The sequence below is a fragment of the Arvicola amphibius genome, chromosome 1 (assembly GCF_903992535.2).
Source record: "Arvicola amphibius chromosome 1, mArvAmp1.2, whole genome shotgun sequence".
Lineage (NCBI taxonomy): Eukaryota > Metazoa > Chordata > Mammalia > Rodentia > Cricetidae > Arvicola > Arvicola amphibius.
In genome coordinates this window covers 143,776,805-143,846,885 of record NC_052047.1, presented here as the reverse complement: position 1 = coordinate 143,846,885, position 70,081 = coordinate 143,776,805, and the positions used below count along the sequence as shown (strand labels likewise).

At 49.6% G+C, this 70,081-nt stretch overlaps 2 protein-coding genes across 2 annotated transcripts; one reads left to right on the top strand and one right to left on the bottom strand.

The window, feature by feature from the left end:
* Positions 1-5,140: 5,140 nt before the first annotated feature.
* Positions 5,141-23,861, top strand: LOC119826886 (toll interacting protein). The gene is made up of 6 exons (XM_038348402.1): positions 5,141-5,295; positions 13,275-13,424; positions 14,002-14,184; positions 15,295-15,447; positions 16,602-16,692; positions 20,826-23,861. The coding sequence occupies exons 1-6, from the start codon at positions 5,263-5,265 to the stop codon at positions 21,038-21,040; spliced, it is 825 nt and encodes a 274-aa protein (XP_038204330.1). The 5' UTR covers positions 5,141-5,262; the 3' UTR covers positions 21,041-23,861.
* Positions 23,862-37,289: 13,428 nt separating this feature from the next.
* On the bottom strand, positions 37,290-69,778 carry Muc5b (mucin 5B, oligomeric mucus/gel-forming). The gene is made up of 49 exons (XM_038311026.1): positions 69,709-69,778; positions 67,470-67,541; positions 67,029-67,097; positions 66,419-66,680; positions 66,142-66,253; positions 65,634-65,724; positions 65,293-65,399; positions 64,002-64,203; positions 63,420-63,545; positions 62,940-63,057; positions 62,714-62,852; positions 62,386-62,496; positions 62,023-62,092; positions 61,546-61,683; positions 60,997-61,161; positions 60,731-60,825; positions 59,827-59,953; positions 59,313-59,568; positions 58,958-59,013; positions 58,574-58,674; positions 58,207-58,358; positions 57,779-57,917; positions 57,566-57,679; positions 56,607-56,786; positions 55,984-56,223; positions 54,018-54,174; positions 53,580-53,708; positions 53,272-53,416; positions 53,102-53,145; positions 52,827-53,024; positions 45,140-52,420; positions 44,725-44,906; positions 44,249-44,417; positions 43,344-43,600; positions 42,904-43,090; positions 42,573-42,798; positions 42,295-42,473; positions 42,141-42,210; positions 41,900-42,000; positions 41,422-41,453; positions 40,997-41,174; positions 40,572-40,676; positions 40,404-40,441; positions 39,844-39,960; positions 39,166-39,252; positions 38,950-39,072; positions 38,756-38,801; positions 38,077-38,191; positions 37,290-37,479 (listed from the first exon to the last, which is right to left on the bottom strand). Exons 1-49 carry the CDS (start codon positions 69,776-69,778, stop codon positions 37,290-37,292), a joined length of 13,668 nt encoding a protein of 4,555 aa, XP_038166954.1.
* Positions 69,779-70,081: the final 303 nt, after the last annotated feature.

The following is a 70,081-nucleotide window of genomic DNA, read 5'->3' as shown; positions in this document are numbered from 1 at the left end:
CCCTGGGGGGCCATGCCTGGCCTAGCTCTGGGAGTTATCACCCAGCCCTACTCAATCCTTTGTGTTACAGATACCTTTTATTGCCTTATGTGAATCTTGTCTTAGAGTTTTCCATTAATACAAAGCCTATGCAAAACTTGGTTAGGGGAAAACCTAGGAAAAAACTGCGTTACCTCCTGAATCAGGTATTTGCACTTGGCATTGTATTTTTGGTATCTTCATTCAGGTTGTTTTGAGGTATGGAAATCTACTGGCTAAAGTGTAAACACAGGGAGAAATGTTCTGTAAACACAGGGGAAAATGTTATGGGCTAAGGGAGAGTGCTTCAGTCCACCGAGGCTGGGAACCCCTGCAACCGCTAAGGCTAAGTTCATTCTCAAAGTATCTCTGAGTCTTCATTTCATGGACCCACGTGACCCAACACACCGGCACCATGCTACCTGCGACAGAGCGAGTCATGGGAAACAAGCCAGTAAGCAGTTCCACTCCAGGGCCTTTGCATCAGCTCCTACTTCCAGGACCCTGTCCTGAATTCCTTCAGTGATGAACAGCAATGCTGAAGTGTAAGCCAAATAAACCCTTCCCTCCCCAACTTGCTCTTTGGTCAAGGTGTTTCATCGCAGCAATAGAAACCCTGACTATGATACCCATAGACATTTTTGTAAACCAGGCCTGTAGACTGACTGAACATACTAGACCAACAAAGGATGCAATCCCCTCACCATGTTAGAAATAAGACAACAAATTCAAGATACATGCGAAAACAAAGCTGTTGTTAATATATAGTTCTGCAGAAAGGGCTGCCAGCAAAAACCTCTACCAGCAAGCAAATTCGTCACAAAACAGTGGCTTTTAAAATCCTCCAACTGCTAAAAATTCCTGACCTTGTCTTCTGTAGGTCAAAACTTGCACCCCTCCAAAACTCCTCCTTTCGTTGGCCTCAGATACAAAGTATCAGCCAGTGAGAAATCTGGGGCTTGAGACAGACCCCTTCCCTTTCAGATCCTGGGCTCAGTAAAGTAAAATCTAAATTTCGACATCTTGAGATGCCAGACACCTGGCTAGTGCCTCCTACAATTCCAATCAACTCTAAGTGCACCTCATACTGATACATGAACTATACAATCTATTTCTTATGCTTGGATCATATAAAAAGAGAGTCAGTTAGTACCTATCAGCATCAGCCTCCGTGTCTGTGTTCATGGGTGAACTCCTGAATGTCCCAGGGCTTCAGCTCAGCATGGTCCTTATACACCTTTCCACCCAAGGCTCAGTTCCTCCTGGGTCTGTTTGCGACTCCTAAGTCAGCTCCCCAGATGTTGTAGGAGGATCTTCTTTCTATGTGTCGCTTTCATTGGTCAAATAAAGAAACTGCCTAGGCCTTTTGATAGGGCAGAACTTAGATAGGCGGGGAAGACAGGACTGGATGCTGGGAGGAAGAAGGCAGTGTGGCAGACGCCATGGCTCTCCTCTCCGAGATGAATGCTGGTTAGACTCATGCCAGTAAGCCACAGTCAAGCGGTGATATACATTAATGGAGATGGGTTAAACAAATTTGTAAGAGTTAGCCAATAAGAGGTTAGAACTAATGGGCCAGGCAGTGTTTAAATGAATACAATTTGTGTGTTGTTATTTCAGGATATAAGCTAGTTGTGTGGCTGGGAGCCTGGCGGGACAAAAATCAGGCCCGCTCCTATTACTACACCCAGGTGGAAGTAGAGGTGCCTGGAGCTGTTTTTTTATCCCTCTGTACTGTGTTCTTAGTGCCTCATGGTTCTGTTTTTTTTTCTTTCCCCACTCCCCTCTTTTGACAGGGTCTCACTCTATAGCACTGGCTGGCTTAGAACCCACTACATAAACCAGATGGCATCAACTCACAGAGATCAGCTTGCTTCTGCCTCCTGAGTGCTAGGGATTGGCATGCCCAACTACCCCATATATTTTTATCCCTGCTCATATTCTGGTAAACGAGTGTTTAATTAAAAAAAAATCCTGAACTATGCTTAAGTGTGGCACTTGGCACCTACTTGCACCTGAATATTTGAGTCTTTAAAATCCTTTTTTTATTTTTTAAAGAAAAATACTTTATGGTCTAGGTCTTCTTGTATAATAAGCCATGAGTTCACAGTGCATGGGCTTCCGCAACTCAAGCTCCTCTGTGAGCTCTCACAAAACATTCTTCTCTGGATGGAGCAGCCAGTGCTTCTGCCAAAGCCAGGTACCTCTCTTGGGCTTCCTTTGTCCCTCCTGATGAACTCTTGTTCCTAAGAATTTATGGAGTTGTGTGCTAGTTACTTTTCTCATTATTGTGACCATGTACCTGACAAAACGAAAAGACAGGCAGGGCTTCTTTCAGCTCATAGTTTGAGGGTACAGTCTGTGTCAGGGGAAGGTGGGGCAGCAGGAGAGGGAGGCAGTTGGTAGCAGAGAGTGGATAGAAAGTAAGACCAGGCTAGAAACCTCAAAGCCTGGCTTCAATGACACACTTCCTCCACCTCCCAAAGGTTCAGCAACCTTTCAAAACAGGGCTACCAACTGGGGACCAAGCATATAAACACATGAGCCCATGGCAAATATTTTACAACAATGGGTATGGAGACAATCATATTGCTTCCAGCTAGTTTCTTCCTTCCTTTATTAATTCTTTACTTTTTTCTTATAAATTTGTCAGGCTTTTTCATAAACGGAGACTAGCAACCCTGTCAGATGCATAGGAGATGTTTTGTCATCAACTTTTTAAATCGTTGAGGTAAAACTTGTATACATCAAAACACACAGATCACAAGGACACATTGGCTGGCTTTTGATAATCTTATGTTTATATAACTACCACCTGTCATCAGATGATTTGATCTTATAGTATAGAAGCAAAAAAAAAAAAAAAACCAATGTCACAAACGCAAAGCGATGAACAAGACTGGCAAAGCTTTACTGAGACTTCAGCTCATGAGCAGAGAGGGACTTAATGCCTGCTGAAGAGGTGACCATGCTGCTCACTCAACCAAGGAAGCAGTGGCTTTTATTTATTTTTCTGGAGAAGACTAAAGTTTGGTAATTTTTCATTGTCTGTGGGCATGTTTTCCTTCTCCTGAAAAAATTATTCTGGCCCTGAAGTTTACTCAGTTGTCTTAATCCTAGAAGTAATCATTTACGTTTAGAGCTAGCATCAGTGTCCTGCTTAAACACCCTGGTCTCGTGATTTGGTCTGAGCCTTAAAAGGTCGTGGAACCTAAGATAATTGAGTCACTGTGGTTGGGAAGAAGCATATGCCAGCTCCAATGGCCAAGGTAGAGCTCTGGACACAGCAGTCTTGGACATAGCTGCTTTCCCTCTTGCTTTGTAGCACAGGCTGGCCTCCTCAAATTCCCAACTCTCCTCCTGCCTCAGCTTCCTGCTTGTCAGGACGATAGATATGTGCCACTAACTCAGCAACAACACATTTCTCAGAGTTTCCACGTGTCTACATGAAGAACTGAATAGAATCTTGTAGTAGGTGAGCTCACAGGCCTGGGTTTGAGTACTTGATTCCCAGTTGGTGTTTTTGGGGATTAGGAGGTGTGGCCTCATTGGAGGAGGTGTGTCACTGGCGGTAACTTGTGAATTTTCAAAAGACTGATGCCATTCCTAATGTGCTGTCTGTCTCCTGCTTTCCTCTCCGCTGTTGCTCCAGCCACCCGCTATCTGCTACCTCCACCATCATGGACTCTAGCCATAGGTCCAAAATAAACTCTACCTTAGGTTGCCTTGGTCTTATCATATCAATAGAAAAGTACTACAAATCTGAGTCAAGATGAAGGTAGCAAAGGGGATAAATACAAGATGATGAAGACAGAGATGCTAAGCCCTTTTTCCTTTTTCTGTTACCCATAGCATCTCTCCACTGAGTGGAGAGTTAGTACTCACAACAGAGGTAGTTTTCAAACTTCTGCAAAGTAACCTAGGCAAATTCTACCACAGCCCACACACATCAGAGCTGCTGCTATCTATGGAAAATCTAGAAGAAACAGGTAAGGTTATGTCCTGCCGGATGACCACCACCTTTAAGAGAGCTTTAAGTCAACGGAGAGCAAAGGCTGTGATTTTGCTCTGATAGACTGTGTCATTGAACTGACTTTGGGGACGTACTGGGAAATGTTATGGGAAGGGATCATGGGTTTCTTAAACTCTGTCTGCCACATTGGGTGCTGAGTCTTGAGTCCTCCTCCATCTTAGGTTCATCAGCAGAGAGATGACATTTCATGCAACAGGAGCTGGAGACCAGTGCAAACTGGACGGACAGTTGTCCGTGTGGGACAGGGTCCAGATGCAGTCTACTGTGATATCAAGGAAGAGACTGGCAATTGTGGCGGAATGTATGATCTTAGAGATGAAAGAAACACAAGAGAAGACGGTGAGTAATGAAGAGTAATGGCAGCACCAAGTCTACAGGAGCACAAATGCAGAGGGTTACCATCATAAGGTAAACTCCGAACAGGAACTACACCGAGTCTCTCTGGCCAGACGTCCTTCTGAGGAGAGTGCTCTGAAGAGGCAAGAGTGGATGCCCTGGGTTTCCTAGGGCTCCATCTTCCATCTCTTTCATTCATCTAGCAAAATCCAAGGCGGGTGGAAGTGTTCCAGCCCACTCTTGACTCTCCTTCGGCTTGGTTTCTTTTTTTAAAATTTAAATATAAATGTTCTTCCTCCCACAGCATTTTGAGGTAATTCAAGGGCTCAAGGGTAGCTGGTTTTACTGCCATCTGTTTTCTCAAGCTGCCAAACACCAGTTTTCTTTTTTCTAGCGGATCAGGCACCTGCAGATGGTGGTCTCATAGCTATCTTCAGTTAGGGAACTAGACGCTGTGGTGACTCGACGGATATGAGACGAACGTCCCCGTTCTGGGTGCCTGCTGTGGGCGAACAGGCTGGCACACGCCAGGAAACGCTCAGGCTCAGGCATGCGCAGACAGTCTGGAAGCCATCTTAAGGGGTTACTAGACTCCAGGAGTGAGTCACTGCGCAGGCGTACACGGAAGACTTAACCCGCCCCCTCCGAGCCCGGAGCACGCATGCGCAAATGAGCCGGAAGGGGCGGGGTCAGTCATTGGGAAGCGCCTGCGCTTTGGAAAGGCCGGGGTGGGGCGGGGCGGGGCTACTGTCAGCTGACTGAGGCGCAGATTGCCTCGCGGGACAACGGTCGGCAACGCAGGTTGTGGTGGGGGCGGAAGAGCTCTCCCGGCGGGTCTCCGTGCAGTCGGCGAGGCACAGGGCCGCCGCAGCACCATGGCGACCACCGTCAGCACGCAGCGCGGGCCGGTGAGTCCCCTGGGCGAGGGCTGGACGAGGGCAGCGGAGTCTGGGATCGGGCTCCTCAGCTCCTCGCGGGGACCCTCGCGAGTTGCTCGACGATCCCGGAGCTGCGCGGGTCTCACCTTCGGGTACCCTACGGAGTAGCGACTCTGGTCCCGAGGGTCTCGCGGGTGGAAGAAGTCAGAGAGAGGTTGATGGTTCCTAGGATGCTCACGGGTCTTGAAGCCTCCGGGCCCCTCGATGTAGAGGGGCCCTCAGTTCCTTAGTCCCCAACACAGAGGAACCCTGACCCCATTGTTCAATCCAAGGGAGAGTGGCTCCCACCCACGTTGGTTCCCCAGACTGAGAGGGACCCAGACATCCCTAGTTCCCCAAGTGGAAAAAGGGCCTTGAACCCCTCACTTCCCAGATGAACCAATCCCCTGGTCTCCCAGATGGACATGGGCCCTGACACTCTTGGTTCCCCGCGTGGAGAGTGGTCCTGACCCCGTTAATTTCCCAAACTGATAGGAGCCTTGGTTCCCATGGTCTCGCAGAGGAGTGGAGCCGGACACTCTTGGTCCCCCAAAAGGAGAGGTGACCTGGTCATCTTGGTTTCGGAGGTGGTGATAGATCCCACTTCGTAGTCAGTCCTTAGTTGTGCCCGTTTCCTTCTCTGGCTGCACCTGTAGCGAATAGGGTACTGCCTCTTGAGCCCAGTTAGTGGCCGCCTTTCCAGGCCTCAGTTGTTCATCTGGAAATGAGAAGGGAGCAGAGAACTTGGGAGACCCATCAGTGATGTCTCCTAAGAGTTGCTGTGGGCTCCACGACACTGCCTGTCTCCCCTACCCCTCGTGTGGCTGTCCTCCCAGTAGCTCTGAGACAGGTGTGGGTCGGATGTTGTTGGCTAACAGCGGCTGTGTGTAGTAGAACACAGTTCTGATGGCTCCACCGTCTTTTCTCTGAAGTTAATAATTGAATGTGTCTGCAAGTTTCCCAAGTCCCACACCCTGACAGTTTGGTGTTGACATATGTCTGTGTGTGTGTGTGTGTGTGTGTGTGTGTGTGTGTGTATAACAGATAATTCTTGGGGTAGCTGACTGATTTCTGACTTTGAAGAAAGCCCTAGGCTTGCTTAGATGCTTTTAAGGTAAGGAAGGTAAGGGTTTTTTGTTTGTTTGTTTGTTTTTTTGTTTGTTTGTTTTTTGTTTTTTGTTTTTTTTGAGGACTGACCGCCAGACCTCCTGACCACGCTCTGTTGATAGGGAGCTTTCTAGAGTTGGAGTTACCTTCATGTTCAGCCATCCTTCTCCATCCTCACTGTGTCTCATCAAACTACAGAAGATTGGTGGTGGCTGCTAGAAGAGGAAGGGAGCCAGTACTTGGCCCTTTTCATATCCCCAGCCAAGTGGACACAGCCAGGCAGAGCGGACCCTTCCTTACTGTGTGGTCTGAGGGTGTCCTTACTTCTGTGCTTGGGCTGCATTTGAATTTATCTGATGGTGAGCTCAGTGTCTGTCATTAATTGAGTAAGAAGGTGCTGAGGGAAATCCTGGTGCGGTGTGTACAGAGCTGGACTAATACACTGTGATGAGTAATTGGGAGTGTCAGATGACGTCCGTCCTAGCAGAATCTGTGCAGTCAAGTCCTGACGTTTGCTCTTTCCACTTGCCCAGTGTTCTAGGGACCTCATCGTCATAGAAATAAATATAGGCAGCTGAGTGGTTTTTAGGAGCACTCTTGATGACTTGTAACCTTAAGGGGGTCTGGGCTCTGAAAATTGTCATCAGTGACCAGTATATCAGGCTTTACTTGGGATGTGCAGACTTCATTGTGGTGTTAATAGCCACAATATTTAGAGCAATTGGAGAGAGAGTGAGCTACAAGTGTGCAACATGGGGACAAAACTATGTGTGATGACCCATGTAAGCCAGAGAATAATGGTTACCATCAGGGCTGTTCTCCGAACCATTGAAAGCAGGAAAGTATGGACTTGGTGTGGGAGGGCTGCATGGGTCATGGCCAGGGTCTTTTACAGAATAGGAGGTCTTGAACTTCATCTGGCAAGTGACATTTCTCAGAGTGCATTCCTTTGTCAGTTTTCAGCTTTTCACTGACTCCTTCACCTAGAATGATCTACCCATATGCCTCTGGATTCATTAATATTTGCAAAGGGTTTTTTTTGTTGTTGTTGTTTTAAGCCAGTTGTCAGGGTCTAGTAGAACTGTCAGAGTGTGGCATCCTTAGGGTTGTGGAGCTGTAAAGATAAGCAGAATGCTGGCTTCCAAACATAGATAAAGTACACATTTGTTCAGTACTGAGTTCTAAAGCTTTCTTTGTGTAGACTCAGCAGGGAGTTAGACCATGGCTCAGAGACCCCATCCCAGGAGCCTGGACTTAGGCTTGGGCAGTTGTCTCTGCAACTACCCTTCACCTCTGATGAAGTAGGGAAGGGCTGACAAACAGTGTCCTGGCAGGCTGTAGAAGGCAGGGAACACTCATCTGGGCAAGGGGGGGATTCTCTGTTCTTGGTTGAAAGTTTAGGGGAGCAGGTGTGAGGAGGACAGCCAACACTCCACATAGTCATGAAGGAATGTTTGTCCCTGAGACATTAATATTTTACATTTTAGTTTTTTGTTTTGTCTTTAAATAGCCACCATAGGGCACTACACCCTAACCTGTATCCATCTCACTTTTGAAAATGCTGGTATTTTGAAATTACCCCTTTTGCTACCTAGTCCACACACCTACTCCTAGTGACTTTAAGGACTCTGCTTCTTGTGGGGACGCATGCAGAAGGTCTTGCTGCCTGGAGGCTGCACCAGATAGATGTAGAGGGTGACATTTTGAAGGTCCTCCTTTATAGATGTGTTCTGTGGAGTCTGGCAGTTGCTAGCTTGTCCAGCTTGAGATGCTGGTTAACCAGTGAGCCTTGACCCTCCTAATTCTGTGGGTGGTCCTTAGTGCTCATGCCTGTCTAGAGCCCATCAGTCCTGTTCTTCTCTGATAATTGTGGCTGAGCCAGTGACTTGATTAGAGATGGCAAAAGATATATATTTTTTAATTTTTAGATTTTTTTATGTGTATGAATATTTTGCCAGTGTATATGTAAGTGTATATATGTAAATGTACCTTGTGCATTCTTGGTGCCCATGGAGGTCAGAAGAGGGGATCAGATTCCCAAAGGTGAACCATGTGGGTGCTGGGAATTAAACCTGGGTCCTCTGGAAGAGCAGCCACTGTGCTTAACCTCTGAACATCTCTCCAGCCCCCAAAGGGGGTGATATTTGAATTTGATCATATGTTCTACACTTGGTAACTTGGTCTATTGTTAAAGATAAGATTTTCCCATCAGCCAGAAGTGCCTGGGTTGTCCCTAAACAGTTTTTAAAGTAAGGCAAAATACAGGCTTCTTATTTTCTAGTAATGGAGGAGGGAGTTCACTTCTTTAGGGCATATATCGGCTTTCTTTTTGAATGCTATTGCATACCGATAGTTTTCAACCTCTTGTGTGAGTTAGCAGCCTTTGTATCCATGTATCCTCACAGAGCAGAGCCTGAGCAAGAGGTTGTGCTCACTAGATGGCCACTAGGCCTGTATCTCTGGGTCCCTAGGAATATCTGCTCTGGATTCTGAGATGAGACTATGCCTGGGTACAAGTCTAGCATTCCTTCATCAGTCTGTAGCCACCACATGGTGACCTCCACTGACCTCTTGCCTTTTACTTTGTATGATAGTATGGCTTTTAGTAATTATTTTTCCTTTTAGTAATTATTTGACAGGGTTTTACTTTTATTTTTTTGCTTTACATTTTATTCAACATTTATGTTTAAGAGGGATCTACCTACAGCATCATACAACTGTATCCTTAAAAGTCAAATCTAAGAAGTAACAGTTTCTATTAGAATCTATTAAATAGCTTTATTTTATATAGGATAATATACACATATATATCTTTTTTAACACTTTAGGCTTCCATTTGTCCTACATGTTTCTATTCTTGCTTTGATTCATTGAACATAGATCTTTTAAAATTCAGTTGAGCAGTAATTTCTTCACTAGTTTGGTAAAGGTTTGGTGTATTTCTTTTCTCTAGGGAGTTACCCTAGGGGTTTCAACATACACTATTGTAGATTTGAAGTTGGTTGCATCTTTCTCTCTCTTAGTCTGTGCAAAAACCATAGCTGGTGCTGTTGTGCCATATGTGATGGTTCTCCTTCCCTTTGAGAAGCAGTGTTTTTATTTAGCCAGTACTTGCTCAGATCTGAGATGTGTCATTTTCTTCCCAATCCTCTTTGAGTCTATTGTCAGGATCCCTTTGCTTTACTTTGAAGTAAGAATCTTTTAGCATCCTTCGCTGTAGCTCCTGGGGGCTCTGTGAAGAGTTGCAATGGGCAGGAGCTTGTCAGTCCTCTAGAGGTAAGTCTGCCCCGCTGTCATCCCAGTCACTATTTTACTTCTCTTCAGAGTTTCGGTGTAAATCACTGAATGCCTTTAAGTGCAGTTCTGTTCTGACTGAGATCCAGTTACCATTTATAGAACTGTTGTCAGGGCTTATGAGGATGTGCCAAGTTTATGTATGGAGAGTGCACCAGGCCCAGCGTGTGGGAAATGAACTAGTGAGATACTAGGTCCTTATGAATTATTTCTCATTTCTCAGAAAACATAATTATTTCTGTGATCAAATCCTTTTCAGATACCATTTCTGCTTTAACATCAGAGAGACGATGTAGCTGGGTACAGGTGGATTGTGTGGTAGTTGCCAGGTACCTGTTGAAGGCAGGGATTGGGGCTGGCTCTGGTGACTGTGGGGAGACACAGCACCAGCTAGTCTTGTGTGTAGGAATCTCTGTGATCTCTGACTCTGGAAGGCTCTCCTGGCCTTGGCACCAGGCAACAGATCTACCTCTGCCCAGCTACCAAAGATGCACTAAACTGTGAACTGGTGCTTATTCAAAATCCTCCTTTATTTCCTCTAGCCTTTCTGGTGCCACTGCCTCACACTTATGCACACACACGCATGTGCACACTCACCCATTGAAGTAATTGTGTTCGTTTATCTCCCCCACACCCCCGGACTCTAGAGTAGTGGCATCTTGCCTTTTCGTTGTCCCAGACATGCTGGGCAGGCCAAAAGCCTTTGGACAACCCTAGGATAGAGACAACTTGCTTCTCTGACTGTGGGGAAATTCCATAGGCTGTGTCTCAGATGCAAGGACTGGGTGTTGTGTTTGCCCTCGTTCACTAAATTAGTCTGTCGGTTTCTACTTTTACTTGCCATCAAGTGCTACACAGAGCCGAGGGTGAAGCCAAGTATGCCCTGCATACTGGCCCCTCCTTTTGGACAGGGTCCTGGGGCTTCCTTGCATTCTTTTAGGGACACAGAAATACTCCATTTCTTTTGAGGAGTATGGGTCTGGGGCACACAGGTGCTTCTGACTAGGGAAGTCAAACATTGCTTGGTGGTTCTTTTCTTTTTCCTGGGCCACAAGAAGTGAGCATACCTATGCTTACACTCCTGCAGCTTTTCATGGGACTGGTGCCTGGAAATGAAATTGTTTAACCCACATGTTTAAAATCATTTGTTAGTTTGTACTCAGTTTAAGTAAAACTGTAAAAAAGATCCTTTCCGAGTCTGTTAACAGAACTCATCATTTAATATTCCTAAGTCTTTAAGCCTTCATGTGGTCAAACATTTCCTCCATGAATATTTGGCAAGAATACATTTTAGCACTAGCCCTGTATTTTACAGCTTCACTAAAAGTAGCTGTCTGTTGATGGTATTTTCCCGTGCAGTCATTGGCTTTACAGGAGTTGCACCAATGCCTGGATTCACCTTTTGCTCTTGAAGCATTCCTTACTATGCTGACGGTGGCTTCCTTTAGGTGTAGCATGAGGTGTCCTCAGTTAGACAAATCATCAGGGATCTGCAGCAACAGGCAGGCTTGACTTTTCCCTCCCAGGACAAGCAAGTATTGGTTGAATAACCAGATTGTCATCTGGTTTGGGCTGAAGTCTTTCCCATCTCTTCCTGCTCCCTCTTTGGGTTAAGACAAAACTTTTTCTACTAAATTTGTGAATTGAATAATTTTATATTTAAGGAAAATCTATAGAAAAAAGTTTCCCCTTTTATCATTCCATTTCCTCCAACGCCCTTGCCACAGACCATTGTTTCTGCCATGAAACTGGCTCAGTCCATGCTCCAGATTCAGCTTTTTTCCTTCCCTGCTGTGGGCATCTTCAGCACTTTGCCTTTGACCATCTCTACTTTGGCTGATTTTTTTTTTTTTTTTGAGGAGGTACATTATTCAGGGTGTTATGTCACGTCCTTGTTTGAATGATGGTTCACCTGGCTAAGGCAGGGTGAGTTAGCTTTCTCTACCATAAGGTCGTTTTCTACTCATTAGTAACACTATTAAACTCACATTGTTAAAATTTTCCTTTCCTATTTATAATTTTATGGTTAAATCCTTATTGAAAAATAGCACATTTGGATTTGATCTTTTTAGGGCAAAGGTATTAAACCTTTGAACCTAGTGCATTGTGCGTGCTTGGCAAGTGCTCTTCCACATAGCTGCACCTCTTGCCGCATTTCATCCTAGCCATTCCTCACCCCCAAATAGTCTCTTTCTCTTTAATGAAAGCCTGAAAGAGTGTAATATGAAATCTCAATGTCTGGAGGTTTCAGTCCCAAGAAAGGGACAGTTAAGAAACAATTTTAAATGAATAAGTAAGTAAATAAAACAACCCTGACTTGCTCCACATGGCCTTCCTGACTTCCATGTTTGAAGCTGCTCCCATGATTGCCTGTATTGTGACCTATTACTGTAATACCTACTGGCCTGTCTGCCCTTCTGGGTGGATCCCTAGGAGACACAGGTGTGCCTTGCTATGGTCCTACAGCTGGAATACATGACATACAATTGGTAGCTATAGGTTAACCCCAAGAACCTGGCTGAAGAAAGTCTGGTTTTGCTAATAACCCACTTTTAATGCATAGATAAAGCTGGTTATACATCTTGGAGGTGCACCCTCTAAACTACCTGCAACTAGCACAGGTATGAGTGAGGAATTCCTCTGGGAGGAACCCAGTGTTTCCTATATACCATAGACTCTGGTTCTTGACTCTTGTGCCATCACCCTTTCCTTTCCTGGTCTCCCTGGAAGTCTGTGTGATGTGCCTTGGGAAAGGCTGTCCATCCCAGAGAGGCTCTGGGCTTTGAGAGCTGTGCCCTTCTTGGTAAGAGAAGGTGTCACTGGCCACAGCTACTTTCCAGGAAGCCTCTGCCTGTGAGAGCCTGGCTCTGAACTGAGTGACCCCAGAGGTGCAGAGGGGCCTGCTGCTGAGTAGTTACCACTCACAGACATATCCCTTACCAGACATTGTGGCATTGTTGTTGGGTTTTTTTGTTTGTTTTGTTTTTGTTTTTTGTTTTTTAAGTTAGAGAAGAGCAGTGGGAACACCATCAGACCAACTGCTCAGCGGTGGCCCACAGAGAACTCTGGGCTATATTTTTGGTTGGTTCTAAACTTCTGACTAGTCTATATTTGCTGGAAATACAGAAATGGGGAAATGATAAGGGCCCAGACTCAGGGATCCAGGGACTTTTGCTTGTTTTCCTTATTTATTTTTGACACAGGGTCTTGTGTATAGCCCAACGTAGCCTGGAACTTACTATGTAGCCCAATTGGCTTTGAACTCAGAGTACTCCCCTGGCTCAGTCTCCCAAGTGCTAGGATTGCAGGAGTGAGCCATCATACCAGCCTTTTTCAGGGATCTTTGAAAAGAGCACCCAGAACCCTCAGAGACAGGTGCTTTCCAGGTGCTGTGAGCTAAAAAACCTGCAGAAACTGGAAATCTATTTGATGCATATCAGTGGGAGCCCACAGCTAGGCGGGATAGGCAGTAGTGTGTGCGTGGAGGTCATCAGGGCCTGAGTGACACTGGCTCGAGATTGCTCAGCTACATGCTTTGACTCTACTCTTTTCTTTATCCTCTCCGGAAGGTGTATATTGGTGAGCTCCCCCAGGACTTCCTCCGTATAACGCCCACACAGCAGCAGCAGCAGATCCAGCTGGATGCCCAGGCAGCCCAGCAGCTGCAGTATGGAGGAGCAGTTGGCACCGTGGGCCGCCTCAGCATTACTGTAGTGCAGGTCAGTCTCAGTTTCCTGATGAAGACTGGTGGGACTGAGGAGAAGAGGTGGTAGGCTGTGCTTGGGCATGGGACTGGGGAGTTCAGCCTTTACAACTCATTTCCCATGTGGACAAGTAGAGCTTTTTTGATTCTATGGTGATATTTATTGGTTTCCCAGGGATCTGTCTAGGATACTTACAATCAATCACTATTGGTCCATGCTGGGTACTGTCCTTCATGAGGATGATTTTCCTAACCCCTTTGAGCAGCTGGGGTTTACAATTGCCCTGCAAACTATGGTTTCTGCTCAACTTAAGCTGCATTCTAAGGCCTAGCATGTGCACAATCAGTGCACAGTTAGATTAGAGGTCTTGTCTAAATTGCTCACTGCCAGGGGTGGCCAGGTTCCCAGAGTTGTATGAGTCCAGCAGTGACTGGCACCATGTTCAGGAGCTCGTTACTGATAAGGTTAGGTGAACTTGAAGGATGTTTTTTCATGCAGTGGGAAATAATCTATGGGGTAAGCAGTTTTGGTAAGCACTTGCCTTCCTCTCTGCTGGTGGATGCCTCCTTTTCTAAACTTGATGTTATTGCAGGCAAAATTGGCAAAGAATTACGGCATGACTCGCATGGACCCTTATTGCCGCCTGCGTTTGGGTTATGCTGTTTATGAAACTCCCACAGCACACAATGGTGCCAAGAACCCTCGCTGGAACAAGGTCATCCAGTGCACGGTGCCCCCAGGTGTGGACTCGTTCTACCTTGAGATCTTCGATGAGGTGAGGGATATCACAGTGTCACAGATCTGCCAAGTTTGGGATCCAGTAGATTTGGGGGTGCTGCAGTGTACCTAGCAGTTGTGGTCATAAGACTACTCTACTGGTGCTCAGGCCTGTGTACCTAGCATTTAGTGGCCTGGTGACAGGTGTAACCTGCCTGGACACTTGGCATTTTGTGGCTGGATGACAAGATACAGCTTTTCTCTCTCAGCTCCTTTGACAGTGTCCATTGGGAACCATGACCAGTGATACAAGTATGGACAGAATATGAAAACAGCTGTTCATGGGTAGCTCAAATTTCAAGCAAATTAGGCTCCACTAGTGGTGGGAGCACTGTTTTTGCAGGCATGAGTGATAGGCTCTGCCAGCAATGTCCCATGGCCATGCTGGTAGTTAGATAATGCAGCTTATTGAGGGCAGTCTGGAAACTCAAGTGGCTGAAGGTGTTTTCTCGTAGCTTAGATCTAGAAACATGTGCCTGTCTCCTTAAACCAGAGCAAAGAGTGGTAGGAAGAGAATGAGAACATTGTGGGCCAGAGAGGAGTTGGGCATGGGCAGCCCGGCCAGGAGGATGCAGCCTCCTCCTTGTATTGTCCCTCTGCTTATGTGGTTTTTTTGTTTGTTTGTTTGTTTGTTTTTCCCTTTCTCCTTCTGTGTCCTCACAATAGTAAGAACATATGAAAAGGAGGTTTGGGGCTGTGAATGATGGGTTGGAGCTCTTGCCTCTTCTGTACCTACTTGGCTTGAGACTTGCAGCTTATATCTGGTGGATTAGAAGTAGGGCCACAAGAACTGGGGAAGACAGTACCCATCCCTGAGCCAGGATGACAGCCCAGAGATTCTTTCCCGTCCTTTGGCCTGGTCTTATGGTGGTCACTCAGAAGGTAGAAGTGGTAGTCAGGTTACAGATGATCCATGGAGGTCTGGAATTGTAGTTTAATGGGAAGCTCCTTGAAGGAAACTGGAGCAGTGAGGAGAAACCCTGTCCTGTCAAGAAGACAGAAGATGCAAATAACAGTCCAGGTCAAGTTACAGCCATAGGGAAAGCTGGTCTCCATAACATGGGTCACTGTGGCCATGACAAAGTCACTTCACTCTTGTCCTCCTCAGCGAGCCTTCTCCATGGACGACCGCATAGCTTGGACCCACATCACCATCCCTGAGTCCCTGAAGCAAGGCCAAGTGGAGGACGAGTGGTATAGCCTGAGTGGGAGGCAGGGTGATGACAAGGAGGGCATGATCAACCTGGTCATGTCCTACACGGTAAGTCCACTGTCTGGAGAGGCCATACTCAAAGAGGTGTGGTACCTCCCTGAGGAGCTATGACTCCCAGAACCTTGGGAAGTCATGGGAGGCAGGGTTGGGGGTCTGGGCTTCTACTTTCTCCTTTGTATTACCCAGGCCCTTTTCCTTTTAGTTGCTACTGAGCCTGTGAGAACATGGGAATATAAAGCACCCTGTCTACAGGCCTCCTCAGCTTGACCATCCTGCACGTCTCTCCTTCTGGTGTTCAGTGTTGGTTACCTATTTTTAACAGGCATTTTATGTAACACAGGTCCATTGTGTACTAACTCACCTACAGTTCAATATTATTTGAGCTGGGGCTGGAAAGGTTGCTCATCAGGACAGAACCTGACTGCTCTTGAGGAAAGTCCCAGGTTTGATTCCCAGCACCATATGGTGGCTCACAACCAGCTGTAACTCCAGTTCCAAGGAATCTGATCCCCTAACCTAACCTTCACTGGCACCAGACACACATATGATGCACATACATACATTCGGGCAAAATACTAAGACACAATGAATAAATAAATTTAAACAAAACAGTTAGTACTTCTGTGAGAAGCTACTGATACCGATGCAGTCTCCAAAATAAACGCCAAAGTGAGCTTTGTGTGAAGAGTGGTGGTGGTGGCAGCTCACAGGAGGCCAGTGATTGACACCCTAACTTTTGTTCTCACTGAAAGTGGAGCTCATTCCAATGGATTGGCTGGCCAATGAGCTTCGGGTGTCTTCCTTTCTCTGCTTCCCTCGCCATGGAATTACGGAAACGTGCCACGCAAACTGACTTTTTATGGGGGCTGAGGGTTGAGTTCAGGTCCTTATGCTTATAAGCACTTTCCAACTGAGCTGTCCCCCTAGCCCAGAGCGATTCTAGATCGCATTTCAGTAGCTGCAGTTCTGTGACTATAGCATGTTAGCCCAAGTCTTCTAGCCAAGGGGAGGTGGTGTGCTGGAGTGCTAGTGCAGATGAAGCCAGTGGCCAAGGCCACTACATTCTGCCTTAGGACTCCACTGTGTTCTTGGTGTTAATGCTTGGGCTGTGGCTAGGACTGTTACTGTGAGAAAGGAAGTAATAAGATTTACATATGATATGGTCCTCCTTGACCCACATATTTTTCTTTGCTGTGTTTCAGTCTCTCCCAGCTGCCATGATGATGCCTCCTCAGCCTGTGGTTCTGATGCCAACTGTGTACCAGCAGGGTGTCGGCTATGTGCCCATTGCAGGTGTGTGCCTCTTCTTTGGTGTGCAATCCTGAGACAGAGTAGGACTGAGGAGGGTGGGGCCCAGCCTCCCTCTGAAGCTTGGGTAGTGTAGAATTGTGTGAAGATGGCTACTTCAAATGAAGAGCCTTCTGAAACTGGCTCCAGTGTCATACCTGAATTATTTATGCATACATAGGAAATGGTGTTTTCCTTACTGCTGGCACATATGAGGTGAGTTGTAGTTTTTGGAGGTGTAGAAATGTGGTCCTGAACATTTTCTTATGTGGTCACTGAAATGAGAAAACCTGGTTCCTGTTAAGCAGGGCATACTGCATCTTTTTCTTTTGTTTCTCTGTGTAGCTTTGGAGCCTGTCCTGGAACTAGCTCTGTAGACCAGGCTGGCCTTGAACTCACAGAGATCTGCCTGCTTTTGCCTCCTGAGTGCTGGGCTTAAAAGCATGCACCACCAGTACCCAGCTGGCATACTGCATCTTAAAAAACATTTGAAAGTATTTACCCATGTAAATTAACATCTGCTTGGGTCATAAAGTCAAGATGTAGCTTTTATGTTTTTTTTTTTTTCTTTCTAGTCTTTCTGTGACTTTTACAGTGCCTAGTACCCAACTGGCTCTCCCACTAGAACAGGACAGGCTAGGTGAGAGAGACCATAGCTGCTTCAGCCAGCAGGAAAGACTGTGGCTCTGAGAGTAGACATCAGGGTAGGCCTGAAGTCACCCCCATTCTCTGCCAGAGACCAGGGAACTGTAGTCTAAGCAGACTCTGGTGATCCTGCTACCCAAAGATCAAAGGCTAAGGCAGTTGGCAATGGCTGGATCTATAGGGCAAGAGGAAATATGAGGTCCTGGGTGGGACCTGGTCTACATGGTCCTGGTTGCTAGTGCTCAGGGTGGGTGTTATCTTGGAGCTGGGACAGCATAGAGGTGCTACGGCTCAGCCCTGTGAGGTCTGAGAGTCCTGTACAACCAGAATGGAGTGACTCGTTAACCTTTCAGTCCCTGTGCTAGCTGAGCTAGAGAAGATAGTGCAGGACTTGGGAATAAGATCCACACACATATAGCCTGAAAACAGCCCTGACATAGCTCAGGCCTTCTGCCTGAGAGAAATCTGCCTGCAGGAACTAAGGGCAGCACTCTGCAAAGGAGATGGAGGGTACGTCACCAGGCCTCTGGACCCTTGTCACCAGTCCAGCAGAGACCAGAATATACAACCTGTAATAGAGGGCAAACCAGTTAAATGGAGCATGACCCGGGACTGTAAAACAGTGTGGTTATTCAATGAGAGAACCTTAGAAATCTGAGAATGGGGTCTCAGAATGTGTGTTCTCTGGAGTCCTGACCTGTCCAGTTCAGTGACTGGATCATGAGGTCTGAGGATTAGGTTCCCAAAGTGATTCCCAGGTTTCTTTTTGAAATGCAGTTCCATCATTGCTCTGTCCAATGCATCACTGGTATGTACAGAATTTGTCATTGAGCTGTCCTGAGTTGGAGATCTGAGTGGGGAGAGCCAAGTGGAATGCAGTGAGCAAAAAGGGTACCCTACTGTAGCAGAAACAAAGGGTCACAGGTGGGAACTGTACAGCAGAAGTATGTTCCCCCAGTTTCTGAGGCCAGAAGTCTAAAACGAGGGCCACAATCCCTTCTGAAGCTCCAGAGAGGGCCCTCTACCTTTTCCAGCCCTGGGCATTATTTGGTTTCTGGCTACATCTCCTCAGTCTGTTTTTATTTAGACTTTTGTGGTCACCACCCTCTTTGTGTGTTTCTGTCTCTTATGCTCACTGGACAAGGACTTTTCTGCTCCTTTATGATCTCATCCTAACAAGGGTACACCTCTTTCCAAGTAAGGCCTATCTGCAGACACACAGGTTGGACTTGAGCATATCTTTAGGTGGGCATATGGGTAGGGAGGCAGCAGAGACAAACTTATGTCCAGTTACTGACACCAGAACTAGTTCTGAATAAAAGATAAAAGTTGTTGACCAGTTTACTTTCTTGGCTCCTGTCCTTCCTTCTCTGTAATGCCCCTAGACTGCTCTAGAATGTGTATGTTAGGGAAGACTCCTCTATAAATAGACTTTAATCCTTGCTTTTGATGTACATCTTGAAAGTTAGAAACAGTCTCCTATTGATGGAAAGGCTGCCACAGAAATAAAAGAATATTTTTTTTCCTTTGGAGACCAGCCTCTGGTGTCTGCTCTGTCCCTATGTAAGCATGCTTCCAGGAAGTGAGGACACTTCCCAAGGGGAACCTACTGCAGAACTGCAGCCAGGTTCATCCCCATTTGTTCTCTGAAGGGGCTCAGGTCCATGGGGCTAGTGGAGCTAGGTCTTCCCAAAACCTATGACAGGCCCTGCAGTTCTTTGTGTTGCCCTGTCTATCTGGCCAGATGTACCCGGATACTGCTTAGAAAGCTGCTCTCTTTTGTTACTGCTGCTCACACCGTAGTGTTTGGTGAAGTGACACAGTGTGCCTTTTCAGTCTCTTGTATCTGCCCAGGGCTTATATTCAAGGTCACAGTTGCCGCCTGTGTTTTTGTCAGACTGACCTGACAAAAACTGACACACTGATAGCTGTAGCAGTGTGGGCTTGAGGTTTGTTTGTTTTCTGAGCTATACTTTGTTACTGTCTTGTTTTGTCACTCAGTGACTCCAGATTAGCCAGCCCTTCAGTCTGAATTGTGTGCTTTTTGATGTCTCACAAGCTGTGTGAGCTTCCCGACTTTGACACAGGAAACCTCTGGCTGTCTTGTGCATTTCCTTCCTCCATGCTGGAATTAGCCACTTCTCCTTGAACCCAGACTTCCACTAATAGAATCAGTTCTAGAAAAGTTCTTGAGTTGTTTTTTGTTTTGTATTTATCTTAATCATTGGGAGGGTTAATAAGCAATCTGCTTCACTGAAACTTGATGCCCAGCTTCGGTTCTTATCATTCCTATATGTTTGTGATGACAGAGCCATCCTATCAGATTACTTGGGGTGTCCTGTGTAGAGACTGACAGGGGCTGCCATTGGTTTATGTAGCTGCTTTCAGGGTATCTCAGGCCACAGAAGTAGGAGCAGCAGTTCACCCAGTGCATTTTTATTCCTGTTGCTCTCTGGCTTCTCAAAAGTGAGGTCAAGTCACATGATACTTTTTGTTTCACAATAGCGCCAATCGCTGTCCTGCAGAGTTTGCTCTCTTGGGAAAGACTCACACCCTTGACTATTCAGGGTGCTAAGTACATGCACACAGACTATGCATGAAAAAGGACTGCACTCAAGCACTTGACCCTGAGGTGAAATAAGTCTGTGAGTAATAGATGAAGAATGAGGAGTCTCACAAGTTAGCCTGTTCTCACTGTCCATTGGTCCTCCCCTGCCATAAGCCCAGAGGCCAGTGCAGAGCCAATAGGTACCAGCTGCCTCTGCATATCAGGAAACATAGACTTTGTTCTCTGTGTCTGAGGTTCCAGATTCAAAATCACAGCTGCTTCATTGCAGAGCTAAAGCTGAAGGCTGAGAATCAAAGGTTAGCTGTGTGTTTGTGAATCCACTAATTTGAGAACTTAGAAATGCCCCATGCTCCTGAGCCCATATAGCCAGCAGGAGAAGCCTCAGGGATCTTTGGCTGTTGGTGTCAGTTCTGGCCTGTTGCTGTGAGGCCATTGTGGGGCCCAGGCTGTCTGTGCTGCCAACATTTCTTCTTGAATGGAAAGCTTCCTTGATTTTGTTTTCTGAGTGGCATTCTGTTTATTGGTGAAGAGACTCTTATTTCACTGAATTGTGCCTGCCCACTGTCTCCATAATGTGTGCTTTGTAGCTAAATGTCCTTCTATTGGAAATGAATTGTTCGTTCCTACACCATCAGTTTGTGTCCATGGATGAAGAGGAAGGATCTTATCACATCACAAGATGATGCCATTGATTGGCCCTTATTGAACAAGGTGCTTTAGAGTGTGGGACTATGAGTTCATTTCCATATGTATGGCTTCTCCCTATATCCACTTGAACCTACAAGGACATTCTTTGGGGCCCAAGGCTGCAGGGCCGTGATCTTAGAGATTCACCTGCTACCTCTTAAGCGCTACAATTAAAGACATGTATCACCACACCCGGCTGACCCCCTCTTTTTAACCAAACTTCATCTTTTGTTTTCAGGGATGCCTGCAGTCTGCAGCCCTGGCATGGTTCCTGTGGCCATGCCCCCACCAGCTGTGGCTCCTCAGCCCCGCTGTAATGAGGAGGACCTCAAGGCTATCCAGGACATGTTTCCCAACATGGACAGGGAAGTAATCCGCTCTGTGCTTGAAGCCCAGAGAGGGAACAAGGATGCTGCCATCAATTCCTTGCTGCAAATGGGTGAAGAGTCCTAGACCCACCTGTGTCCCTTGGCTCACACCACTGACCCTTGGACTTGCCCACCCAAGGCTCCCCAGGGTCACCATCCCCAAAAGATTCCAATGAAAGACCATCCACGTACCCCTTCCTTGGACATCTGTGCTGCCCCTTCCTACCTATTTTGGGGATGCATGTGGATTTTTGGTTCTAGGCAGGCAGTTTTCTTCATTGTTGGTAGGGAACAGCTCCCTCCTTGTCTCTAGTTGGGTGATGGCGGCATGGCCCTGTTACTGCACAGACCAGTGGTCCTGTTGTTTGGGGACCTGCATTTCCCTTTCTCACCCTGTTCTGGAAAGCATTCTTAAAGAAAGCAGCTCCCTCTGCCAGGACATTAGAGTTTGTACAGCATCCTTCCGAGTTGATGGATGTCATGAAGTTATGCAGTCTAACTGGGATGGTTGTTGATGGTGCACTAGGTTCATGTGCACTTATTTGCAGGTTATTTTTAGAACTTTCAAGCTAAAAGCTCCTTCCTTACTCTGGTATTGTATGTGGACCTGGGCCCTCACCTAGTCCTGGGCCAATGAGATACACTTCCCAGCCATATCTAGCAAGTCTGACCTCTTGTCTAGATCACCTGTCACTGTCTGGCTAGGCTTCAGCCACAGAAATCTAACTTGAGTACAGAAGGTGTCCAGACCTGGTGCTTAGCTAGACAGGCCCCACCTAGGCCCTCACTGCTAGAGTCTGCTTTCCACCTCATTCTGTTTAGTACCAGCACTATAACTCAGGAGTTACTCCTGAGGCTGTTCTTGTTGATAGGCTTTTATCATACAGCCCAGAGTCAAGTGAAGGAGAGAGATGGGCAGGTGTTGCACTGTGTTTACTACTAAAAGGCATTCAGGCAGCATGACACTACTGACCTGCAGCAGACTTTGTTGACCCATACTGTAGCTCTGCTTGAGTGATAGAAATCCCATGCTTCAATTAAACCTTCATGGAGGTAGAGGTGCCTGTACCTGTCTAGTGGACATCGTGTATTGTATTTTGGGTTGCAAAGCTTTGGGCCCATGACCTGGCTATAGATCAATTTAGGGACAGAATGGGTGACACCTGGTCCTAAGATTCAGAACCTTGAAAACTTTCTCAAAATTGATACACTGTACAGGTAACATTAAGAAGCTAGCAAGCATCATCATGTTTGTGGTGTTACAGTTTTGCCTTACATTGCAGTTGCTTCTTGTTTTTCCAAGAGTTTGTACCCTGCCTTTGGATATGTGATCCACCAATATGGGCACGAAGTAGTTTGTAGCAGTTGGGACTTTTTGTGAAAGACTTAAAATAAGAAAGTTAGTGCTTCGGTTTGGGTCTTTCCCCCTCTAAAAACACAGATTAAGTTTTAATGTCAGCTAAAATATACTACTTTCTATCATCCATGGGGGTGCTTTTTGTCAAATGTATTGTTCATAAGTATTTATTTTTGTAAGCCTAAAGGCAATATGTGGTGATGGTGAGCGCTGGATGGTGGTAACAAGCACTTTTCTTTAGTTGTAGGTTTTTAAACCTTTCTTTTTATCTGCAAAATGGAGAAGAAAGACCAATGTTTGTTAAATAAATTCAACCACTCACTTTAACACAGCCAGGCACTGGAAGTCTCCATTCTAGACTGTTGTGTGACCTTGTGCTTGGGAAACAGATGCCCTCTCATAGTCTGGATGAGTCAAGCAGGCAGGACCTCTTTAAGTGGTCCACTTGGTGTTACCAGCAGACTTGAGACTCCGCAGAGCAGGAATCTCAGCGCCTGTCTCTAGGTCTCAGGTGTGGCTCTGTGCATCAGCTTCTGTCTTAAGGAGATATGGGCTGAGCAAGGGCTACTTGGTCCATGTGAGGTTCCGGGGGGAGCATCAAGCCCTGAGCGGCCCCCAGTGCACTCAGAGTGCACTCTGGTGTCATTACAGCATTCACTAACTTGTGTTTGCTCAGACGGGGAAGAGTGATGGTTTTAAGACAGATTTAAGGCTTGAGCTGAACAAAGACTCTTCCCTTTGTCATGAACATTTTATTTTTTTAATAGATTGAAGAAAGATCACATTTTATAAAACCTGAATGAAACCCCACTCTAATAGGTTTTGTGCTCTCTTGTCTTGGACTTTCATGTGACGGAGCCCATCTAGTGCAAGGAAAGAAGCAGTGCTGGCAGGGCCTGTCTCGGAGCCTAGACGTCAGAGCGTGGCTTGCTTGGCCTTCCATCCCATCCTGAGTCTTCTTGAGATAAAAAGTTGTTACAGCTGGAAGGAGTAGCTCCGAGACAGAGGCCATAAGCAGTGTAGACAGGCTTCTGGTTGGGGACCAGGCTCTCACTGGGTGACACTGCTGCTCTTGCCAAGTTTCAATATTCAAGGTGGTAGCAAAGTTTCACAAGGTGATCACTGGAGCCCCTGCCCTCAAACCAGCTCTTAAGGGTGGACATGGGTCTGGTTATGGCCCAGGCTGTTTTCTTCTCTGGACATGCTGGTTGATTGAAGTTGTAACCTGCTGCACGTTTGTGGTCTGACATGGCCACTGGCTTTCATCTCACCATGTGAATGACACCTACCTGGTTGAGAGAAGTGTTGTGTAACTGGGTTCTGCCCTTTCCCTCCCAAGTCACTCTTTACAGATACTGGTGTCATCCGATACACTGTCTGGAGGTTGGTGGGAATGGTTCTCAGAACTCTGTGTCTGTGGTTATCTTGGGGATGGGGTTCGAGTCCAGATTTTTATTTGATTATATGATATATTTTTACTTTTCAGCCTTCTTATTTAATAAGTGGTCTATATAAAATAGAAAAATAAAGTCCTATAAGGAAATGTTTACCATTTTTGTTCCTGAGTGTTTTTTTTTTTTTTTTTTTTAACAAAGATCACTTTATACTAGTTCAGGGAACCAGTAAACTCCCTTGTTCATGACCTACTACAGGGTTGTGCTGAGCAGCACTGAAGGTGATTGAGAAGACAAGCCTGAGGCTCAGTGTGAACCAGGCACTCAGTTTGAGTGTTTCCAGTAAGAAGCAGGGCTCTGCAGGGAGTGGCAACAAGCGAGTACTTTGGTTGTTATTGGCTCCTCTGTGAAAGTATCACTTCCCAACTTAATATACTTCTAACCTTTCTTCTCCAGGCCATTTTGGGTGCCCACCATTTCTCAGAGAGTCGATTGTATCTCCCCACATAGTTATCAATACCCATGTGATATTCTTCTCAAGCTCTCTTTAATCTCTGAAGGCAAGTAGGGTACACACAGCTTACCTACCCCTCTTCTCACTGGGCCAGGTAAGGAGGTGCTGATGGAGTTTCATGGTCATGTTGATATTTGCTTCATTATAGCTGTAGGTTACTGTGCTGGGGCAGCAGCTGGTATAACCTCTTCCCTGCACTCTTTCAAGTAGGTAAGTAGATAAGGAAAGCACCTCCATGGGGGAGGCCATCCTGGGTGGTGAGTGTCACTGCTGTATTAGCAAGGGTCTCCACCTCATCCTGAAAGCAGTACTCTGCAGAGTGTGATCTTCAGGCCTTGATCCTGTGCTCCAAACAGCTGACAGAAGTTGTGTGTCAGGACTGGATATGATGCTGATAAGGGGCATTTATTCTTAAAAGCTTTTCTATGACAAATGACACTTCCCTCAGTGCTTATCAGGGTAGAGTAAAAATTGCATTAGATTTCAGCAGACAATTAGGGTTTGGCCTCTGTTTGCTGCTTTTCCTCAAGATGAGGCACAGTGCTGGGCATTTGTGATGGACACAGGTCTGAAGTCCCAGGTGCAAGGTGTTTGATAACAGGTCCTGAAGCCAGGACGGGGCCTTGGCTCAAGAATGGGACTGTTGTCAAGCTAGGATGTCAGAAAAGTAAGAGCCTCATCCCCAGGTCAAGCTAAGGAAAAGGCAACCTGACAGGACAAAAAGTCAAGGAATGAACAACAGAATTCATGATTTAGCTTCTTCCTACTGACTTAGGTCGTGGTCTACAGTCATTTAGTCCAGAATCTGTCTGGGGTGCATAGAAATAAAATGTTTCTTCTGGAAAAGCAGGGGTTGATGCAGGCCTACCAGCATTCAACACTGACCACATGCGAGTGCAGTGGAAAGTTAGGAGCACTAAGAAGCAAGCTGTCAGCTGGGATCAGCAGAAGCAACAATGCTTCCAAATCCCTGATGAAGTATGTATGCTGGATTTTTTTTTAAGGTTTTAAAAACAGGATTAAAAACATTGCAAGCAAAAATCAACAGACTACTAAAAGCACCCAACAATGCCAAAAAAAAAAAAAGTTAAATATTGAGAATTAAAAACCAAGCCTTAGGGTGAATTTCTTATATAGGTTGGTCAAGACTGAATGATGAGCTGGAAAATGAAGCCACAGAGAGGAAGCACTGTGTGAGTAGATTAGAAACTAGTGGAGGAGACCCTGCCCTTCATGGAGTCTCAGGGTTTAGAGAAGGAAGCAGCATGTCAAAAGGACAGCGGTGGAGAACTGACAAGATGCAAGGATTGTTGAGAAGCCCAAAGTGGGGGAGGGGAGGACCTGTGTGAACAACACAAAACATTTTATTTAACACAGTATTTAATGTCTGGCAAAAGTAATGTGAAAGATGGGATTCCCAAGAGGCAAAGCAAAAGAGATGACTAGCCCGAGTATGAGCTAGCATGTTAAATTTTAAGAGCAGCTGCTGAAATGGTAAGATCCTTACATTGCCGTTTCAGGGCGCTGCAATGATTCAAATGTGTGTGTCCTCACCATCATGCCTCTTACAGATAGAGGACTAAAGGGTCAGTCTTAGTCACATGCTTCCTCTGGGCTTTGTAGGATCAGAAAGATGAGTTATGCAAAACAGGTGAGGGCCACCTGCATCTGAGTTTCTATCCTAGGGGTGGCCCTACTTTGAGCTCTATACTCCAGGCTCCAACATTTTTACTATGGGCTCTCAGTTATAGTCTATATAGGGACCCTAGCATCTTGACTCTGGACTTTAAGCTTTTGTTAACTTCAGTCCCAATGTAGACTTGATTTACCTGTTTTGGATTCTGCTTGCCTGCCATCTGTAGTAGTTCTTATTAAACAGGCCAAATGGCCATGGGTGCACACCAGCTGCTGAGCATCCAGAGTCATGGAAAATGATCAGAGTTCTGTCATGGGGTGGACAGAAACAGACCTAATACCTGATTCTACAAAGGCCTACCTAGCATGGGCACAGTGGTATGCCACATGATCCCAGTGTCAGCAATGGCCTGACAGTCTTGATCTGGTATTCTCACCCATGCATACACTAGAACACTCACATACCAACCTGGAGGGGAGGCTGGAGACCCAACACCTTGTGGTATCTCTAAAGATGTTTTTCAAGGGAGTCTTGTCTCTCCTTCAGGTATGCGTCCGTATCAGCCTGAGGCTTGCCAATGGATAAGACTTAGAGCTTTCCACTAAGGAGGTTGGCCTCAGTCTCTGCTGTCCGGTTGGTGACATGTCCTCGTCAATTTGTTCTTGAAAATTATATGATCCAGGGCCAGTCACCACAGATTCTGCTCGCCACACCCCTGAGATGCCCCTGGACCCAGAACTTATCAGGGCCTCTGGAAGAGGTTTGCTGTTCATTTCTCTGCTAGCTTAGAGTCCTGTTGTCCCTACTGTTTCAAGAACTCGATCTTACAATGTAGTGATGAGCTGCGGGCCTGCTTTTCGTCCTGCCTGGCTCCCACACGGCTAGCTTATGCCCCGAAATAACAACACACAAACTGTATTCATTTAAACACTGCCTGGCCCATTAGTTCTAGCCTCTTATTGTCTAATTCTCACATCTTAATTAACCCATTTCTAATAATCTGTGTAGCACCACGAAGTGGTGGCTTACCCAGAAAGACTCAGCATGTCTGACCTGGTGGCTGGCTTCATGGCGACTGTCCCAGGTCAGAGAATCATGGCGACTGCCCAGAGAGGAGAGGCATGACGATTGCCTGAGGCATCTGCCTCACTCCCAACATCCTGTTCTGTCTACTCCACCCACCTAAGGGCTGGCCTATCAAATGGGCCAAGGCAGTTTCTTTATTAACCAATGAAATCAACTCAAACAGAAGACCCTCCCACATCGTTACAATGTCTCTTCAAAGACCATCCCCACGTAGGACAGCCCATCTACATGTTCTTTACTGCTTTCTTGAGCAAAACACCCTCCAAGACCTGATGGAAAAAAAGGTCTCTCCCCTTCCATCCATAAAGCAGTACTGGAGTCTACTGGACACTGTTCACAGCTCTAGGAGCTAGCAGCATGCCAGGTCAGTGCTGAGTGCATTTGTTGTATTAGCAAACTCCCGTTTCCACCATGCTATACCCCCACCAGCCCACCAGGCCGAAGAACTTAAATGAGGCCCACTGAGGCATATTACTTTGTCCTACTTTCTCTGTCTTAGATTAGACTCTTAGGTCTGGCCTCTTGATCTGAGACTCTGGGCCAGCACTTAGAACTGTCTTGTCCTGAATATAAGTAGTGGCATATTTAACCCCATAGGGAGACCTGTGGGTTTTATACTATACCATGATATCGCCTGTGTCCATGCCAACAGCACCTCATATTCCATCCTGTCCTGACTCAGCACAGGTGACTATCTCAAGAACCTGCAGATGGAGCACCTGAGACCCTTGTTGTCATCTGACTGGGAGGGATCCAGGTTCTTCCCAGAATCCCAATGCCACCACCTGTTCTCTAGGACAATCCCCAGAAGCACACCCAGACAAGGGACTCAGGCTGGTGAGTCTTTTTTGTTGTTGTTTTATTTTGTTTTGAATTTTTGAGACAGTTTCTCTGTGTAACAATTCTGACTCTTGGAACTCACTCTGTAGACTGTGCTGGCCACGAACTCATGGAGATCCACCTGCCTTTGCCTTCCAAGTGCTAGGATTAAAGGTATGTGCTACTATTGCCCAGCTATTAAGGATGCTCTCCCAGTAGAAGTTAGTGAGAGACAGTGATGGGGGCCATCAAGCCAAGTTGCCACTTCAGAGAAAGGCTCTGCTCGACCAGGTCAGCAGGGACATAGTTTGTCCATTTGCAGACCATTCCAGCCAGTCCTTGGTTTAAGGACCCCTTAGGGGATGAGTTCTAGGCACTTTCAGCTCAGCATGTGGGGGCAGAGTCCCCTAAGGAAGTTCCTCTCAAGTGTGAGCAAGGAAATAAAATGCAGGGACCAGGTAGTATATTTCTAGTATGGGAGCTCAGGACACATGGCTCTCTGTCAGGGTCCTTACCAGGCTGCCTTGCAGTTATCTATCTTGGGGCACATGGCTTCACTGGGGACTATCCAGTCACTGCATGAAGCCATTTAAAGTCACTTTATATGCTGTGCATTTGGTAACATAGGTACACTTGTTGATGTGGGTTTTCAAATATTCCTTGGCTTTGCTTTGGTATTGGTTTTGTTGAGTATTGATCATGTAAACTATTTGATTCAAAGTCAAAGTGTAAAGATGGATCCACAGAGATTGAATTCTCGTCACCACCACCCCTATAGGGCTTACCTGCTGTAGGTACCCATCTCAGTGTCCTTTCTTGATACAGTGTATACTGAGTATCAGCAAACTACACAGATTCAGCCTCTTTCCCTTCTCCTGTGTATTTTGCTTAAGTTCCCAGAAGACCCCAGCTGCCATCCAGACATCCTCTTTTCAGCTGCAAACCATACTGCTGTCGTGTCTCTTCCTGGAGACGTTGCTGTTGTTCCCAGTGTGGCTGTGACATGTTTATCTTAGGGACAGATCCCTAGGTGATGCAATAATAAGCCCAGGATAGACCTGGAATGTGCAGACTCTCCAGGTTCTGTGACTCCCCGGTAGGCCCTAGCAGCCCGGCAGTCATCTGAATTTCTCTGACCTGGAGCAAGACTGAGCAGGTTCTGTGCATTCGAGGAACATTTGTTGCTTTCCTCAGAGTCTCTTCTCTGTTCTCAGCTTCTTTTTCTGTGTTGTTTCCACATTTTTATTCACAGTTAGGAAAGCATTTTCTTCTTTTCTTTTTGTTTGTTTGTTTGTTTTTAGAACTTGAGTGGAGTTTATTTGAGGTAAAGAGAATTGGAAGGTGATGCACAGTTAATAAAAACTCAGGGTCAGAAATTGGGGTTCAACCTGAAGATCCAAAAAACAAAACAGCCAGCCATTGGCTCTTACCTCGACCTCAGTCTGAAATGGCGATCCTGCCTCCCAGAATCTCAGAATGTGACTGTGTCTGAGAGCTGTCTCCTCCCATCTTATAATTGTCTCTAGGGCGAGAATCAAAGGTATAAACCACTGGGATTAAAGGCATGTATCACCTGATTTCTGTGGCAACTAGGGTGGCTACTGGGATTAAAGGTGTGTGCTACCATAACCTGATCTATAAAGCTGACCAGTGGGACTGGTTTACTCTCAGATCATCAGTCAGTCTTTATTTATTAAAATACAATTGAAATGCTACTACAGGAAGGGAATAGAGAATGGGAGAGACAGGAAAAGTCCTGCCTGCCCCTTCAGAGGAACAGTGAGAAATAGAGCCTTTTTTTCAGGTTTTAAGGAAACTTGCCCATGTTTTCTCCTAATGCATATATAGTTTTTAAGTTCTTTTACCTCTGTCTTGAGTTTTCTGAGTTACTATTATTCTATTGCTCTCAAAAGACACTGACCAAGGTAGCTTTTAAAAGGAAGCATTTAATTGGGAGCTGTTTCAGAAGCAAGTTCATGTCATTATGGTGGAGATGTGGTAGCAGTCAGGCCAGCCAGCAGGCTTGATGTGACAGCTGTAGATGATTTGCAGGCAGGAGGCAGAGAGAAAGAGAGCCTGGGCCTGGCATGGACTTTTGAAATCACAAAGCCTACCCTCAGTATCATATCTCCTACAACAAAGTGGTAAACCCTTTGTAAACAGCCAGGAACCAAACATTCAAATATATGAGCCTATGGGGGCTCCTAATTCAGACCTCCACAGTTTCAGTCAATGCCTGTTCCTCAGAGGATGTGTAATTCAGCAGCAGAGTGCTTGTCTAGCATGCATGAGTCTGTCCATCACCCACAACAAAAATGACAGTGAACAGATAGATATGTAGACTAGATCCAGATATCCTTTCTTGGTCACTGTCCAGTTAGCTACAAATCTCCTTTGCCTTAGCCTCCATGTTATTGTACTTAAATGTCGGCACATACAGGGACTGCATTTTTCCCCATCCATGTTTTGTCTACAGGACACTGACCACTTTAATCTTCTTTCTTTCAATCACTTCTCTTTTCACCGTTCTGGCTAGGTTATTATTGTTGGGACTCATGTACACACTTCATAGTAGAGAGGGTTAGACTTTAGGAAAAGCATGGTAACATTGTGCTAGAATTTATGCAGTCAACATGTTAGGAGGCAAGCCCTCCTCTGCTGCAGCCAGTCTTCTGTTTAAGAAGCCTCACGTATGCTCTGAGCACCATTGTTGCCTTTCTGCCTAGGTTTAATCATACTTTCATTTTGCTGTCTTGGAGAATTTTAAACCCATCTTCTCTCCTAAATGTTTACCCTTGGGGTAGATGAAAACACAGGGGTCTGTTGGCAGTATCTGCACCTGCTCTCTGCCCTCATCCCAAAGTCTCTCTGGCTTTTCTGTTGGTTTTTTAAAAGTTTTCACAACCCATGAGCTGAACCTAGAGGTGGTATCCATTCCTCACCAGTGGTCACCATTTTGGTTCTCTCCATAAAGGACATAATGATGAGTTCATTCCAAGCACATCAAGGTGGGGTAAGATCACCAGGAGAGAGCAGAAGACTTAACTGATAATTGTCTCATTGCTGTGACCAAATACTTGACAAGAAATAACTTAAGGTCATCATAGAGGGGAGGCATACATGAGCATGAGGAAGCTGGCCACAGCAGGTCTGGCTGTAAAACCAGTGCCTTACTTTGAAAAATCTACCTCTTGAAGATTACACAACCTTCCAAACAGTGCTAACAGCTGGGGATTGAGTATTTGAACACATAAGTCTATAGAGAACATTTTGAGTCTGTAGAGAATATTTCACATTTAAACCACAACAGGATCATAGAAAACTTAGGCAGGAGTGGGGCAGGCAGGAGTAGTCACATCCAAAGGGACATCAGAGAGCATGAAGTCACATTGCATCACAGGATGGCTAAAGGACTACAGTGTCACAGTGTGCCTCAGGCTCCAGCGCAGCTGAAATGCTAAAGAATGGCTTCTAAGGTTCAGGGCAGGTTCAGCAAGGTGGCAACCCAGACTCTGCTGGACAGTGGAGGAGCTGGGAAGAAGCTTCCAGGAGGCAGGGCACAGTCAACCTGATATTGTGGAGATATAGAAAGCTAGTTGTCACTGGATCCAGGACATCGGCAGCAAGTTGGTGGAAGAATAAACAGAATGCCAGAGCACAGCAGAGAGCTAGGACGGCTCTTCCTGGGAACACCCTGTGAGTGCAGGCAGAGTAGGGTCCTGTGCTAGGGATGGGGTGCTGGGTCCATGTTTCTGTTCTCTGACAGCTATACCCCATTATATACCCCATATTTGTCCTGCACCTATTTAGGTAATGCCACTTCCCCCATGACCCAAGTTCCTTGTCTCTTCACCTTAATGGCTGACAGAGATGGGAGTTGTCCTCTGACCTCCACATGCGCACAATGGCATGCTCATGCCCATACTTACATACACACCATTCACTCAGACACAATATTAACAAATGAAAGATAAAACTAACTAAATGGGGGGCTGAGAGATGGATGGCTCAGTTGGTAGAATGCTTGCCACATAAGCATGAGGATTTGAGGTGAATCCTCAGAACCCACATAACAGCAGGACTTGGTAGTGTGTAATTTTAGTGTCAGTACTGGAGAGATAGACACAAGCAGGTTCCTGGGACTCACTGACCAGCCAGCTCAGTCTGCTTGGTGAGATCCAGGCCACTGAGGGACTGTCTCAAAAAGGCAGTGCCCAGCTTCCTGACAATCCTCCTCTTGTGGGTATGTGGCATGCTCTTCTCATGACCTTTGAACTTGTTCACTTGTGTCTGTAGGGCCACTCAGGGCTCCTTCTTCAAGCTTCTCCTACCTGCCTACCTTTATATGGTGATTTGACTGAGAGTGGTTCCCAGAGGCCCATAAGTTTGGATGCTTGGTCCCCAGTTGGTAAACCATTTGAAAATGATTAGGAGGTATGGTCCTGTTGGAGGAAGTGTGTTCTGGGGACTGGGCTTTGAGGTTTCAAAAGCCTGTGCCAGGCCCCGGGTTTCTTCTCTGCCTACTGCCATTGGATCAGGATGTGAAGCTCTCAGCTACTGCTCCAACATAGCAGTCTGCCTGTCTGCTTCCTGACTTGATGATGATGGACCAACTCTGAAACAATAAGCCAGCCTCCAATTAAATGCTCTTTTGTAAGAGCTGCCTTGGTCATGGTGTCTCTTCACAGCAATGGCACAGTGACGAAGACACTTCCCTCTCTTCCCCGAGCGTCCTCCCTGTCTCTGGTGGAGGAGACCTTACCCAGCCATGCTTGTGAGCTCACAAGTGTGTAGTAGTGTGTTCCTCCTACTATCTACCTTGTTCCCACTGCAGGGCCTTGGGCAGGTCCCCCAGGTACACAAGGCAGAGTTGCCAAGTGCCCTTTCCTGGAGTGATTAGCTCCTGCTTAGCAGGTTAGGCCCTTGAGACTCCCCTGGGTGTTTAGGAGATAGCACACTTGTAAGATCAGGCAGAAGGTCAACATGACTCTTTTTATTTTTTTCATTCTTGGTGCATGTGTATGCTCAGGGGGGTGTTGTATACGTGTGTGTACCAATACATATGCATTTGGAGGTTAGTGGTCAACCCTAGGTGTTGTCCCTCAGGTGCTACCCACCTTGAATTTTGAGGCAGGGTCTCAGTGGCCTGGACCTCACCAAGTAGACTGGGCTGGCTGGCCAGTAAGTCCCAGGAACCTGTCTCCACTTCGCCAGTACTTGTAGTTGGAGGCCGCTTTTTGGTTCCCAGCCACTCAGCCCCGAAATAATCACACAGAAGCTACATTATTTAAATCACTGCTTGGCCCATTGGCTCTAGCTTCTTATTGGCTAACTCTTACATATTAATTTAACCCGTCTCCATTAGGTTGTGGCTTACTGGGTAAAGTTCTGGTGTCTGTCTCTAGAGGGGCTACATGGCTTTTCTCTGACTCCATCTTCTTCCTCCCAGCATTCAGTTTAGTTTTCCCCATATCCCTCTGTTCTACCCTATCAGGCCAAGTCAGTTTTCTTTATTCATTAATGGTAATCACAGCATACAGAGGAGAATCCCACATCAAGTACTGATGCTAAAGACACACATTACCAAATCCTGCTGTTAGTTGGGTTCTGAGGATTCAGCTCAAATCCTCATACTTATGTGGCAAGCATTCTACCAATTGAGCCATCTCCCCAGTCCACCATTTAATTAGTTTTAACTTGCTTTTGTTAATATTGTGTATGGTGTATATGCAAGTGTGGGCATGTGCATGTAATTGTGTATATGCCATCATGTGCATGTGGAGGTCAAAGGGCAACTTTGAGAGTCAGTTCTCTCCTGCCACCTTTATGTAAGTTCCAGGGATTGAATTTAGGTAGCCAGGCTTGTGTAACAAGTGCCTTTACCTGTTGAGCTATGCCCCAGCTCCTCACTTATGTTTTTAAATTTATTATTTTATGTATGGGTGTTTTGCCTATATGTATTTACGTCTGTGTACTATGTGCATGCCTAATGGCCATGGAGGTCAGAGGAGGGTGTCAGATCCACAGGAACAACTTAGAAATGGTTGTGAACCGCTGTGTAGTTGCTAGGAACTGAACCTGGGTCCTCTGGAATAATAGCAAGTGTTCTTAACTACTGAGCCTTCTCTCTGCTCCCTCATTTATGCTTTGGAGACAACTCATGAGCATCCTTTTGAACTGTAGACTTCTACTGTGTTATCTATGGGAACAGGACTGTGCAGCTAAGATCTATTTAAAAGCTGCAGAGTCTATCTAAGACCCTAAGCAGTACTGGAAAAGGTGCTGGAACTGGCCTTCCCCTGTAATCAGATTGATGACTACCTTAATTGTCGTTGTAGAACCTTCAGCCAGCAGCTGATAGAAGCACATACAGAGATCCACAACCAAGCGCCGGGTTGAGCTCCCAGAGTCCAGTCATAGAGAGAGGAGTGATAATATTAGCAAAGGGGTCAAGACCATGATGGTGATACCCACAGAAACAGCTGACCTGAGCTAGTTGGAGCTCACTGACTCTGGACTGACAGTGGGGGAACCTGCATAGGACCAAACTAGGCCCTCTGAATGTTGGTGGCAGTTGTGTGGCTGGGACAGTCTGTGGGACCACTGGCAGTAGGACCAGGATTTATACCTAGTGCTTGAATTGGCTATTTGGAGCCCATTCTCTTTGGAAGGATTCTTTGCTCAGCCTAGATATTGGAGGGAGGGTGCTTGGTCTTACCTCAAACTGATGTATTAGACTTTGTTGACTTCCCATGGGAAGCCTTTCCCTCTCTGAGGAGTGGATGGGGGATGGGGTGGGGGGAAAGTGAGAGGAGGGGAGGGAGTGGGAATTGGGATTGGTATGTAAAATGAGAAAAGATTGGTTTTGTTTTGTTTGTTTGTTTTTTAAGTTGCTCGGTAGAAATGTGGAAGCAGAAAGGATTATCCTACACAACAGTTTTCCCCATGCTGAGCAGCACCCTTCCTTCCTTGTGATTATAACCCCAGCAAGAACATTCTGCTACTCATCTCTAGGCAGCCTCTTCTCTCTCTCTCTCTCTCTCTCTCTCTCTCTCTCTCTATATATATATATATATATATATATATATATATATATATATATATACACACACACATATATATATATATATATGGGGCAGTCTCACTATATAGCCCAGGTTAGCCTCCTCATGCCTTAACCTCTAGAGTGCTGCATTACAGGTATGTGCCACCTCACCCAGCTCCCTTTCAGTTCTTTCCTTTGGGGAAGCTTCAGCTATATTGCCAATAATCGGAAATCATTTCTTTGAAAGCACCCTGTCTTACTTGCAAATCTGAGTGCCTGGTGCTTGATTCCTTTTTGTTTACTGAACTCTGCCTCACTTGGGGACCCAGAGGCTTGGTGATTTAGGAGCTAAGTGTACATTCCTACAAGGAAGGGTGTTGGGCCTCCTGATGTGGACCCCTGGGCTACCCTGTCATTGTTGGTATATTGCTAATGTCTTTTTCTTTCACAGGGATGTCTGCTTTCAGCTTAATCCACTTAGTTTAGTGGTTTAGTTGTAGTTTCTTTTGGTCAGTCTGTGGGGAAGAGATATCCACTCTCCCATCTAGGAGGCAGAAACCCTCTTAGAATATATTTGAAGTGCACCCAGAGCTGTGGTTTCCTCATTGTGTCTCATTGTGATTCTCCGTGGGTCCAGGTCAGCCCTTGTATTTTCAGAGTGGACTCTTAAGTCTGCTACCCTGGCTGTAGCAGGTCTTGCTTCCTGCTAAAGCTCTTCGTCTCTTTGTGCCTGTTTCCTGACAGATAAAGAGGACCACACTGTATATATGGCCATAGTCAGGAGCATCCCCAGATATGGAAGACCTCCACATTTTAGAGTGTCTCTGTCTAGTGATGCTCTTGACTTCAGTGATGATGCTTGAAATGACTGAGGTTGAAGAAACAACACTTTGATGTGATTTCATGAGGACAGGGACTGGAATCTCACCATGAGATCAAAGGTGTGCTTGGAGAAAGAAGCTGGCCCTGGTAGCCTTTTGCTGTCCCACAACACACCTGTTGCCTTGTCAGTCTCTGGACCATGTTTCCCCAGGGGGCTGCCTGCCCGACAGACTTCAGAAAGTGCATATGAAAGGCAGGTTCACTAGCCAGACCCTGGACCCAAACACCAGGCACAGGAGCTCTGTCATACTGAGTCTGTTGGCATCCACTTCTGGAGAGCAGGGTAAACCAAGCCCATAGCAGGACCCCTCTACTTACTTCTCCAGAGGCTTTTGGGGCCATAGCTAGCCACTGTGTTCTTATCTTCCTTGGTCACAGCCCCACCATTGACCACATTTGAAGGTCATTTTTATCCTTCCTGCACAGTCAAGCCAGGATATTCTCTGTCTCACACCACATGTAGGATTCCTCTTGACATGCTTCCTTCCTGCCTACTTCTAGAACCCAAGCCATAGAGTCCCACATTTACCTGGCCCCTGTGGCTCCCTGCCATGCTTATAGAATGTTTCCCATTTTGGACAGAGGGAAGGAAAGAAAGGCACCAAAGATAGCCCCTTGTATGGTAAACCAATAATTCACAGGTATCTTGAATATAGTGCACCTGAGGAGGCAGAACAGGACCTGGGGTCCCAGCACCACTGCAGCCACAGCCCCTTGGGGTCTGAGCAATGCAGAGCACCCTTCTCTTCTGTCCATTAGAGCCACCACCCACTGATGGATGCTAGGATGGCCTCCTTAGTCAACAGGTTCCTTTGTCTGTCTAGGATGCCCTGATGCTGCCCCTGGGTTCTGTGGCAGCTATACTGGTTTGTGGTTCCCTGGCTGGCCTTGCTCTCAGTGTCCAGCCAATGGACAAGTACCTCTTCCCTATTCCTCTTAGCCAGTCTCTCATCCCTTATGTTTTTTTTTTTTGATAGATCTAGCTTCATCCCTGGCAACTCCAAACCATAAGCAGGGAGCCTAGTTGAATGGGCAGGAAAAGACACCAGGAGGAGACACAGTACCAGGGTTTATTACAGCTTCGGGCTGGGTGGGCACAGGCCCCTTTCCAACCCCAGATCCCAGGGTCCCTCCAGCAGGCAGCTATCTTGCCTGACACAGCTCTCTGGTAGCTTGTCTTTCTTGGACAGTCCCATCCGCCTGTGTGCACTTGAGATAACTGGCAAAGGGCTTCTTTATGTGATGAAGGGCACACAACCTTGCTGTGGGGAGTTGTATAGCCGCAGGCTTTCTGTTTTTCTCCAAGACTTCTATATGTCACCACAGAGGATGAGCCAAGACAGCCAAGAGGGTCTCCAAGGGCCATATTCTCCCCTGGCACCCTCCTCAAGTGGATCTTAATTGTCCCATTACCCTCCATGATGCTGGTTTCACCAAGTGGCAGGCAGAGGGTGGAACAGAGACAGTGGGAGCCACAGAGGGTTCTTGTGGGCCACATGGAACATGCCTGCCTAAGGTTTTCATTGTCAATTGTGCAGGTTCTGCTCCAGGTGGAGGGACATGAGGGGTTGGGGGATGCAATTGCCTTCCAGCACTGGGCTTTAGGGAGTGTTCATGGATGCCATGGGCAGGGAACTGCAGGCCAGGGCACAGCTGCACTCATCGACGTGGGTATAGGTGTGCTGGATGACTGTACCGTTGGGACACTGCATGGCCACAGCTACATCATGGACCTTGCTCTCCTGACAGCAGGTGCACTGATGCTCCATGGCCTGGACCTCCAAGGAGTACCTGTGGACATGGGAGGTCAGCGTTTCCCATCCATGATCCTCTTGGCAGTATAGTGGTTCGTGGTCCTCTGTGGGCTCCTGAAAGCTGTCTGACTATCCACCACGACTACTTTCTTGAACACACAGCCTTGCTCTTCCTGGGCTTTTTAAAAAACACCTTCATCTTTCATCACCTCCCACGATTCTCCTTTCTTTCTATCCTGCTGACCCTGTTGAGACTCTTCCTCTGGACAGTCACCTTAAGTCCTGAAGCCAACCTGGTACCCTTCCTCCTGCCTTCTCTAACCACAGATTCTTTAACCTTCCTGGCCACTCCTGTTCACAGCTGACTGCAGCCTGGGGACCACAGAGGGATCTGATGCTACCTGTTTCCCTAGACACTTTCAGATTCCTGGACACAAGTCCATGGCGGAAACCCAATTCTGTACAGCTAAGCAAGGTTTGCCCCTGATGTGACTGGGAAGTGGGCCATTTATTTTATGCAGACAGGTATGTGTGACCTCTGGACACCAAGAAGGAGACAGTCTCTGTAAGACCCAAGGTGACAAGGTAGCACCTGGTTCTGCTACACTCTCGGGGAGGTAAGGCCCTCACTCACTTGGACGTTCCAGAGCAGGAACCCTCGCAGAAGGTGACGTTGACTGCCATCTCTGTTTCACAGCCCTTATGCCGTAGGATGGTTGTGCTTACACGCACTTGACATGTACTTGAGTCTGCAAAGAAGACAGGCCATTGCAGAGACCGTAGACCCTAACTCAGAGACCCTGGACCTGGTAAGGCTGGCCCTCTGTGATGGTTAATATTGACCGTCAACTCAACAGGATCTAGAGTCACTTAAAAGACAAAGTTCTGAGAGCTTGTTTAGATTAAACTAACTTCTGAGGGAAGACCCACCCTGAATGTGGGCAGGACCTCCCATGGGCTAGGGTCTCAGACTGACTGGAAAGGAGAAAGTGTGCTGAGCCCTAGCTTTTATCCCTGTCTGCTTCTTGGCTGCAGACATATATGACCATCTGCTTCTGTTGCTGCCATGTCTCCCCACCATGGTGGGACTGTACACTCAAACCATGAGGCAAAGAAAACCTGCCTTTCTTAAACTGATTTTGTTTGGTATTTTGTAACACTCTCACAGCAGTGAGAGAAGTAACTGACACACCTTTCCTGGGTGACCAGCCTGGGACTTTGGTGGGATCTGCCACTCATGGGAGAAACTTGGATTGCTTTTGGTGGGAACTGGATGGAGCTGGAGAACTAGATGAGAGTTATCTTCAACTTACCTTCTTTTTCACAGGAGTAACAGCAACCTATTTTCCTTAGGGTTCCCTGTAGGGCCAAGAACAGAGCGGAATAGGACTGGGACAGAGCCAGGATACGGGGTAGAAGCCATGGAGACACAGACTTCTTGGGTCAGAACCTTCCAGGGGCATGACAAGGGTGGACCACCCAAAGGCAGTGCCTCCCAGGTACATACCCTACAGTTGGACACATCAGGGCAGGACATGGGGAGTGGAGTCAGTACATGGATTCCATTCTCAGCCTTACAGAGGTACACCGTGCAGTTGTCAAAATGGCTGTTCACCCAGGTTTCATTGGGCTGAAATCAAAACACACAATAGAGGTCCAGATAGGAACCCAGTTGTGGATGAGACCTGCTCAGGGGAGGATCTCTTGCACCCTCTCCAATTACCTGCATTGCCTGGCCCTCTGGTGTGAAGCAGGCATTCTGTACACACTCCCCACAACACTGCCCTGGCACCAGCGTGTACTTGAAGCCCTGTGGGGACAGGAGAGGTAGTCAGGTCTCTCATTCATCCCAGCCACCCTTCTGAGTATCCTCTAGGGGTCCTGGGCCTCCTTGGAAGGAACTCCTAGGAGGTTATATCTTTGTTCTGTGTTATCCAGGTCTTAGAGCTTATCTCACCCTGCTTCTTAGCCTCTCTGTCTCTACTGTAGTGGTTCTTAACCTTCCTAAGACTGTGACCCTTTAATATAGTTTTTCATATTATGGTGACCCCCAGCCATACAATTATTTCATTGCTACTTCATAACTAATTGTGCTACTGTAATGAATTGTAATGTAAATATCTGACATGCAGAACATCTGATATGTGACCCTTATGAAAGGGTCATTCAACCCCAATGGGGTCATGACCCACAGGTTGAGAACTGCTGGTCTACTGGTACCATACTGGATCTGTTTCTAGTCAGTTCATCAATCTGCAGGACCTCTCCTCCAGTCCACATCATCCTCCTACTTTTCCCTTTAGAAAAAAACAAGACCTCAGAATTATAGCGAATTGGAGGACTCTCAATGATGGACTGCAATGGGTAGCCTCTCAAGATGTCTGCTGGGCCACAGACTCACCTGGGGGCAGAAGGTAGTACAAAGGATCTCTCTACACTCTACTTTTGGTTCTTGATTGCCCACAGAGAAGCAGGTGCATGTTTGGCAGGGAACATCCCCTGGGAAGTTTGCACCAACCTAAAGCAGATGAGGAGAGCAGCTCTAAGAGAAGGTGGGGGCAGGGGTGAGCACATATCAGGTCGACTTAGCTGAGTCCAGACATGTCCCATGGGCCCAGTTCTTTTCCCCACAGTGTAATTGTTCCCATAGTTGAACACAGGTATTCAGTGGGTGGGGACAGCAGTAAGCTGGGAGACTCAGAAGCTGACCACTCAGGTGTAGCAGATGTGGTAACCCCTCGTTCCACAGCTCCTGCATGCACACACATGTGCACACTTATGCTCCCCCCACACGCACACATACAATGGCCTTATGTCCTATGTCTTAAGGGCCCAGACCCTCTCTCCAGATCAACCTTTATGGCAAGGATGCCAAAGCAAGGATCAGGAACTGGAGGACATGGGCTTCCCACCCACCTCGGCCTACCCCTGCTGTTCACCCTGCCTGGGCTGAGCCCTTACCCCGTAGAGGGTGTCATTGTGTGTGCACATCAAGGGTCCTGAAAGGAAAGGGAGTTGATTACACATCTGGGCAGTGGGGCAGAAACCCTGGCTCCTCCCCATCCCTGAACTCCCCTGCAGTCAGTCTCAGTGCACCCTCCCCTGCGCTTCAGTCCCATTCCTACTCACTGCAGATGGAGCTGGGGCAGCAGCTGCCTTCCTCATAGATGCGGATCAGCTCGTGCCCTGGCTCACACTTGGACAGACTCTTGGGGCAGGTGGTTGTATTGCAGACTGTAGAGAAATGGCCAAGTCAGGATGCTGCCCATTTTGTCATCCCCCCCCCCCCCATCTTCTCCCTTTCAGGAAATACTAGCTTCTAGTGTAATTTTTCTTTGGAACCTAGTAGGCTTCATGGCTTTTCTGGGTTTCATAAGGTTCCCTCACTCTTTCATCTCCTTGGTCCTTACCAGGTCTCTGCTCTGTTAGGTCAGACCAGAGTACCAGTAGTACTTTTAGATCAAAAGCTGAAGCATCTTGAGACATCCCCCACCTGATTGGTCCAGTGAAGCTAAGCTAGAGTATGTCTTTTCTATGTCCCAGTAGGTGCTCACCACAGACTGTCTCGGAGCAGCATGGATTGTCAGCCTTGGGCCTGGTCACAGTCACAAAGCCAGCTTTTGTGCACTGTGGGAGCTCCTGGCTCTCACACTGCACTGGCTCACACTGTACCGACACAGAGCTGGGGTCGCACACACAGGACTGGCAGTTGCTGATCCAGTGTTCTCCCGGCTGAAACAGGCCAAGTCAAGATCTCTGAAGGCTCTGAGATTCTAAAGTCCCTGGCCTCTCTGCCTGAACTCAACTCCAAGTCCTTGTTTGCCCTCAGCAGGTAAGCCCTCTGCTGTCCAGGGTGAGAGCAGGAGGAAGCCCAGGAGCCCCACGTCAGCCTTCTGGGCTATGAGGAGTCAGCCACCCTCCCTCCTTCCTCCCTCCTCTTCTTGAGCTCAAGTTAGGGCAGGAGAGAAGCACCACTCACAAACTTGGGTAGTCCATCTGGTCCCACGCAGGCTAGAAAAAAAATGAGAAAACTGTTACTGGAGATGCTGGGGTTCGAGGCCAGGCAGAAGGGGATCATAGGCTGAGAGAACCGTGCTTAGTCCTGGCCACCTGAACCCCAAGCCAAGACCTCTGTCTTCTCCCAGGGTGGAGCAGAAGGCCCTAGAGAATTCTGAGGGTGTCAGGTCCCTGAAGCGGTGGTGAAGTTGGATGTTAGAGTCTAGCACTTGGCAAAGGAAGGCAGCTTCTCTGGCCAGCTTCAAGCAGCAGAGTTTAGGCAGAATGGTGGCAGGCTCACAGAAGGCCTTTAGACGTCTGCTCCAGGCTCCTCTAACATACTAGTCAGGCAGAAGAGGGTCTGCAGATGTCTGGGATCTTGGCCTGGCCTGGAAGGTGAGGACCCTATGGGGGACAGGGGTGGGACAAGGATTGTCCCATGGTAGGTGAATGGCACTTACGACACTCCTGCACACAAATGTCCATGCGGGAGTTGAAGAGGAGCTGATTCTCAGGGCAGAAGCAGCCCTCTGCCTTCATCTCAGTTGAAACACTCAGGGTCCTAGTGTGGGGAGGGGCAAGCAGCAGAGTGAGGATCAGAAATGAGGTGATACCCCCAAGAGCCAGTCGTGGGGGTCCCAGAACTTAGACCCTTCAGACATGGAAGGCCAGCTGCTACACTATTACTTAGATTGTACTCACCTGGAGCTGCAGGATGCTGGATGCAGGGGTCCACAAGGCCTGTATTCCTTCGTGGGTGGACAGGAGAGGTCTGTGGGTGCAGAGAGCATCATCAGACAGGTTTGGAAGAACCAAAGAGACTGGAGTCCTGACAAATTGGATACTCCCTACTCACCACATAGCCCTTCAGTGGCATTGCGCCAGTTGATGCACACACCCCGGGCCCGGCAGAGTGTTGCGTAGGCCTCCAGGCTTTGACAGAGCATGTCAGTAACGTTGGCATTGCAGTGGTCATTAACACAGGAACTGAAGAAGGTGTCTGGAGGGATGAGCCTGTGACACTCAGCGAAGACCCTATGACAGTGAGTGGTCAGGACTGGGAGCTCAGAGCCCAGCAGGGAGGTTAGCCAAGTGGACTGCTGCCCAGGTCCACCACCCCAAAGGCCGACTCACTGGCTCAGCATCAGCTCACAGAGAGGTGCAGTGGGACATGGGGTAGAGGTGGATGTGCTGGATACTGGGGGCTGGGAAGTGGTGCTCGGGGGAGGGCTAGGCTGAGCTAAGCAGCTGTCGTTGCTATTCCTGGGAACCAGCCAGTCTTTGGCCATGTCCTGGCAGTTGGAAGCTATGGTGCCATCTGGCCGGCGGCAGTCATCTGTCTGGCTATTGGTGCAGGTACCTGGTGAATAGGGTAGAGGTTACAATCAGTTTCTTGCTGTTTTCCATAGACTCATTCCTTCCCCCGACTTAGGGATACAGAATGAGCCTGGCCATGCCTACTCACCACACTGGCCCTCAGTATTGTTGCTGAAGTATCTGTAGGGTAACCATATCTGGAAGATGTGCCCATCAAAGGTGATGCTGGTGCCAATGGTGGAAATGTAGACACTCATTGTGGTGGTGCCGCTCAAGGACACTGTCACACCATTCTTAGTGTAGCCTGAGCTTATCAACATTTGGTCCCATATGACCTAGGGATGTCCAGAGGGAAACAATAACTAGGAAGCCAACTAGGCAGCAGTGGATGCTACTTTGCCAAACACTAAGGACATTCCTGTTCCTCAGTCTCGAGCCAGGCATTTATTTTTTGCCTAGGAAAGCTCCTACAGGTCATATCTGCAGAGGGGAGAATACTCTTGGTCCTGAGGGCTTTTCATCTTTGCCTGTGTTGCCCCATGCTTGCAGTGTGGCCTTGGGTGGGGCTCTGCCTGCCAGAAGACTCACCAGGCTCTCCTCCTTCCCACTGCCAGTGGTGGTGATGGTGAGGACAATCTCCATAGAGTTGTAGTTCACACTGAGGGCACGGGGACAGAAGGTGGCATTGGTGGTAGCCCCACAGTAGTAGCTGTGAGTAAGGATGCTCAGGTTGCCATGGCGAGGGTGGATCTCTCTCATGAGCACCGAGGTACAGTTGTCCAGAAAAGTATAGGAGGTGCCATCAAATGTCAGGTAGTGTGACTGCCCCCATCCACTGCAGAAGCCTATGGGAGACTACAGTTGAAGGCTCCCTTCCCAGCCCTGTTACCTAGCACCACCTCTGGATGGTTCCTTCAGGGAAACACAGTTGCTTCATCTACAAAGTAGTTATCTCCCAAACCATATCTACCTTGGGAGTTGTGAATATAACGTTGGTCTTAAAATGGAATAATCCCAAATTACCTGGGTGTTCCTTGAACCTGATGATAGTGTACTTAGAAATGGCAGGAGAGACATGGAGCAAAAGGCCATAGGAAGGTGGAGGCAGAATGGAGTGAAGCCACAAGCCAAGGACTCTGTAGCCCTTAACTGGCAAAGTCAAGGAGGATTCTCCATAGAGATGCCTTGCCTGTCTTGCTCTGACTCTAGCTCAGGGCTGTGAGACCCTGAATTTGCTGTTGTAAGTGCCAAGTTTGAGTCATTTAACACTCAGTAATAGAAGTTGTCATCAGGACCGCAAGAAAGGACTCCCATTGTGGCTTTTTGCACCCTACCCCTTCCTGTTCACACAGCCCCTTCCTCTGCCCCATCAACGTTGCCAACCTCCCTGTGCACACAGTGCCCACAGGCTGGCACAGCATTTACTGTCCCATCTTGTCCCATCACACCCTGTCCTGTCTTGCTGAACTGTCCCGCGCCTGCCCTCTGCTCACATTCACACTCATAGTGGAAGTGGCAAGGCTCCTGGTCCCACACTTTGATGGGCAAGTGCTTGTTGACACAGGTGACATTGTCCACAGGCTCTGGCTCTTCGAGGATGATTTGGTTATTTCCCTGGCACCTAGCCACTGTGCAGTTCTCCAGGGTCCAGGACTCATTCACCTGAGGCAGAAGATATGCAGGGTGTTCATCTTGAGGTCATGGGGAGACCCAAGCTCTGTCCTTTCTGGACCCCCAGGTCCCTACACATAAGAATCACAGAAGGCAGCCAGCTTCTGCTGATCAAGACCCCAGATCCAGTGCGCCTCTCTCAACAGGAGCCACTGGAAGATGGGTCACTGAGATAGGCTACATGGTTGAGGTGATGCTTTAGGTGAGCATTAGCCATGACTCAACCCAAATGCAGTTGTCCCTGAGAACCCATAGCCACACCACATCAGAGGGAGGCAGAGGGAGAAGGGAGCCTCACCTGCCGGGGAGGGATGGCATTATCACAGCCAGGAAGCAGGGTAGACAAAGGCACAGGGGTAGAGGGCACTGGAGGTGAAGAGGATGGACAGGCACCCTGGAAGCGGTCAAGCTCACAGTTTTGGTTGCAGGTGGCATAGAATTGGCAGCCAGCTCCATCAGTCTTATTGTAGATGACATCTCCTATGGAAGGAAAAAAAAAGACACAGAAAGACATAGGTACCTGAAGAGGCATACCCTGAAGAGGCAGGGTAGCATCAGGGGGAGACGTAGAGGCAGCCTGCCTGAGGGAGAAGGTTGTCCAGAGAGGGCATAGACTGAATTTTATATGCATGAAAGGGCTCATAGCTCCCAAGGCTGACAGACCCAGGGGACAAGGGACATGAGGTAGGGAAAACATGGATTTTTCTACTCACCAGGTAAGAAGAGCTGTCCAAATGCCCAGCAGAAACAGGGTGACGGGGAAACTGATTGACTGGAAAAGACAGTAGACCTAAGGGTACTGAGGCCCAAGGGAGAAACAGTAGACATGCTGAAGGTCACCTGACTGCTGGGGGAAAGTTCAGGGGTGTGAGTGGTCTCTGTGGTGGAGGAGAGGGTTGCAGTAGGGACCATGGCTCCAGGTGACGTTGCGGTGGTCAGAACTGGAGAGGTAGGAGTAGGCACTAGGGTAGAGGAGTGGGGCACAGAGGAGCTTGTGGCCACAGGGGAAGAGGTCATGGTGTTCGAGATTGGGGAAGTGTGAGTGGACAACAGGGTAGAGGTAGAAGGAGCAGTGGAGGGGGTGGCCATGGGTGGGGTGGTGCAGTGGGTGGTGTTGTCACAGCAGAGGAGGCGCACATGGTAGTTGTCACAATATTGCAAAGGCCCCGATTGGTTGATATTCTTGCATATCAGCCCAAATCGCACATCACACTGGACCACCTGCTCGAGCGTTTCCAGGGGCCTGTCTGGCTCCTTCTCAGAGCGGCACTGGATGTCCTTGGGCTGCTCACAGAACACAAAGCCAACCTCACGTAGCACTGCATAGACCTCAAAGTCCCCACCTCTGGGGCCAGGGTTAGGGAAGTCTGCATCAAACCAGTCTGTCCATGTGCATCTAGGTGCACAGCCCGAGTCAGTAAGTGTGGTCCATGTGGATGCTTGGGTACTTGGCACTGGGGAGCTGAAGGGATGCTTGGTCTGAAAGGTAGACTCAGTGCTTGAGGCCACAGTGGTTGTGAAAGGGACCAGAGAAGTGTGGGTAGACCAGGGCAGTGCTGACGTTCTGGTGCTGGAAGGGGTACTAGGGCAGTGACTATAGTCATCACAGCAAAGCACACGGATGCGGTAGTTGAGGCATACACTAAAGGGCCCCGGCTGGTCCAGGTTCCTGCACACCAGACCAAAGTTCAAACTGCAGTTGATCACCTGATTCAACTCCTGCTGAGGCACATGGGGCTGGTCAACAACATCACATTCTAAGTCCAGGGGCTTTTCACATATAGCAATTCCAGCTGCTCTAATGTTGGCATAGGTCTCAAATTCCCCTCCAGAACTCCCAGGGATGGGTGAACTATGGTCCAGCCAATCTGACCAGGTACATTGAGGTTCGCAGCCCGTGGAACTGGAGAGTGGAGTAGAGATGACCGTAGTCCTAGTACTCGGCAGAGAGGAGGACTGATTATCTTTGAAAGTACTGGTGGGTGTGGAAGTAGCTGATGTGTGGCTGAGAGTACTAGGAGAAACCCAAGAGGTATTTATGGCAGTACTAGAGAGTCTGGCAGTGGTGGCAGTTTGTGGTGTGGGGGGTGAGCCCGCAGTGGTGGTCGGTCCCTGGCAGTGGCTCACACTGCAGCACAGCACCCGGATCATGTAGTTGTAGCACATCACAAAATCACCTTTCTGGTCCCTGTTGCGGCACACCAGACCGAAGTTGACATCACATGTCACTTCCTGACCCAACATGTCCAAACTCATGTCAGGGTAGTTCTGGGCCACACACTGGATGCCCTGAGGCTGTTCGCAGATATCTGCCCCAGAGGCCCTTATTCTCTCATATGTCTCAATGTCTTCTCCCTCCCTGTCAGACGTGGGGTAGTCTGCGTCAAGCCACCCTGTCCACTGACATTGGGGTTGGCAGGTGGTAGAGGTCACAGGCATGCTGACCGTGTGTGTGACCGTGCTGGCTGCTGAAGTGGACGTGGTCAGTGTCCTGCGTGGTTCTGTGGTGCTGGCTGAAGGAGCTCCAGTGAGCTCTGGGGTGGTCTTGGAATGTGTAATTGCTGTGCTCGTGGAGGCCGCCATGGCTGAACTCATGGTGGTGCTTCCAGCAGAGGAATAGGATGGTCCAGGTGTGGTCAGAGAGGTAGAGAAGGTTGTCGCTCTGGCCAGGGAAGTCCTTGAGGTTGTTGCTGAGAATGCGCTGGTGGCATGGGGACTGCTGGGAGGTAGGGAGTGCCCTTGAGAGGTGGACCTTGTTGTCACCACTGAAGGAGTCCCAGAGGATTCTGGGCTCCTGGGATGCTGAGTAGTCTTTGAGGTGGCTGTCAGAGAAGTGCTGGGTGTGGATGACACACTGGCAGTCAGGATCCCAGAGGTGGGCATCTCTGAGCCCTGGATGCTGCTGGTGGAGCCTGAAGGAGACCAGGTCTCAACTGGACTGGTGTTGGGATAAGGCTTGGAGGACAGGGTCTGGGTGGCAGTGGTGGCAGTTTGTGGTGTGGGGGTTGAGCCCGCAGTGGTGGTCGGTCCCTGGCAGTGGCTCACACTGCAGCACAGCACCCGGATCATGTAGTTGTAGCACATCCCCAAATCACCTTTCTGGTCCCTGTTGCGGCACACCAGACCGAAGTTGACATCACATGTTACTTCCTGACCCAACATGTCCAAACTCATGTCAGGGTAGTTCTGGGCCACACACTGGATGCCCTGAGGCTGTTCGCAGATATCTGCCCCAGAGGCCCTTATTCTCTCATATGTCTCAATGTCTTCTCCCTCCCTGTCAGACGTGGGGTAGTCTGCGTCAAGCCATCCTGTCCACTGACATTGGGGTTGGCAGGTGGTAGAGGTCACAGGGCTACTGACTGAGTGTGTGGAAGGTATGGATCCTGTATGGATAACATTGGTCGTCAGGCTGTCTGAAGTCTTTGAAGACGTGGTAGCTTTGGTGGAGTGTCTTTGTCTTGTTGATGAACTGGTGGGCATGGTGGGGACCTCTTTACTTGCTTTAGGCTTGTTTGTGGTAGATGTAGGTGGAACCGCAGTTGTGCTAGGGCAGTGGCTATAGTCATCACAGCAAAGCACACGTATATTATAGTTGAAGCACATTTTGAAATCATCTGTTTGGTCCTCATTTTTGCAGACTAGCCCTGTCTCCAGGCTGCAGCTTACTACTTGGCCAACCTTATCAATGCTCACTGCAGGATAGTTCTCTGCCCGGCACTCAATCTTTTCTGGTGCCTGGCACATCTTCTTACCAGAAGCTCTGATGTTTTCATAGGTCTCCATGTCTCCTCTTACTACTCCTGAGGTTGGTGAGTCTACATCAAACCATTCCGTCCACGTACACTTGGGCTGGCAGAGGGTTGTGCCTTGGCTGGTGCTGGCGGTAGTCATGGTAACTGGTAGCGTCTGCATGCTTGGTGTACTGGTAGACAGCTCTTCTAAGACTGTAGTTAGGCTTGTGGGTGGAAGTTTTGAAAAGGCAGTGCCAGCTGTACCAGTAAGTGTTCTGGTCCAGGTTCCAGTCGAGGAAGTTTGCTTTGTTGTCAAAGCAGCTGTCGATGGCTGTAATGTTTTAGGCATGATGGTGAGTGTTGTATGGATAGAGGAGACCGTTCCTGGGCTGCTACTTTCTGTGACACTTGAAACATGAGGGGTGCTTCTGGTAGAGGATGTGACAATAGGGGCCGTGTAGCTAGAGCCAGGTGGAGTTTTTGAGAAGCTTGTTGCTACCGTGGTGGAAGCCGAGTAAGTTCTGGTCACAGTTAGACTAGTGTTGGCCTGAGACTTGGAGGACAGGGTCTGGGTGGCAGTGGTGGCAGTTTGTGGTGTGGGGGGTGAGCCCGCAGTGGTGGTCGGTCCCTGGCAGTGGCTCACACTGCAGCACAGCACCCGGATCATGTAGTTGTAGCACATCCCCAAATCACCTTTCTGGTCCCTGTTGCGGCACACCAGACCGAAGTTGACATCACATGTCACTTCCTGACCCAACATGTCCAAACTCATGTCAGGGTAGTTCTGGGCCACACACTGGATGCCCTGAGGCTGTTCGCAGATATCTGCCCCAGAGGCCCTTATTCTCTCATATGTCTCAATGTCTTCTCCCTCCCTGTCAGACGTGGGGTAGTCTGCGTCAAGCCATCCTGTCCACTGACATTGAGGTTGGCAGGTGGTAGAGGTCACAGGCGTGCTGACCGTGTGTGTGACCGTGCTGGCTGCTGAAGTGGACGTGGTCAGTGTCCTGCGTAGTTCTGTGGTGCTGGCTGAAGGAGCTCCAGTGAGCTCTGGGGTGGTCTTGGAATGTGTAATTGCTGTGCTCGTGGAGGCCGCCATGGCTGAACTCATGGTGGTGCTTCCAGCGGGGGAATAGGATGGTCCAGGTGTGGTCAGAGCGGCAGATGAGGAGGACTTTCTGACCTCCTCTGTACTCATTGCTTCAGGAGAGGATGCTGTGGTAATAGGGGCTTTAGTGTGACTCTTGTACGTGTGAGTGGTGATCAGTGTTTGAGGGTTCGTTGTCCTCAAGGTAGAGTTGGGTTTAGTGGATCTGGTAGATGTGGTTGGGGCACTAGGGGGCAAGCTGCTCCAGAGTGTGGTTATGGTTCTAGAGATCCCTGTGGAGGTGCCAGTGGACTTTGTTAGCTTGGCAGTGCTGGGAGCGCTGGAGGAAACTGTCCATGAAGTTGTGTTTGGTTTACCTGAGTGTTGCTCTTTTGATGTTTGGAGGAAGGTAGTTGGAGAGGCTGAACTTGTTGACATACTAGAGACAGACAATCTCTCAGTAGTCCCAATTGTGCCAGTGGAGACAACCGTGTCTGTCCTAGGGAAAGAGATTCTCCTTAGTGTTGTGAGTGAAGTTGAGGCCGTTGGCTCCTCCGATGGCCTCTTGTTTGTGGACATGGAGAGTGTACTGAGAAATCCAGGTGCCGGTGTGGAAGTGGACGGCAGTGGTGCTGCCGTATGAGGGGATTCAGTCACTGGACTGAAGGTGGTGGACAGTGATCCCCTTGTGCTAAAACAGCTCATGTCTTCCTCACAGCAGAGCACACGGATATGGTAGTTGAAACAGGTTTGGTTGTTGGCCTGCTTGCTATTCCTGCAGATGAGTCCAAAGTCCACATTACACACCACCTCCTGGCCCAGCTGCTGGAAGGACATATTGGGGAAGAGGATGGCTTCACATTCAATGTCCACAGGTTTCTTGCATACCTGGATACCTGTCTTGTTTCTAATATGATAGTAGGTCTCAATATCTCCCCCAAACTGGCCAGGTTGAGGTTTGTCACTATCCAGCCAATCTGTCCAGGTACATTGAAACTTACAGCCTGTGGAAGTGGTCCTTGTTGTAAGGGCTGGGGAGAGACCAGTGGATAGCCATGATGAGGTTTGAGTTTCCCTGGGTGTGGTTGGAGCTGTGGAAGAAGCCATGGTGAGGATTGTGGTTTTTCCAGGGGATGAAATAGATTCTGTGGTGCTGGTGATGGTAGATATGCTGGACACAGGCCAGGCAGTATGTGTGATTGACCTGGAACTGGCAGTGGTGGCAGTTTGTGGTGTGGGGGTTGAGCCCGCAGTGGTGGTTGGTCCCTGGCAGTAGCTCACACTGCAGCACAGCACCCGGATCATGTAGTTGTAGCACATCACAAAATCACCTTTCTGGTCCCTGTTGCGGCACACCAGACCGAAGTTGACATCACACGTCACTTCCTGACCCAACATGTCCAAACTCATGTCAGGGTAGTTCTGGGCCACACACTGGATGCCCTGAGGCTGTTCGCAGATATCTGCCCCAGAGGCCCTTATTCTCTCATATGTCTCAATGTCTTCTCCCTCCCTGTCAGACGTGGGGTAGTCTGCGTCAAGCCACCCTGTCCACTGACATTGGGGTTGGCAGGTGGTAGAGGTCACAGGCATGCTGACCGTGTGTGTGACCGTGCTGGCTGCTGAAGTGGACGTGGTCAGTGTCCTGCGTGGTTCTGTGGTGCTGGCTGAAGGAGCTCCAGTGAGCTCTGGGGTGGTCTTGGAATGTGTAATTGCTGTGCTCGTGGAGGCCGCCATGGCTGAACTCATGGTGGTGCTTCCAGCAGAGGAATAGGATGGTCCAGGTGTGGTCAGAGAGGTAGAGAAGGTTGTCGCTCTGGCCAGGGAAGTCCTTGAGGTTGTTGCTGAGAATGCGCTGGTGGCATGGGGACTGCTGGGAGGTAGGGAGTGCCCTTGAGAGGTGGACCTTGTTGTCACCACTGAAGGAGTCCCAGAGGATTCTGGGCTCCTGGGATGCTGAGTAGTCTTTGAGGTGGCTGTCAGAGAAGTGCTGGGTGTGGATGACACACTGGCAGTCAGGATCCCAGAGGTGGGCATCTCTGAGCCCTGGATGCTGGTGGTGGAGCCTGAAGGAGACCAGGTCTCAACTGGACTGGTGTTGGGATAAGGCTTGGAGGACAGGGTCTGGGTGGCAGTGGTGGCAGTTTGTGGTGTGGGGGTTGAGCCCGCAGTGGTGGTCGGTCCCTGGCAGTGGCTCACACTGCAGCACAGCACCCGGATCATGTAGTTGTAGCACATCCCCAAATCACCTTTCTGGTCCCTGTTGCGGCACACCAGACCGAAGTTGACATCACATGTTACTTCCTGACCCAACATGTCCAAACTCATGTCAGGGTAGTTCTGGGCCACACACTGGATGCCCTGAGGCTGTTCGCAGATATCTGCCCCAGAGGCCCTTATTCTCTCATATGTCTCAATGTCTTCTCCCTCCCTGTCAGACGTGGGGTAGTCTGCGTCAAGCCATCCTGTCCACTGACATTGGGGTTGGCAGGTGGTAGAGGTCACAGGGCTGCTGATTATCTGTGTGACCGTGTTGGCTCTTGTAGTGGACGCTGTCTGTGAGGTGAATACTGATGTTGGGTTGGATGTGACAAGACTGCTGGCTGAGTTTGTGGACCCAATACGATGTGAAGTGGCCCTCCTTTTTGAGGTGAATGTCACTGTTTGTCTTGAGCTGTGAATTGTATCCAGGGATGTCTCTTTCCCTTCTGTGGTCCACGAGGGTGTGGACTTGGACACTGAGGATGCTGTCTGAGCACTGGGAGTGGGCCAAGAGGACTGTCTGCTGATCTCAGGTTGGGAGTGAGTGGTGCTTGCGCCTGAGGTCAGGGTGGAAGTACAGGGCACGTAATCACAGCACAGAACCCTCAGCTCGTAATTATAGCAGAGTGGCGGACTCTGCTCACTGTTAAGACATTTCAGCCCCCAGGATGGATCACAGTTCACCTTTTGTCCCAGCTTCTGTAAGTCCATGCTGGGGAACTTCTTAGCACGGCACTCGATGGCAGCAGGGCTTTGACACACCTGGTACCCTTTCTGCCTCAGGTTCTCAAACGTTTCAAAGTCCCCACCTGTTATGCCAGGCTCTGGATGGTTTTCATCATACCAAATGGACCAGTGGCAGACCTCGCGGACACATACCGTGGACACAGTGGATACAGTGGGAGCTGAGCCTGTGTGAAAGCGATAGAAGCCCTTCTCAGCCCCTCTCGCCTCAGTGCAAGGGAACAGACGACTTGACCTGAGCACAAGTTAGGGCTAATGCTGGCTTGTTCCAGGATTCAGCTAATAGTCTTGAGAGAGCTCACTAACTAAGTTGGGCTACACCAAGGGCAAATGGAGCCTGGGGATTTCTGTTTCCTTGATGGCAGCTCCAGCAGTTGTGCCAAGGCTTCCTGGGAAATCATAGAGGGATGAGGACCATGGACAACTGAACAATGGATCAGGACCCAAGATATCTTTGTAACTGGAGTTCCCTGCATTGGCATCTTCACTTGTGCCAATGTGGCCAAGCCTCTCCCTGGGTTAACATAATAGTTTCATGTTCAGGGGCTTCCAGTGAACCTGGTGTGGTCTCACCTGTTGTGATATGGGGTGCCAAGGTGGTGGTGAATGTGAATGGCGTGGTAGACGAGACTGCAGGGCACTCTTCTGTTGTGCGTATGATTGTCCCATTGTCTTTGCAGATGGCTACTAAGCATGCACCAAGGCCATCCGTGGTGTTGTAGACAACATCATTGTAGTGGTAGGTACGGCCCTCATAGGTGCATATGCAGGCTGGGGGTTAGATGTATTGGCTCAGCTTTCTCAGCCTTCAGCCTTCTTCCAACCCCAAACCCACAGGCTTTGCTTACCTGTAAGGTTGTGAACACACTTGAGGCCATCAGGGGTGCAGAGACTGGGGGGAAGACAGGGGCTCTGAGGACCAATGCGCATCCCCTCGCTGATGCATGCTTTAGCCCTCCCCTGCCCTTTCCCAACACTCTGGGTCCCTGTCCTCTTCCCTCCCTGGCTCCCCACTCACCAACTCTGGCAGTTCTCTGCTATAGGGACCTGTGTGCCAATATCATGGTAGTTTCCATCATCATCATAGCATCCACACTGGGCCACACACTTCATCTGGTCCTCATTGAAGAAGGGCTGACTGGGTGGGCATTGTGGGTAGCAGCCTAGAGCAGGCAGGGATAGCATTGACTTTCTGTCCTCTTGGGCATGTATCCAACTGCCCAGTTCCCAATCAGTGGCAGAGGACCCCTAGTACACTGGGTCTACCCTAGTACCATGCATGGGGTTATGGGCCTGAAGGCCTCCACCAGCATATTCTACCCTTACCTTCCAGGCCTGGCAGGTCAACAAGGCAGTGTCCAGCAGGGTTTCGACAGGTCTTCAGACAGGGAGCTCCACAGGGCTGGTAATGCCACTCACACTCCCCGTGAGGGTTGTAGTAGTCACAGAAAAGAGCTGAGCACAGAAGGCAGAGTCTACTAGACCTCATGACTACACCCAGACATATAGGACTTGTGCTAGGCAGATGACCTCCTTGGGTCCATTCCCTAACCGAGATCCTAGGGCCCCCAACCTCAGCTACTTCATATCATGTGTCAAAGAACCACGTGTGTATATAGATCTGTGCACACATGTACAAATACATATATGTACACATACACACATCGTAGTGGCCAGAATCTAAGCCAGGAGGGAAGTACAGAGGCTGCCACCCACTTCATTCACAGACCCATCCTTCAGTACCACGGACAATGCCCTACTCACGGCAGATGTCCGGTGTCCTCCAGGACAAGCACACGCCCACATCACGGCAGGCCTGGGCATAGGCAGCCACAGCAGTGCAGAAACACTCGCAGTCACCCCCTGAGTCGCAGGCACACACATCATGCACACAGGCTTCGTAGTACTTGGTAGAGTCAACCTGGAATGGAGGAGCCAAGGTGCCACTCAGGGAGGACAGCGATGTCTGCCCAGGGGACAGATGAATGTGGGGGAGGATATGGAGCTAGTTGTAGTCCAGCCCCCACACTATGGGAATGTTGATTTGGTACTGTGGCTGCTATCAGATTGTCCCAAGTGAGAACTGTCCAACACCACCTTTCCAACTCACTGTGTACCCACATACTTGTACACCCACATACCCATAACCTACCACTCATGTGCCCATACATGTATGCAGCCGTTCACCTGCATACCTGTCCACATGTATACCTATCTATTTGGCTATCTGTGCACCTGCACAGCTGGAAAACTGTGTACCTGCCCACCTGTGCACGTACCTGATTGTACACCAGTGTACCTGCCTACCTGTGAACCTTCACATTTGTCTGCATGTGTACCTGCATACCTAACTACTTGTATATCTGCCTGTCTATTGACCTGTGCGCGTCCCCTCCTGTCCATATGTGCACCCATCCACTTGCACAGCTCCTCACCTCCATACCACTGTGTACCTGCCTACCTACACTTGCACAGATATCTACCTGCACACTTACCCATACCACTGCGTGCCTACACATTTGCCCCACTTTCACACTTGCACCTGCCCACCTGTACACCCTGACTAGTACTCTTTGGATCCTTCTTTGACTTAGGTCCAGTCGCCCGGTCTGCAGGCTTCATACCTGCAGAGCCTTGCACTGCTGTCCTACTTCTGTCCTTCTACTCAGTGCACTGGCCTTATCCTATAGCTTCCTATAGCATGTCTTTCTATAGCTGACTTGTCCCCTGGACTGCTGTTCTCATGACTCCTAGTGGCTTTCTACTTGACTTTTTGGTGTTAGCCTCTCCGTGACCACACTGCTACCTTACTCCAGTGGAGGATAACTAGGAGATGCAAATTTTGTCTCTTATCCATTTGAGTTAGCTGTTACCTGGAACCCACCTGAACTTCCATACCCCTGAGAACATGCCCCAAGGAACTAGTGATGGTGACTCTTTCATCTGGCATTGATTAACTTCCAGACTGGTGCAGCTGTGGGACGTGTGGTTAACCCGCCCCAGCATGGGAGAGTTGTCTAATTCTGTGGAGCAGAGGACCCACCACTCACACTGTGCCATCTGGCAGACCCCAGAGCAAATTCATCTTCTTGCTTTTGCCACTAAAGGCACATCCAAGTTAGCCTTGTCAGGCCACGGTGAACCAAGCCATGGAGCAGGGTAGCCAGAAAGACTGCTGGCCACCTGCCCACAAGGTTAGCTGTGGAGACCTGGGGTGCTCGGCACAAGTGAGTCGCACTGGCTACCCATGACCCTGCATGAGCACGTTCTGGTCATGGCCAGAAAGCCTGTGTTGTGAAACCACTTTCCTAGTTGAGCACTTGAGTCTTGGCTTTAGTAACAGGGGATAGACTTTGGAAATCTACTGAGAGCCAGTTACCACTTCCTCTGGGAGAGTTCTGATGGTATTCCTGATGCACACTGAACAGGTTTGGGGATCATCCAGGAGGATGAGAAGGTGCCTCACTGAGAGTCATGGATGGAGACTGTAGTCAAGGACTGATCCCAAAATAGTGGTGGTGGCTCCATGCTGGGGATCTATGCATAAATTCCCACCTGTCTTGTGGGAGATTTAGACCTAGAACTTGAAAACCCAGGGTCATGGACCATGTGCTCTGACAGGGTCAAGGTGGTTCTCAGAGGCCATCTGTGTGTCTACTCCAGTGAGACTCAATTCCTCCCAGGAAGAAGCAGGCAACTGCAAGCACTAGGGACCAAGGCCAGGTCCTACCTGGGAGTGGCAAGCGGCGAAGGTCGCACTGTTGATGATGCTGCACTTTTTCTGGGCCCAGGACTTGCGGTAAGGGTTGGCAGTGCAGGGGTCCTTGGGAACTGGGGCATCTGGGCAGGATGGAGAGAACTTCCAGCTGTTTCCAAACTCCAGCACATCACCCACCACAGACTGGCTGCGCGTGGTGAAGTCATTGATGGCATTGCCGTCAAAATTCCCACACAAGCCACAGACCCTGCCCTGCAGACACACGAGCAGAGAGAATCCCAAGCAAGTTAGGGGAGCTGGCACAGAGCCTGGCTTGGGAGTAGAACACAGGGAGAACCCATTTCCCCTGGATTGTACCCTGTGAACTTCCAAATGGATGTGGGAAGTGGGTCCTGGTGCAGGTGAGTGAACTGAACTTATTCTCTTTAGAAGATTCTGTGTCTGCACAGACCTGTGTGGGCTGGTTTATCAGTCGTGATTCCAGTACACCCATTATGCATTGCAATTTCAACTTGTCCTTCTTGGAACCTGGTGTTGTGTGTGGTCTCGGTGGTGAGGACTTTTCAGTGTCAGCTGCCAGCCCTAGACCTATCTTAGCTGGGTCTGGAAGCAGGGTGTATGGCGGCCACACTTGCCTTGTAATGCTGCTGCAGTCGGACAAACACACTGGTCTTCTTGTCCCAGGACACGACTATCCCACTGCGGATCTCAATGACCAGGAAAATGCCCATGTATCTGATCTTGTATGGAGAGTCCCCACTTGGCCCTCTCTCTACCACCTTGAAGTTCCCCTCATGAAGAATCAGCTCGTAGCTCTGTAGATGGAGAGAGATAGGGCAAGAGCGTCAGGGAGCTGGGAGACCAGGAGCTTTCCCACTGCCCTTAGAGACTCCTCAACAGATGAAGACTCACTGGAGGAGTAGGGAAACTCAGGCCGCACACCTACAGATCTCCAAAGGCTCACATGTGCAACACTGCCTTATACCATCCCCCACCCACCTCAGAGGGGAAGAGCCAACTGAGGAAATGCTTCATTGAGACCCAGCTGTAAGGCATTTTTCTCAATTAGTGATCAGTGAGGGAGGGCCCAGTCAATGGTGGATGGTGCCGTCCCTGGGCTGGTGGTCCTGGATTCTATAAAAAGTAGGCTAAGCAAGCCAGTAAACAGCATCCTCCATGGCCTCTGTATCAGCTTCTGCCTCCAGGTTCCTGCCCTGCTTGAGTTCTTGTCCTGACTTCTTCCAATGATGAACTATGATCTGGAAGTGTAAGGCGAATAAACCCTTTCCTTCCCAACTTGCTTTTGGTCATGGCGTTTTATTGCGGCAACAGAAAGACACACCACAAGCCAGCAGCTCTGCTTTCTACTTTGAATTCTGACTTCAGAATTTTGAGTGTAATATCCCTCCCAAATATATCCTGCTTGCCTTAATCTAATTCTGGCTCCAGGTTGGAAGACGGTAGTTTACTATTATAAGTCCTGGGTTTGGGTCACTTGCTGTCCTGTCCTTGAGAATAACTGATGGCTGGAGAACCAGAGGTAACACTGCAGAGGGAGGGACACAGTCCTCGGTGGCTATAAGTATACTCTCACCTCCACAAAGATCTTGATGGCCTTGGAACATGTGGTTCCCGTGGTCCCACAAGGGACATTCTCAGTGATAATACGAAAGGTCCCATCAGTACTGGTGTTGCCTCTGCAGTAGTCCTGAGAAGAAAAAAGATGAGGCTCTGGTCACAGCTCAAAAATAACTAGTGGGAAGGATAGAGAATTGTGACTCATTGGCAGGGGCCAGGGACCACACACCTGAACCAAGGTATACTCGCAGCTGCCTTCAAAGATGTAGCGTTCACCATCAAAGGTAACAAAATGGCCATCCCCATAGGCCACACATGCACCCATACAAGGTTGGTCAGTGCACTCCCACCGGCGGTTCCTGCAGGTGCTGTGAAAGGAGAGGTCATTGCTGACACGGGTACTGTCCCCTGGGACTGGCTGTCCCAGTCCTGTGCCAGCGTGCCACTTCACTTGGGGGGTCAAGCTCAGACTATATCAAGCTTTGGTCTTGTGTGGGTGTGTATCCAGTCACCCCCGCTGGAGAAATAGCCCTTCCTTCCCAGAATGGGGTCCTCTGAGTACCTTGGCTCCCAAGACACATGCTGAGGCCCCTGAAATGCCAAGGCCGTCTCAGACCAGTGTCACTGCAGATACCCTCTGAGGGTCCCAGAACCTACCAGTTATTGCAGTCTACCCGAATGCTCTCCCCAGGTCTATAGGTGGCCTCATTGTGTACGCAGGGGCAGTCCTCCTCAGCAATGCAGCCCCCATTCCCGTCTGCTACCAGCCCTGAGGGACACACACAGCCCGAGACGCAGTGTGTGCTGAACTGTGGACACAGGTAGCCTAGTCAGGGACTGAAACAACATCCTGTTCCCTCAGCCCTGTTCAGGTGCCCAGGACAGCAAGCAAGGAGACCCTGTCCTTTGAATGCCCAAGAGGAGGCCAAGACCCAAAGCCACTGGCCTTCCAATGATACCCCCCACACTCTTCCTGTAGCTTAGAATGGTGGATGAAGGTTGGTGTTGCACCAAGAGGACTCACACATTCCACATCCAGTGTGTGGCAGCTTCTGAGGCATTCAGACCCTTGGTCACCAACTGAGGCATTGTTACAGTCCAGATATACCATAGGTGCCTGGCACTCTGGGGAGGACAAGCGTGTGAGAGAGGCCTGGAACAGGACATTCCTGGTCTCTATGGTCTCCTGACCCTGTCTTGCTGCTTGGACTGTAGAAAGTTTGGGTCTTGCATGACTTTGTGCTCTGTACCAAGCACCCAGTCTGTATGGACCTGCCCCAGAGGGTATATCCCACATCCCCAAGAGCCCTACAGCCACACTGCCACAGAGCCCACAGGCCCTCTTCCCCTAGAGCATCTTGGCACAGCAACCACGGTGAAGTACAGGCTGGTCAGGGTGGAATGATACCTGTGTTCTTCTGCATCAGGGCTCCAAGACAGGTCAGCTTCCCCTTTTCACACGAACTACAAGAGACAGTAGAACCCCTGCTCCAGGCCCAGTATCTCCCACATTCTACCCCAGTACTCTCCATACCCCACCAATGTCTGGGCCTCCTTGCTTCCTCTCAACACCAAGAGGATGCCTGCTGTTAGGGGTCCTTGGGAAAACCCTGGACCCCATGTTCCCATACACTAAAGCCTTAGTCACCAGACTATGCTAATACTAGAAGGCCACACAAACTTCCGGGTATAGAAGGACCACTAGCGACCCCCCTAACACAGATCTGCGAGGAAAGGGGATGAGTAAGGATGGTCTTTCTTACCACACCACCCCATTGTCCATAACGAACTCTCTGGGGGCCACCACAGTTCCATGGAAGAAGCAGGGGCACTCCTCATCACGCACACAGTGACCCTTGTCATTCAGGAAGGTGCCTTCAGGGCAGGTGCAGCCATCCACGGGCACAAAGGAGACGCCACAGGTGACGTCAGCTTCACTCAGAGAGCGGCAGGTAGGCTCGCAAGTGCTCACTGCATAGGAGTAGCTCTTGGTTTTGGGACAGTTGTTCATGTACTTGACTATAGGAAAAAGAAACGGTACAGAGAGATCAAGGGCTGTGTGAAGTTGACACAGCCCTTGTTCTTCCCTGCCGTAGACTAGTGACACCTTCATTGGCACAATGGGATAAAAGGTTCTTGCAGACATGGGACAGAAGATGATAGCTACTGCTGTCCAGGATCCCAAGTGCCCCTATGCCAGAGTGACAGGATCCAGATGGCTATCGTGGGGAGGCCTAACCTGTGCCAAGGAGCCTTGGTAGCCCACAGAACACTCACAGCAGACATTGTCCCTCCAGCCACTGAGCAGCACGCCTTTGGCGGCACAGGCGTGCACATAGGAGGACAGGGCGGCACACATGCAGTCCTCGCTGTTTTCACAGTTGCACGTGTCAAACATGCAGTTCTGGGAGATAAGATGTCAGGAAGTCAGGTACCTCTGTCTCCTAGGTTCCTTATTGCTCATTGAACTTTCCCATCAGCATCCACCAAGCCCTGCTCAAGGCCTGGACCTGAGACTTCCCACACCCTGTCAGAAACTTTGACAAGCAGGGTCTTGGAGGTGTGGCATGGGATTCACGTTAGGGACAGTGTCAGAAGCCACAGGGTAAAATGGCAGCCAGAATGGAGAACAGACCTGGGTTCAGGAAGGCCTGAAGCCTAAGCAGGGGCCCTGGGGAAGAATCTCCACAAGACAAGGGCATTGTTCTAACTGAGCTGCACATAGGGAGCTTGGATGGGTTGGGCTCAGCAGGGTGTGTCCAGTGAGGCATCATGGAAGTGGGTTACCTGGAGACACCCTCAGGGATGGAATGATGTACTAAAGTTTAGGGCTTTGGAGGGCTATTTAAAGTGTGTCCCCCAAAAGGTGCTCTGCAGTGATTTGTCATGTCTGAATGGGGTCAACATAGAAAGGAGCCTTTAAGGGGGAGCCTAGGGGACAAGGACAAGGCTGGACAGCGGTTCCAGCACCTGCTGTCCTTACAAGAGGGAGGTTGGGCACACACTAGGACCACTAAAGACCTTTCTGAGCTCCCAGAACCTTCTTTTTCAGCTTCTCCATTGGTGAAGCCTTTAACTGAGAAGTAAACACCAGCGTGGGTAGTGGTGGGTAGACCTGGAAGTCCAGCCTCCAAGGGCTCCTATACCTGCCCCACCCAGGTCCAGCAGACCATGGTCTCACCGAGTAGAAGGGAACCGGGCTGACGGTGGCATGGCAGGCCGAGAAGACTCCTGAGCTTTCAATGAGCATGGAACACCACTTCTGGGCATAGTTCTCTAGGGAAGGAAGAAATGTTGGCTGCCCCTCACCTGCTTCCTCTTCAACCCTAACACCTCATGCCTTTCTGCCTATGTGGGAATTCTCTGAACCCTTCCCCTGGGGGTTTATGTGGCCACAAAGGTCAGGAAGGGCTGTTAGAATGGCCAACGACTAGAAAAGGTGCTTACCCGTCTCCACACTGTACGAACAGGGGTCCTCAAAGGTGCTCTTGGAATTGGGGCAGGAGGCTTGAGTCTTCCAGGTGTTGGAGAAGGCAGCTCCTGTGCCCTCCACTACCCCGCTGAGGGCTGTGAAGTCATCAGCCTGGTTCTGGTTGAAGTTACCACATAGGCCTAGTGACCGGAGTCAGGAGGTCAGCAGGTTATTCAACCTGGCCACTTTCCCCTGGGCTGTCGCCCCTCTAAGCACGACCAAAGGAGGACTGGAAAGAAAGATCCTCCCTAGTGCTTCATTTTACAACTGCTCACAGATGAGCCCCTAACAGGGCTAGCCCCATCAGGGGAGCACAGCGGATCTGTCCTCCCAGGTCATTCCACGGGTTACTGGGCAGATGTCAAGTGTGCTGGGTGGTGTAGGGGTCTCCACTGACTTCTGGGGCCAGAGCTTCCCAATCCCCTTCCATAGGGGATCCCACTTCACAGCCTAGAGTTAGGGTGGACCTGACCCCCACCAGTCTCTCCGCCACAGTCCCACCCTCAAACCCGCTGGTGCCTCACCACACATCTGGCCATGGTAGGAGGGGTCCAGCCTGACAAACACCTGCATGATGGGCACCAGCTGCACCTGCAGCTGCAGTCCCATGCCCGTCTGCACCACAATGAAGAAGGATGATGGACTGAAGATGGTGACATTGGCTGTAAGGTGAGAGGGATTAGACATGCTGGGAGTTGGCCCACCAAACATGACAGTGCTGGCTGACACGGGGGGGGGGGCACCAAAAAATCCCATGCCCAAAGCTCCCAAATGTGCATGGATTATAAATGGCTGCCAGCTGCCCCTGAGAGAGCATGGTTGGCACTGCCTGATGTAGGATTCACATTGAACCAGGGGTAGCAACTTGTCACTCCAGGGGAAATGCTAGAGCTGCCTGAGACCACAGAGAGCTCCCCGGGAGCTAGATTCTGCCCAGGGCTGAAATATGATTGCCCACTAAAGGTGCCAGCCTTGGCTTGCTGCCCCAGGGAGCCACACACCTGCTGACATGGGAAGCTGAGTAAAGATGGAGTTCAGGAACAGAGCACCATTGGCCTGGATCCGGATGACCTGGTTGCATGTGGTGCACACAGTCAGTACCCACAGGGCCCAGCCAGCCACTTATAGGAAGAATTCTGACAGAATCCCCCTCCCCCAACCCAATGACAGAGCCAGAATGGAAGCTCAGGCCTGCCCTAGCAGTAGGTTCTCTCCACAAGGGTGGTGGCTACTCCTACCTGAGGAATTAGAGAGGGAGTAGCAACCTCTCTTTACTCTGGCCGGTCACTACTCCACATGCTCCACACTCCCTAATCTGTCACTTGCAGCCCATAATGTGGTGGTCATCAGAGTCCCAGGCTCACCATGTCCCCACTATTGAGGTTGAGTGTAACCGCTTTGAGGCAGTTCTCAGTATCCGTCAATCCACACTTTCGCAGATCGACCAGCACAGTGAAGCCGCTATCTGCACATTTCTGTCAAGAAACCCAAGATGTGGAGTTGGATGTGGAATTCTCTTATGCATAACCTCTCAAGACCTGGAGGGGTTCTGGAGGTATCCTCGGGTCCCTGGTTCACCATAGGGAGCTTGTCATGGGCCTGGGACTTCCCTGTCAGCATAGAAGTTTTCCATGACCTTCACCCCTGCTGTGGACCCTCACAGGACCCTGTGGACCAGGATGGTGGCCATACCTTTGACAGGACGTAGCTGCAGTCCCCATGCACATTGTAGAGCTTCTCGTCATAGGTGAAGACATGGGACCCGCCTTGCACAGAGCAGGTGCCGGGGCACGGCAGGTCCTGGCACTGCCACAGTCCCCCAGAGCAGGTGCTGTGGGGGAGTCCATTAGCATAAGGGTTTACAGAGGTAAGAGGCAAGCCTCATCCTGCACACCTCCACAAAGGTGGTTAAGCTTACCAGGAGCTGCAACTGGTGTTGAAGGACTCTCCAGGGGCATAAGTGTGACCACCATGGGTGCAATGGCACTGCTCCAGGGGCAGGCAGCCCAAGTGTCTGATGTCATCCAGCACAGTGCCTGGAGGAAGGGACAGTGGTTACAAATGCTCCTGGTACAGGTAACATGGGGCAGCTTGCCACCAAGACAATCCCAGTCCTAGGCAGGGGGAAGGGCCCCTCGTCTAGAATGCTGCCCCAGCCTGAACTATTTGGTATAAGCTCCTCTGGGCCTTAGTTTCCCCACCTGACCTCAAGGACTAAAAACACCTGTTTTCTGTGCATAAATCATCAGATCTCATCCTTATTAATAATCAGTGTCCATCCTGCCTGTAACCATGGGATGCAACCCCTAGCCAGGCCTATTGCCATTAGGAGTGGAGAGGATCAGCAGAGGTGGAGACCATGACCCCAAAGGTAGCCATGGAAGGGCACAGGGCTTGCCTGGGGGACAGAAGCAGCCATCCATGCAGTGATCCTCGCAGAGTTGAGAGCGTTGGGGGTTGGAGCAGGTATCCACGCAGGGCGAGCGGCACTCCTGGTGTTCCATGTTGAAGGGGCATGTCCAGTCTGTAACAGAGATAGCCTTTGACCTAGGAGAAGTGGGTCCTGACTGCTTCAGTCAGTGGGAGCCATACCCACTCCCTGCTCCCATGTCCACTGAGGTCCCAGAGCGCCATCTGCTAAGTAAAGCAGCAGTCTAGAGAGCAGGGACCCAACACTTCTCATACTTCCTTCTCTACCTATGACCACCTGAGGCCACTGCTCTCCAGGAGATCCTGCCTCAAGGTTCTGGAGCCATAGCTTGTTGCTGTGCTCAGGGACACAACTGAGTTCCCACTCTGAGACCAACATCAGAACCCTTGGGTACAGCATCTTCCCCTCAGCCTCCTCTTTCCCTGACGTTCACCCTCTCTGTGGCCCTTAAGTGATTCTCTTATCTTGACTTATCTTATCTTGCCAGGGTCTAAGCTCAAGACTGGTCCTTAGTAAGACCCTGGGCTATACTCTAGTGAGGATACTCACTGCAGAGATCAGGACTCCTCCAGTTCTGCGGATGGCCTCCTGCATGGGCACACTGGCGGGAATATTCAGCAAAAGTGGCACATGGGCATGTGGGGCAGCGGCACAGATCCTGGACACAGGCATCCAAGTACATGTTGACATCTACCAGGGCAATGCACTCGGCAAAGGCAGGGCCAAGCAGGATGCGGCGGCAGATGTCCTCCTGGGGAGTACAGAGAGGCTAAGCATCTTCTGACCCTCAAGCACGATTGCCATGACACTTGTAATAGGAACCCTGCCCATCCTAGGCCATACGGGAAGCCCCTTCTTTACCTGGAGGTTCCTTCCACCTATACATTTGTTTGTCTGTCTGTCCATCCATCATCTATCCATCCATTCATTATCCACCCATCATCCATCTACTATCCGTCCATCATTCATTAATCACTCATCTACCCATCCATCAACCATCCATCATCTACTTTATCCATCCATCCATCAATCCACCCACTCATCTATCATCCATCAACCATCCATCTATTATCCATCCACCTTCCTTATACATTATGCTATCCAAATACCGTGCTGTGCCTGGGTATAGTGCTCTACTTGGCTCTGAGGGAATGACCCAGGGCTCTCTGTTCCTCCCACCTCCTATTTCAAGGCTCCAAGACATGCTGACTTGTGACTTGTGTACCCAGGAGAATGCAGAATGCACTCCTGTATTGTGACTTAGAAGACAGGGAAATAAAGATAAGGCCAACCCTCAGGTGGCCCTCATGGACTCGGTGCTGCTACTCAACCCCTTCCTATGCCAGTACCCCCGACAGGCCAGGATTTGACACCATTATCGTTCACTTCTCAGTTTAGGTAGGAATCAGGCATTCTACTAGTTTCAGGGTTTCTGGAGTTGGATCCTAAGGATGAGTCCTCCCTGCTCATAGGAGGGACTCCTTGAGTGTCCACCTTGGCCCTCTGTGTGGTGCTGGGTACACATCTCCTCCAAACACATCACTACACACAGAGAACTTGTGTGCCCTGGGGAGTGGGTTGTGAATTCCATCAAAAATGTGAGCCATTTGGTCCCACGGGAGAAAGCCAACTTGGCCTACCTCCCTCAGGCCCCAGCAGCAATCTCCTGAAGGCTCGGAGGCCATTCTCTGCCTGTTCAGGAGCAGGAAAGCTCTCACTGTCTTGTCACCCGAAGATGTTCCTCAGCCTTTGGCCAGGAAGTCCTCTGGTAGTCTATCAGCTGATGCAGGCCTCACACTGTCCCCAGCCTTGGGAGCTGTGGTCTGATCAAGATGCTCACCCTATCTGTGCAATTGCTGACCGCTGAGGGCAGGGTGTCCTGGCACTGCTCAGTAGGACCATCCAGCTTCTGCAGGTTTCCAAACTGTACAGGGGTCAGCCTGGTGTCTGCAGGAGGGAGAACTCACAGTCAGGAGATAGACTTCCTGAGGTGCTATCAGAGGACTCTATCTGGATCACACACACACACACACACACACACACACACACACACACACACACACACACACACACACTTTCCTCCTCTATGTCTCCTCAACAGCCCCGTCCCATGTCCCTCCTGGACTTCCTTGGTTCTCTGTCCCTTGGGACCACCTAGCCTGAAGACTCAATGGTACTCACTGTGGGCGTAGAACTCGTTGACAGCTGGGAGCCCATTGAAGTCGCCGCACAGCCCACACGTCTGGTTAGTATATTTGGAGTCCAGCTCCAGCTGAGAGGGGGAGACAGAGCAACTCCAGCCTCAGGGCTTCTGCTTTGGCTCCAAGACCTACCTGGTAGCTTCCCACCCCACTTGCCCGGAGGACCATAGAAGAGATTCCCCCGATAGTCTGTAGGGTCCCTATAATAGGTCCCTAGAGAAGCTGTGGGTTATGGGGGAGGCTGTATGGGCTGTGGGAGACTGCAGGAAGCCAGGAGTGACTCTGGGAGTTTATGAAATCTGTGGGGAGCGTGTGGGGCCTATGGTAACTATGAGGGGTTATAGGGGAGAATAGGGGGCTGTGGGAAACGGGGGATTCTGGGGATCTGTGGAACTGAGAGGCGATTATGTGAGGCTATAAGGGCCTGTGTAAGGCCTATGTAGGGTTGTGGGGGGGGGCTGTAGGGAACTGTGGGTGAATGTCCTTACCAGAGCACTGTCTTCATTCCACAGGAAGGTGAGGACTAGCCGGATGCTGACCTTCACATACCCACTGCTCTTCTCCATCAGAAGACCTGCACGGCTGTAGGGCAGCTCCACCCTAGGCAGAAAGTTCTGGTCTTCCTTCAGCAGGGTATGAGCAGGGGCTGTCCTCCCCACTTGCTCTGTTCCTGACCCCTCTCCCTCCTCCCCAGAGCACCAGGTAGGGACAGAGCAAGGTCTAAAGGCCTGGCTTGAACATGCTTCTTCCCATGACCCAACTCACTGCTGTCCATCCACCAGGACAGAGCCATTGGCCAGCTCAATCACCAGCCCCTGGGCCCTGAGGACCACATGAGTGACCACAGGCCTGGAGCCCTCAAGACCACGACGCAGTTGGATGTTGAAGTCCTCGTAGGTGGCCCCACAGTGTGAAGAGAAGACATAGTTACAGAGGCCAGGGAAGTGGAACATGTCACCGTCGAAGGTCTTGTAGTGGAAGTCACCCCATGTGCTGCACACCCTCCCATTGTGCGCCAGGTTTGCAGCTACAGGGAAACCAGATGAAGTCACCACTGAGAGCCAGCACTCCATACCCAGCTATCTAAGGGACAACCTCCTGGGGCCACGGGCAGTATCTTTGGAGCAGAGAAACCAACTACCAGTTCTCTGCTATTCTACTCCCTCAGTTGCTTGGATAAAACCTAAAGACCCAGACCCACCCCTCATCCCTTTCATTTGCTATAGTCCAGACACTCAGTCAATGGTTGTTCCCAGGGCAAGTTCCAGACCCTTTTCATAGCTGTTCAGAGGCCTCACCCTATGTCAGCTTCAACCAGACTGGCAAGCCCCCCCCCACCTCCTTGGCCTGACAGCAGTAGGTATTGCCCACTTACGGCTCATGGTCGGGAAGACAGTCATGGGTGGGATGAAGGTGACATGCTGGGTGGATGAGGATGTGGGAGCTGCAGTAGGAAGGCCGGGTCACACCGGGGCTGTGACTGGGGATCTCCTCCCTGACCACCCACTCTCTTCAATGCCCACCTCAAGGAAATCAGGAAGCCTAGGACTAACAGGTTGGTTCCAGGCTATCCAGTTTCTCCATGGTCACCCCCGACCCTCCTCCTGAAGCCTCCTCCTGTCTACCCAGGAGCTCTTCCTCTCCTGGGTGCAGCGTGTGCCCAGCGCTGCCTTCAGGCAGAATGGACTAGTCAAGAGTCTCACTGTGTTAACTGGTGTGGGGAGACCATCTGCCTGTCCCACCTGAGCCCTATCCCCCTCACCGCTGCCCCTGCCACCAGAATATGACTCCCCAACCCAGAGCCTGAGCCACGTACCACTGTACACTTTCTGACCATCTACGGTGAGTTCGGGGTGTTCTGAGCTCAGTTTTACCTGGCTCTGGCTCTCTGCAGGAAAGGAGAACACAAGTCAAGAAGAAACCATCAGACTGTGGCTACTGTTCTGGCTTAGTGTGAGGCTCGTGGACTGGCTCTGCTCCCAGGTCAAGACCTTCCTGTAATTTCCAAAACCCTGAACAGACTTGGGCCTGGCGATTCCAACCCCATCAGCTGTAGTAGCCTTCAGTTGCTAACCATCACTAAAGAGCTAGGTATCCTCAGAAATTCTGACCCTTCCAGCCCAGTCAGTCCTTCCCCTACAGTGGCCCTCGCCACCTGCACCTATGGAGTGACACCTGGTCTTGCCAGTAGTGGGAGAGATGTGCCCAGTGGCTTGAAGAAGTCAATTAGGAAACCGTGTTAGTATTGGAACTGTGACCATCTGTCGGAGGTGACAGTCAGCCCCATCACTTGAGTCCCTTGGAAGATGAAAACTGGCTTTGTTAGGGAGAATACAGTCAGAGGTTTCCAAGAGGGACACAGCAGAAAGAAACCTATGATCAGAGGCAGCCTCAGCCTGGAGCTGTGGGTCAGGGCAGGTGGCATGAGGGCGCAGTTCTTGGTGCAGGATGTCCACTCTCAGCGGCCTGGATGGTCCATTGCCTCTGGGCAAGGCCACCTCCACAGCCTCACTGCTAGAGGCCCAAAAGACAGCTTCAACCTCCACAACTCAAGCCTCCAAAGCCTGATGGCTCCTTAAGGCCAGCACTTTGCAGGAGACTATGTCCCCCAGGCCTTGACCCAGATGGCCACTCGCGCCTGTGCCATGGGCAACGCGGCTTCCTGTTTGATTTTCCCAGCGTGTCCAGCTGACATTTGGAAACCGCAGGGACCGTCCTGTGCATTAATCCTTCCTCAAGGGCCCCGCTTGACTGCATTCCCCAGAGGGCATGGCCTCTCCCTCTGTCCATTACTGATCCCAGGTCCACAGCCTCTCCCAAATGTTCCTGGCCCAGCCTTTCCGCTGCCGTCTGCTGGAGGGCCCCACGGCTGAGGATACCACCCCCACCCAAGCACTCCTGCTCCCTCAGGCTGAGATCTCTCCATCTCCACAAAGCTAGAGAGTTGTCAGCCACCCCCCGCAACATCCTGGTCTGGGTTACCGCTTCCCATCCAGACAAAAACCAGATCCCCTTTATGTGAGGGCCCAGCCTCTTGCCCTTACCCCAGGCACAGCTGTCACAGAAACACGCTCCCCCAACCCAGGGCCTAAAGTTGCCCTTCCCAAGTAAAGCGAGTGGGAAGGAGGGCTGACTTCACCAGGTAGGCGCAGCACTCTGATGGACAGGATCTGGCTTAGGGAGAGCCACATTGCAGAGGGAGGGAGAAGGCCCCGGAGAGCAGTTCCCAGCCAGCAGGTAGCCTTGGAAGCAAGAGAGACAACCATGGCCTCTCTGGCTCTCCAAGAATGGGCTTTGGGGACCCCACCCTCCCTTACTGTCTGTCTTCTTTTCACAGATACAGGAAACCTGGAGCTGAGGTTTCCTAGTCTAGGGAGCAGAGCTTGGAGAGGTCATGACACTTGGGGGTTTAGGCTAGCTCTGCTTGCTTACAGCTGAGCCCTGTAGGAGCCATCTTTCCAATACTGCTGACAGTGTTAATATTGCCGCTTTCTCAAGAGCAAACTGGTAGGGAAAGCAGATTTGCTGACAAGGGTCACACAGCCCACCTGACTCAGTTCTGGGTTCAGACCACAGCTCTGGGTATCAGATCCAGCCCTAATATCCAGGGGCAGAATCTACTTCACCAAGGAGGCCCCAGCCTTGGTGAAGCTCACCTTGGTACTTGTGACCCCAGCAGTTGGTGGGAAAGCAGGGCCTTGCTAGGAGTCTCTGTCCCTTCTAATTCTGATACGGACCTCTCTGACTCAGAAAGGCCTCATTCCTGTTTCATTTCCAAAACCAAGACTGTCATGGGGTTTTCACCAACCAGGGTTCATACCTTGAGGCTTAGAGCACCTAACTTCATTGAGACACCTCCATCAAAGCCAGGCCCTTAGGCTGCTGACGGAGCTAGAAGGTGGGACATAGGATCCAGAGCCCAGAGAACTGCAAGACCTGGGACCACAGTGTTGGGGACAGTGGGAGATGCCTGTCGTCTCAGGAGGGAAAATCCCCAGGTGGAAGTCAGCTCTCTGGGAAGATGATTTTTAGAGGGCAAGGGGCTTCGACCTTACCTGCTGGCCATATCGTGAATAAGGCTACAGAGGCCAAGACCAGAGCCCAGTTCCAGCTCCTGCTGCCCATCCTAGGGACAGCGCAGAGGGCAGGCAGGAGGGACTGAGACAAGGCACTTGCTCCCTGGGGGCCTGGACTTATGTAGTGGAAGACCTTGGCCCAGTGCCCAGTTCCTAGGCCAGGTAAGGCACTGTCTACTCCCTGCACAGCCACGTGTGTTTGCTCTTGGGGAGGGGCTATGGCAGGAAGAGGCCGTGGAGGAGGAAGGATTTGCAGCCTTGTGCCACCAGACAGAGGGCCCCCACCCCCTGCGGCTTCTGAGAATTGGGAGGGAGTAGATAGGGCAGGGAAGGGCCAGCGCTTGGCCAGGGG

What these genes read in the sequence shown, in the direction of transcription:
- LOC119826886 (XM_038348402.1), top strand. Translation starts at nt 5,263, where the DNA reads ATGGCGACCACCGTCAGCACGCAGCGCGGGCCG. An exon ending in ACCTTGAGATCTTCGATGAG is followed by an intron (nt 14,185 to 15,294) that starts GTGAGGGATATC and finishes TGTCCTCCTCAG; the next exon opens with CGAGCCTTCTCCATGGACGA. An exon ending in CGGCTATGTGCCCATTGCAG is followed by an intron (nt 16,693 to 20,825) that starts GTGTGTGCCTCT and finishes TTTTGTTTTCAG; the next exon opens with GGATGCCTGCAGTCTGCAGC.
- Muc5b (XM_038311026.1), bottom strand. Translation starts at nt 69,778, where the DNA reads ATGGGCAGCAGGAGCTGGAACTGGGCTCTGGTCTTGGCCTCTGTAGCC. An exon ending in AACACCAGTTGCAGCTCCTG is followed by an intron (nt 62,853 to 62,939) that starts GTAAGCTTAACC and finishes ACTCCCCCACAG; the next exon opens with CACCTGCTCTGGGGGACTGT. An exon ending in ATGCCATCCCTCCCCGGCAG is followed by an intron (nt 44,418 to 44,724) that starts GTGAGGCTCCCT and finishes CTTCTGCCTCAG; the next exon opens with GTGAATGAGTCCTGGACCCT.